Below are 60948 nucleotides of genomic sequence, written 5' to 3'. Positions count from 1 at the left end.
ACTGGGATTAAACATGACAATAGGTCTGATCTGATTTCATCATCATTTAAAAAAATCATCTATTATTTTTCACTTTATGTTTCTGTGTGGGAGCAAACTGTTGAAATCCTTGCTTAAGGTATACTAAGCTGATCTTCTGTATATTAAGATAATCGAAAATGAATCTTGATGTGAATGGAAGGGGAGAGGGAGTGGGAAAGGGGAGGGTTGTGGGTGGGAGGGACGGTATTGGGGGGGAAGCCATTGTAACCCATGAGTCGTACTTTGGAAATTTATATTCATTAAATAAAAGACAAAAAAAAATAATAAAAAAAAAGCATAACAGGATCAGTATAAGGAGTCCAGAGTTACCACGAGTGAGGGAACTTTTCAGAAAATGATAGGACAGTGGAGAAAGACCAAATATAAAGACACTGTTCCTCACAAAGGAAAGGGAATGAGGCTGAAAGCAGCACTCCTAGATAAACTCTTTAGTTGTAAGGCAAAACAATTTTTTTAATCAAAAAGATTGAAAAAAACAGACCAAAGGAAACATTTGACCAGGAGGATTCAAGAAATACTACAGAAAGCTTTGGCTGGTGAATTACTGACTCCCCCTTCACTGCTCCTTGGAGCGAAGCTTAAGGCTGTGTGGCTTTCAACTCCTTCCATTGGCAGTAAACAGGGCTCCTCCCTACTCCTTGGAGGTCAGTGGGGGAGGGAAGCTGAGCCAACAGGGAAGTCCTCAGTGCGGTGGAGCTTGCACAGTGTGGTGGAGCTCACCCAGTGCTTGGCTTTTCCTCCTGCAGTCTGTTCTCTCCACCAGAAGAGCTTCTAGGAGCTGCTGCCTCTTGAGCTTGAACCTGAGAACAGACACAGCAGGAGATGTGCACAGGCTGACCTGCAGTAGCATGCTTGGATCAGACAACCCTCAACCAACACGGGACACTCTGGTAAGAGGGCAAAATGTTACTTTTGGTTAGAGTTTGAGGTATACTTTGTAATATAGCACTAATAATACTGTAATATGGCAATAGCCAAGGATACAAAAGTAAAACTTATGGTTTTAAAACAGTACTTTAAATTTTGTGAAAATTTGTACTAGAGCTAAAGGTTTGAAAAATATAATCTGTTAAAGATTTCCCCAATTTCTCCCCCCCCCCATATACACACCTGCTTGACTATAGAAAAATTATTACGGAGATGTGTAATTATATCTATTGAATAAAAATTCAACATATAACAATGGAGAGAATTTTATGTCTTACAACTCAGCTTAAAAAACGTTGTCAATCCATTATTTTATGTTTGTCTCTCAAGCACCTTACTTTGAAATAGAGGGTGACAAGTGTCTATCTTTACCTGTATCAAAATAATATAATGTGATTACAATGATCTTAGCATGATGTGAATAGTGAAAATATTTTGTTGTTGAATTTGAGAACTACCTCCTATTATGGGGAGTAGAAGCTCTGTAGGTGAGAACATTCATGGCATGATTCAAACACAAGGAATCCATGGAATTTAGTAGAGGGGTTAAATGAACAGAGCCCACTAGCTCATTTTATTAATATAGAGAATATATTTAATGTATTTCATAGGTATACTTCTAAGATAGCCATACTACTCTCTCTCCTTCTCTCCCTCAATCCTCTTCCATCCTTTTTTTTTTTTTTTTAAAGATTTATTTATCTATTTGAAAGTGAGTTACACAGAAAGAGGAGAGGTAGAGAGAGATAGAGATCTTCCATCAGCTGGTTCACTCCCCAATTGGCCGCAACGGCGAGAACTGCGCCATTCCGAAGCCAGGAGCCAGGAGCTTCTTCCGGGTCTCCCACGTGACTGCAGGGGCGCAAGGACTTGGTCTATCTTCTGCTTTCCCAGGCCATAGCAGAGAGCTGGATTGGAAGAGGAGCAGCTGGGACTAGAATTGGCATCCATATGGGATGCTGGCGCTTCAGACCAGGCCGTTAACCTGCTGCGCCACAGTGCCAGCCCCCACTTTTTTTTTTAATTTTTACCAAGACATAGTTCAATCTACTCCATAATCACAAGCTTAATGCACTAGTAACCATAATATTCAATAAGTAAAAAAAGCTGGTTCCCAAAAGACAAATATCATATGTTTTCTCTGATATGTGATAGTCAATATTAGAATACAAAAAAATTTCAGGAAGCTTTTTAACTTCTCTGTTGCTTTAAGGAAATTGACACTTCTGTGGATTACAGATAATAAAAGCTCTTATTTGATAATACTATTGTGAGTTTAAATAAAATCATAAAATTTAAGCATGTAGAAAGAGACCTACCACACAGTAAACACATAATAAATATTAGAATTTTTGTATTATTCATATAAAGGGGAATTCATATTCTTTTTGGTGAATTCTATGATTTTGTGCTCAAATCATCTAGAACTGGATCTGTGGCTGTGATTCATAATGATCAGAATTAACTAAAATTTTTGTAGGTCAAGGTGATGATTGTATTGGCTTCCTCAAGCACTGAGCCTCATTCCCCTACTGCTGAGCCCAACAGTCAGAACTGCTTCAGTGTCTCCAACTGATCCCAGTAATTCCTCCTACAGTAGTAGAATAGAAGGGGTTTTGGATGGCTGGGTGCCAAAGGTCAGAGTTATGTGGCCCATCAGACCCCAAGAAAGTTTTGTCATATTTCTATTAACACTGTGTTCTCCTTTTAGATGGTCTTCTTTTATATGCCTGAAGCTAAATCCAAGTAGTGTGGCGGGATCCTGAATCTGTGTGTTTATTAGGGCCAGTCTGTCTTTTTCAAACCAAAAAGAGGCATGAGTGATGACCTCATATTGACCGCTTCAGGAGAATCTCATTCTCCAGGTGAGATGACACTAATGATAGGCTCTGGGTGCTATTTGTGAAGAAAACAAATCTATAATGACCAACCCTCTGGAGAAATTCAGGGGCTTCTAGCTATTTATCTCTTCTGTGTTGAATTCTACTTAGCTATTCATCCAAGATATTTTATGAACAGATCTACACAATATTAATAGTAATAGTACTGTAATATGGCAATAGCCAAAGATACAAAAGTAAAACTTACGGTTTTAAAACAGTACTTTGCCTCTGCCTGTCAAAAAAAAAAAAACAAAACAAAACAAAAAAACAAACAAACAAAAAAAAAACCAGTACTTTAAATTTTGGGAAAATTTGTACTAGAGCTAAAGGTTTTTTGGTAGCAGATGAGAGCTCCATTCTTCCACGTTCTTACCAATACAGTCATGTGACACTCAATGACAGGGATAAGTTTTGAGAAATGTGTTGCTAGGCAGTTTCACCATAGAGTGTATTTACAAAACCCAGAATGTATGTCAATCACTTACCAGGGCCCCCTGATGCAGTTGAGCTACAGTAAGCAAAAGATGCATGCAGGAGACTGCTTCTGGTATAATTTGGCACATTGCTTTATAATAAACTTTTTATATGAGCAGAAGGAAAACAATCTAACATAATAATGAAAAGTATAAGAATAAATACATAAACCAATGATATAGTCATTTATTATCATTCTCAAGTATGTGCTATGCAAATTTGCATGTGCTATACTTTTATATGACTGGTATGAAGCACAGTAGGTTTGTCTACAGCAGCAGAGTGTGCTACACTATTACACTATGACACTATGATGACTACAATGTCCATAGATTACAGAAATTCTTAAACTCCACTTTAATCCAATGGGATCATTGTCCTATAGATCCATCCATCACTGACTGAAATGCTATTATATAGTGCATGACTGTACTTGGTATGGGCAGAGTTTTAATTTTAGTCATTCTAATGGGTTTGTAGTAATTTATAAATTTGGTTTTAAATTGAATTTTATTAATGACTAGTTATGATGAGTACTTTTCATGTAGAATTTTCCATCATATATCTTCTTTAGAATGTGTCTGTTCAATTCTTTCACTTATATTTTTATTTAGTTTTTTTATTTTGTTAGGTATTAGTAGTTCCTTATATATTTATATATGAAAGTTCTTTATCAGATATTTGATTTGCAAATAGTTTCTTCTAGTGCTCAGTTTTTCATTTTGTAAACTGCATTTTTTTTCTCTGTATTTTGAAGAGTAAAGAGTTTTAGGAAGTCAAACTTGATGGATAGTGTTATTTTTTTAAAAAAGACTTATTTATTTATTTGAAAGGAGGATGACAGAGAGGGACAGATAAAGTCATCTTCCAACTGCTTGTTCATCCCTTACATGACTGTAATGGCCAGGACTGGGCCAAGTTGAATCCAGGAGCCTGGACTTCCATCCAGTTCTCCCACGTAAATGGCAGGGGCGCAAGTTCTTGGGCCCTCTTCTGCTGCTTTCTCAAGTGCATTTGCAGGGAGCTGGATGGGAAGTGAAGCAGATGGCACTTTGATATGGTATGCTGGCATTCTGTGCCACCGTGCTGGGCCATGGATTATGCTTTTTAGGTTGAATTAAAGAAATCTGTGCTTAACTAAATATCGCAAAATGTTTTCCTATATACTCTTCTAGAAGTTCTAGTTTTAGGGTTTACACTTATTTCCATGCAACACTTTGGGATATAGGGATTGAAATCATTTTTTACATATGGATGTTAAATTATTCCAGCACCACTTATGAAAATTACTATACTATTTTTTTGTGTCTTTGCTGAAGTTCTACATTCATGTTTGTGTGGATTTATTTATGAACCTTATATTTGTCTGTTTTTATACCAATACTGTGCCATATTGATAACTTTAGCTTTATACTAAGTCTTTAGACTAGGTAATGTTTGTCTTCCAGCTTAGTTCTTTTCCAGCTTGCTTTGGCTAGTCTAGTTTATTTAAATTTTGTGTGACTATTAGAAATAATGTCTACCAAAACAAAACAAAAGATTAAGATGAGGTTTGCTGAGATTTTTCCATGGAATTGTGACAAATCTGTAGATTAATGTTAAGGCTGACATATCTACTACACTGCGTCTTCAGACTCTTGAAAACAGTTCTCTCTCCCCATTTATTTATGCCTGATTTCTCAGGATACAAAGATTATTGGTTTGTGTATATTGATTTTCCTAAAGATTCATTTACTTATTTGAAAGCCAGAGTTAGAGAGATAGAGGGAGAGACAGAGAGAAAGAGATCTTTCATGTGCTGATTGATTCCTCAAGTGGCTGCAATGGCCAGACTGAGCCAGGCTGAAGCTAGGAGCCAGGAGTTTCATTTGTGTCTCTCATGTGAGTGCAGGGACCCAAACACTTGAGTCATCTGCTGCTGCTTTTTCCAAGCTGTTAGCAAAGAGTTGGATTGGAAGAAGAGCAACTGGGACTTGAACAAGTGCCCATGTGGAATGCTGGTGTTCAGCTATACCAGCTATGCCACAACACCAGCCTCTGTATATCGCTCTTTATCTTGCATTTTACAATGTTCTAACAGACTTTCTTGTAATAGAGAGCTGATTAATTTTCTTATAGGAAATATTATGTCTTCCAACTTTACCGTAGAGTCACAGGAACCTCCAAAGCAGAATAAAAAGAGATTTTTTAACTCTAAAATTATCATCATCATCATCTTCTTTCTGGTGATTCTAATAACTACGCTGGCCACAATTTTAGCAGGTAAGTTCCCTGGTTCCCAAATATGCTCTTAATTTTTCTATAAAGTATTTTATCCTTTTCATGCCTCTTATAATTAGAACAAGGCTTTGGGATGATTTCACACCAAACTTGATCCTGATTTTTGTGCAAATGCTCCTCAATGTACAAGGGTGTTATGTCCCAATACATCCATCATAAATTTAAGTTGTCATACCTATCTTATCAGACACCTAGCTTAGCTGCATAGTGTACTGCAGAGTATCAGGAGTCTGTTCTCCTGATGGTGTGGCTGCCTGGGAGCTGCTGTTCACTCCTCTGCTCAACACTGTGAGAGAGTACCACACCACACATCACCAGCCTGGGGAAAGATCAGAGTTAAAATCTGAAGTGTGATTTCTACTGAAAGTGCATTGTTTTCACATCACTGTAGTTGCAAACAAACAAACAAACAAAACCAACCCTAACTTGAACCATTGTAAGTTGGGGACCATCTAAGTATTGGAATGAGCATCAATTTCCTCCTCTGTGACATGAAGGTAGTAGCCATAATAAATAGTGTGAGGATAAAATTAGCTGATGCATGAGAAGTCTCTCTGTAAACAAGTATTGCTAGTATTTTGGTTCTAACCACAGCAAGAGCTTCTGGGTAAAATATAAATCACCACACTGTTTACTTTATCAGGAAAGGCTCAGTGTGAAAACAATGTGAGAAGAAAAAGCAGTATGTCTGGTGACGTAGTTTACAATTTGCCGCAGGCCCTTATGTCTTGGTGGATTGGAAGCATTTTGGGGAACAATCTGTAGCTCGTGGATTAACTCACCCTACTGCACAGGCTCTTGCAAGAATATTGGTGTGTTTTTCTAAGCTTCTTCTAGTTGTGGCTTGGTCTTTAAGAATGAATACTGAGCTCAAGGTCTAAAACATTTGATCTCTCTGGCTGTGCAGCTTGCAATGATGTGGTCGTATATCCAAGTCCCAATCATGTTTCATAGCTGTATCTGGGTAACAGAGAAATAGAAGGAGAAAGATTGTTGCTATCTTAAATGCCAAGATTTTTCCACAAAACATAGATCATTTTTTCGTATTCAAAGCGGTATGCAGCTTTCCTCCTTCATGAGAGTAAACTATGGACCTCTGTCCAACTAGCAAGTTGAAACAATGGGTATTTATAAGTATACTTGCATAAGGATATGCATACACAACTGTGTGTATGATATTCACATGACATTTGTTATAAAGGTATATATAATATGTAGGCATACACTAATGTATAGAAATAAATATACATGCATGTATATGTAAATATATACATATAAATGAGTTTAGATATAGATAAAAATTAATCAAGTTTATTCTATGAACTATATATTATGACTTATTAACATGTACATTTAGCTTGAAGTACAGCCTTTGAGAAAATACAGCTTTTGGCTCTTTTGAGCAATATAATAAGAGGAAGAAGAGGTGGAAGGAGGGATGTGAGGGGGAGGAGGAGAAGACGGACTCTGAGGGGAAGAAGGAGGAAGTGGAGGAGGAAAAGAAGGAATTTCTTGAAACAAAATACATTTTTACAAAGCATTTGAGGCTTTACAAGATGTTCTTCTACAGGACGCTTGCTTTTGAGTAGTCCAGAGAGGTGTGGAGGGAAGCGCTGTTGCCTTTTTTTCCCTTTTGTTTTATGTGAGGAACCGAGCTTCAGAGATGTTAACTGCCTGAAAGCAGTCATGTAGGTTGCCTCCTTCTGAAAGAGCTTATACTTTGGGGCTTCTGTATAAAATAAACGCCCACTGATTTATTTAAAGTAGCTGGCATATGTCCCACGTGTTCTTAGAGAGACACAGTTTCTTCAGGGTGCCACCTGCCAGCTAGGACAGCGCTGTCTACCCCCACAGGTGCTCCTGATCTGCCCTCCATGGCTCTCCTCGGTGGAACTCCCACAGATCCTCCTACTCATTCCCTAGTCGAGTTCTGCTTAAAAGACTTCCTTATGCATTCAGTCACGCAAAGGTGCAGACAGTTCAGAAAGAGGAATAGGCTGCCCACTGCGCTGAAGTTGAACAGCAGGACCAGAATCTCATTTCCAGGTTTTGTTGCTGGTTAATTAAGCCATTCAGCACACAGCATCTCAGTCTCCTTACCTATACAACACAGGACTCAAACCAGATAACTTCAGGGTTGCTTTTGATGCTAAAACCCCCTAAAGGCCCTAAAATCATTAAGCAAAAATAGGCATAGTTGATGCAATTTGAGGGAGGAAAGATAAGCATACTAAACTCTTATGACCCAGATCAGAAGACTGAATTTATGCTTTGGCATAAAAACAGGCTTTTTCTGCTTAATAGATGTAGACATTTAGGTTAAAGGAATCTGTGTTACAATAAACTGAAGATCTAAGCATTCTTCCTCTAGTGTCTTATGCAAACTTAGAGTGCCAGCTTCAATGTCAATTTTAATCCCTTCCTCTGATGAGCTGCTCTCAACACACATTCTCTGGATCTCTATCACTATTCCTTTTGTATCATTCCTTGAGATTGTAATCATAAGTTCGATCTCTATCTGCCCCATTAGACTCTTAGCACAACAGTGGTAGAGACCAAGTCTATAATAAACATATCTGACAGTGCTTGGCACATCGTTTAGACTCAGAAAAATATTGCGATTGAACACATGGGTGTCTATTAGGTAATTGTATATAGATCCCTCATGAGAGGCCTGGGTTAAAGACACTAACTTAATAACTGTCAGTCTATGTGTGACAGTTAACAGCATAGGAATGAGTGTGGTCACCCAGGAGAGTGTTTCTTGGGGACAGCACCGATCGCTGAATCAGAGCAGCAACAGCATCTGCATGAGCAGTGTTCATCAAGGATTTCTTTCAACCTCAAAAGAAAGGAAGTGCGCAAATCTAAGAGCCCCCCTCATTTCGGAAAAAAAGCAGAGTGATTAGGGTGGTCCAAAACCATTCAGACAGAAGCACCAAAGCTAATGTGGCAAATTTCATTAATCTGCACAGATAAATGTTTTAAGTTACTTTCTACTGTGTCTCAGAGCAGGAAGTCCAGGAATTTCTACTCCTTCCATACTTAAAATATAATTAAATTGCTTTCAGTTGAAAAACGCAAACCTCCCACTGAACACACGTCATGCCAGGATGACTGGATTGGTTTCCTGGGAAAGTGCTTCTATTTCTCGGAAAATACAACGACCTGGGCATCAAGTCAGAGCTTCTGTGCCTCCCATGCAGCAACTCTTGCTGTATTCAACACCACAAAAGAACTGGTAAGGCAATGCTTTTGAACTGTTAGGCTTCCAGGGGTTAGAGCTGGTAAGAAGAATATATGCTGGCAATGGAAATGGTCCAGAAGAGACCCTCTTATCTAGGACACAGGGGTCTCCATTTCTCACCTTCACGCAACACTCTGTAGTAAAAGCATGCATCTGGGTCAGACCACAGATAGGGCAGGTCAGAGCAACCCTTGCCGCACAAATTATTAGGCAGTATTTAGGAGATCAGGATCAAGAGTACTTAGAAACAAGGTGCATACTAGGCATCTTCCTCATGTCCTATGTAGAACAATTTATTTGCCACTGCCCATAACAAAGACTCGAGTTAGTCTTCCAAGTCCAACCACATAATAATCTACCTACACTTTCAAATGGGAACAGAACATCAATGTCCAATAAAAATCCAAAACCATTTCCATAGTTTAGACCTGGGAAGCTGCAATCAAGTCTCTGGTAAAGAACTGTTGTTCACCTACCTCTTTAACACCAAAAATTACCATTTATGGGATTATATGAAAAAATAATAAGCAGAATCATAACAAAACATTTGGCAGGGCTATCAGAAAGAAAGAATAATTGAATTGATGTCATTAAAATCTTGGAGTAGGGTGCTGGTGCTGTAGCATAGTAGGCTAAGCCTCTGAGTGCTGGCATCACATATTGTTGCTGGTTCTTGTTCTGCTGCTCCTCTTCCAACCCAGATCTCTGCTTATGGCCTGGGAAAGCAGTAGAAGATAGCCCATGTGCTTGGGCCTCTGCACCCACATTGGAGACCTGGAGGAGGCTTCTGGCTCCTGGCTCCAGCTCTGGCAATTGCACCATTCAGGGAGTGAACCAATGGATGGTAGACTGCTCCCTCTGTCTCTCCCTCTCCTTGTGTGCAACTCTACCTCTCAAATAAATAAATCTTAAGAAAAAAAAAAAAGATCCTGGAGTTTTGGGAACACAGAAAAGAGTAATCAGGCAAACTTAGAAGCATACAATTTAAACTGCTCATGAACATAGAAATAACAGAAATAAAATATTCAATGTTGGAGGTGATAACAGAGCAGTCAGGGGCTCAAGCAACATGGGTAATATTTAACATTTATTGAAGAAGAGTGACTGACCCAAGCTGAAGTTGATTGATAAAACATTCTGACAAAGATTTTTAAATAAGTACTTTAAGGTGGTTTAAAGATACAAATGAAGTCATATATTTCATGCAATAAAATATTCAATTATGGGGGTCGGCACTGTGGCACAGAGGATTAATGCCCTGGCCTGAAGCCCCAGCATCCCATATGGGTGCCGGTTCTAGTCCTGGCTGCTCCTCTTCCAATCCAGCTCTCTGCTATGGCCTGGGAAAACAGTAGAAGATGGCCCAAGACCTTGGGTTCCTGCACCCACGTAGGAGATCCAGAAGAAACTCCTGGCTCCTGGCTTTGGATCGGCGCAGCTCCGACCATTGCGGCCATCTGGGGAGTGAACCATCGGACGGAAGACCTCTCTCTCTCTCTACCTCACCTCTTTCCATGTAATTCTGACTTTCAAATAAATAAATAAATCTTAAAAAAAGAATATTCAATTATTAAACTTAATTGAACAGGGGAGGAAGAGAATTGAGTAAAAAACTCATAGCTATGGAAACAGGACAAAAAGAAAATACTTTAACTTCAAAACACTGCCATTGAAATAGGTTTTAGGGGCTGGCGCTGTGGCGCACTGGGTTAAAGCCCCAGCCTGCAGCGCCGGTATCCCATATGGGTGCCGATTTGAGTCCTGACTGTTTCTCTTCTGATCCAGCCCTCTGCTGTGGCCTGGTAAAGCAGTGGAAGATGGTCCAACTCCTTGGACCATGCATCCACGTGGGAGACCTGGAAGAAGCTCCTGGCTCCTGGCTTCAGATCTGCTCAGCTCTGGTCTCTCTCTCTCTCTCTCTCTCTGGCTCTGCCTCTCTCTGTAACTCTATCTTTCAAATAAATAAAAAAAACTTTATAAAAATAGATTTTAGACATAACAATGAGAAAAATGTAGAAAAAGATAGTATGACAAAATTATAAATGAAGATAAAAAAAAAACAAAACTGGTTCTCTGAGTAGGCAGGACTAATTACAAAAAAAGAAAAGGCATATTTACCCTAATAAACATAATTACAAACTAATTACATGATTACAAACAATAGTGACTTAAAAGCATAAACTATTGCAAATAATATTATGTCAATTTACACTTTGTAGAAATGGATAAGTGTCTAAAAAGTTATCTAAACAATTGTGTAGGCAATCTAAAAATTGAGGCATATACAGAGAAATGTACATTTCTTTTTTTTAAAGATTTATTTATTTGAGAGGCAGAGTTACAGACAGAGGGAGGGAGCGAGAAAGAGAGTGAGAGAGAGAAGGGTCTTCCATCCGCTGGTTTACTCCTCAAATGGCTGCATCTGCTGGAGTTGGGCCAATCCAAAGCCAGGAGCTGAGAGCTTCTTCCAGGTCTCCTACGTGGGTGCAGGGACCCAAGGACTTGGGCCAACTTCCACTGCTTTCCCAGGCCATCAGTGGGGAGCTGGATTGGAGGTAGAGCAGCCGGGACTCAAACCAGTCTCCATATGTGATACCGGCACTGCCAGAGCTGCAGGCGGAGGCTTACCCTACTACGCCACAGTGCTGATTCCCCTCTGAAATGTACATTGCTTAAAAATGAAAGAGTGAATGTAGGCTGTAGGATCCAAATTAATTAAATGCATAAAGAAAATATTAATCCAGCAGAATTCAGAGAAGGTAAAAGAAAAACATGCAGTCAGAAAACTCATCAATGATAAATCCAAGTGTAACAGCAATCAAAAATAAAATATAAATATATTTAATTCAACTCTTAAGAGAAAATTTTCATATCGATTTAAAAGCAAGCAAGAAAGTCTAGTTGTGTGCTACCTACAGAGACATATTTATGCACATGCCCACCCAAAGACACATGAAAAAGCTGAAATGAAGGAAAAGATGAGAAGCACTATTAACCAAAATCAGATGAAAGAAAAAAGCTGGGTTAGTAGTAACTATAACAGAAAGTAAATTCTATCAGAACAAACTATGAAACCAGAAAATATATAGAGGCTGAATGAACCAAGAGCTATTCAAACACTTTACTGCTAACCAAAGTTCTCTCACTAGGGAACCAACCCTAGAAAGATTTGTTGGCAAATCTGACAAAGCCTTTACGGAATAGATACTCTGTGGTATACCAATTCTTTTAGAAACAAGCAGAGATTAAAGCTACATTATGCCATTGGGTATAAATTGTCCGAAGTTCTCACAGAAATAACACAGCTGATGAAGTAAGCCCTGAATCCGTAAGGACAGTGCACCTCTAAGGTTGTTTCTGAATGTGGAAAAGAAAAAGAGTATGTCAGACGAAAGAATATTCAGGATGGTGAGGCATGTGATATGATCCTGTATATATATCTTATTAAAGGATTTCCTGATGCGTTATTCTGACTACTCTCAATACTGGATTGGACTGAGCCGAAAACCAGGACAGACTTGGCAGTGGATAGACGGGACCATATACAGTGATCGGTGAGTCCCAGTATACAGTTTATACAATTGCATCTGGACCCAAGAGTTCTGTCTACCATGGACACATCTGAGTTATAATTTATATACACCATTCTCTTGTAAGTTTCCTTTGTGGGAGAGACTAAAATGAACACAGAGAAAAAATGGTAATAAAAATCATTATACAGATAATTTAATTCCTATAATATGACAAATATAATGCTTCATAGTCATTATACCATTTTATCTCCACAACAATTCTGAAAGGTATACACAAAGATACTTTCATAAAGTTTATGGAGAATGGAAATAAAAGGAATTTATTTTTGTGTCAAAATTTTGAGGGTTCTTCAAAAAGGTCATGAAAGATGCATATGTGTGAAAAAACTATGCATGGATTTATTTTTTTGCACCAAAATATATTTATTTTTAAATAGCATTTTTCATAAATTTTCTGAAGTACTCTTGTATTTATCTCCAATTTAGCAATGAAAACATTGATGGTCTGAGATGTTGAATAATTAGAATATTTTGCAACACATACTTAAGTTATATTTGTCAATAAATCTTATACTCCCCACCATGTAAGGGCAGATTTTGTTGAGTTTATGGAGCTACATTAGGCCAAACAAAATATGCATTCTGAAATATTAAAAAAATTATTGTGTTTGTTGGGAGTAAAAAGAGCATAGCAAAGGAAATTTTTCTGTGATGCTTCCATTCAGTTCCCATGAATTCTGACACCTTTCCCCACTGCATTTTGTTTCAGGTTTAAAATAATTGGAATTGGAGAATGCGCCTATTTACACAAAACTGGGATCAGCAGTGCTAGCGGCCATTTGGTTAGAAAGTGGATTTGCAGCAAACCAGAGACAAACACACCAAGAAGTTAAGACACCAGAGATCTGCGATCTTTTTACATAAAACATAGCTTCTTTCCCTCTGAAAGAACTATATTACATTAATATAAATGTACATGAAATTCATGTTTAGAAATTTTCCTTTCTGCTCACTCCAAATTTCTCACTCTATTTTTTCTATAAGTATTCTGGATTCTTAGCATTCAGGACACATAACCACTATATTTAAAATTCTCAGATCTATAGAATACGATTTCTAATATATAATGCATTATAATATGAATGAAAATTTTAGTTACATTTTAAGACATTTAATTCTATGAATTCATGCTAACCATTTAAATTGTTTATTTTCCTAAGAACTTTAACTTTCTTGATTTTGGCCCCATCTTACTTTTATCATAGTTTATTAGTTTTATTTTAGTTTTGCAATATTTGCAGTATTTTAAGAGATTCAGACAAGTACCTGGGGTAATCTGAGCATGAAGACTTCACTGCAACAAGAAAACAGAAATGCAAGCAAAATTTGTATCAGATCACCACGTGGGGACCTTCAGTGTGCTCCCTTGTGAATGCCAAGGATGTTGCATAAATGACAGGATGAATAATGTGAATGAGGAAGGAATGGTTTGAACTTTGCTACTCAAACTTCTCAAATTTGAGCAACTAACAAATTGGATTTTGTGTCAGAATGTTTCTCCTGTATTATTTTTTATGTCTACTCAAGCTCCATAATCTCTCTTCAAGAAGGCATAATCTCAGTTATTGTGAAGTCTGTAATATGCATCCTATGGGTGCATCATGTGTACTCATTTATAGAAACTTAAATGGTGATAATAGGAGAGTAACATTGCAGAATGAAACTTGTAAGAGTTTGGGAAAACAGCTTAGCAGTATCTCATTACTATACTCGATCTTCTATTATAGAGCACACCTAATTTCCCATCTTTGCACTCTCTCCCTCTTTTCATTCTCATTTTCAGTTTCCTTTTCTCCCTATGCTTACACCCCCTGTTCTTTCTGATCACTCATTTGGTTATTTTAATCCCAACAAGGGTACGCAAATTCACTGTCCACAGTGAAACAAGTGCCTAGCCAGCTAGAGACTAAAAGAGGAAAATTTCTTTCCAATTAAAACAGATCGTTGATCGTTGTGTAAGTCTTCATAAAATTTAGGACTTGGTTCTAATGGTCTTTACTTAATCCAACTGTATTGTATTATTACTCCATTGTTCCTTTTTTTAAAAGATTTTATTTTATTATTATTATTATTATTATTTTTTGACAGGCAGAGTGGACAGTGAGAGAGAGAGAGACAGAGAGAAAGGTCTTCCTTTTGCCATTGGTTCACCCTCCAATGGCCGCTGTGGCTGGAGCCAGGTGCTTCTCCTGGTCTCCCATGGGGTGCAGGGCCCAGGTACTTGGGCCATCCTCCACTGCACTCCCTGGCCACAGCAGAGAGCTGGCCTGGAAGAGGGGCAACCGTGACAGAATCCGGTGCCCCGACCGGGACTAGAACCCGGTGTGCCGGCGCCGCTAGGTGGAGGATTAGCCTATTGAGCCGCGGCGCCGGCTTATTTTATTATTTTTGACAGGCAGAGTTAGACAGTGAAAGAGACAGAGAGAAAGGTCTTCCTTCCATTGGTTCACTCCCAAATGGCTGCCATGGCTGGCGCTGCGCCGATCGGAAGCCAGGAGCCAAGTGCTTCCTCCTGGTCTCCCATGCAGGTGCAGGGCCCAAGGACCTGGGCCATCCTCCACTGGCCTCCTGGGCCACAATGAGCCACGGCGCTGGCCCCTTCCATTGTTCTTCTATATCAAGGATCAATGAAGTTATTTTTCTTGGAAAACAAATGTAAAGAATAGTGACAAGGGTCTTAGCCTTAAATCGGCAATCAGTTTAGACAGTCTGGATAAGTTTAGACTGGATAGATGAAGTTTCAACATTTCAACAAACTTCAGTGGTAGTACAAAGAAGGAAGTGCCCAAGCTACAGGAAGAAATGCCCAGAGAAATCACCTCAGGGAAAATATTTTAAAGTTAGGTAAAGAAAGGGAAGGTTTTCTGTGAAGAAAACTCTGAGAGAGAATATTGCCGGCAGAGTGAAAACCGTGTGTGAGGCGTTGCACAATAAAGAAATTCTGAGTCTGGACACGCTGAAATGGAAGAGGTGTGAGGTGGGGGTAGGAGCTGGGGGGGAGGGGTAGGGAAAAGAGCGAGGCCAGGACCAGAGTTAGAGGGAGTGAAGTGCTCTGACAGATTCGGGTAAGCCTTCATGCTCTGCAGTAGTCAGAAATCACTACACACTTGCAAAGAAGACAGTGGGATCGCCAACTAAACAATTTAAAAAGGTAACTCGCAGAACATTCTAAAAGCTACGTGATATCCACAAACAGTGGCAGTGGGAATGGAGGCGTGAACGGGTCCAGGAATTTTCAGAGATGAACTCAGAGAATATGGGGCAAGCGGGACAAAGGAGACATAGGTGTTAAGAAGGAATTCCAGGCCGGTGCCGTGGTTCACTAGGCTAATCCTCCGCCTGTGGTGCTGGCACCCCGGGTTCTAGTCCCGTTGGGGTGCCACATTCTGTCCAGGTTGCTCCTCTTCCAGTCCAGCTCTCTGCTGTGGCCTGGGAGTGCAGTGGAGGATGGCCCAAGTGCTTGGGCCCTGCACCTGCAAGGGAGACCAGGAGGAAGCACCTGGCTCCTAGCTTTGGATCACTTTGGTGCACCAGCCGCAGCAGCCATTTGGGGGGTGAACCAACGGAAAAGAAGACTGACCTCCCTCTCTCTCTCTCTCTCTCTCTCTCTCTGCCTGTCAAAACAAACAAACAAACAAAAAAACAAACAAAAAACAAACAAAAAAACAAAAAAACCCCTTGGCTCTTAGTAGCTCATCAAGATTTAAGGAAACAAACAAACAAAAAACAAAAACAAAACAAAAAAAGGAATTCCAGATTTCTGTCTCAAGCAATAAGACGAATAGTAGTGCTTTCTATCTACTGATAAAGAAAGAAAAGGATATTTTAGACATACTGAGTTTCAGAAGCCTGTAGGAAATCCAGGTGGATGTGTTTAACGAAAAACAGGCTGTGCCGAGCTGGAAATAAGGAGCAAGAGGCAGCTGGGTATGGGAAACAGATGCAGACAGCTGCTGTGAGACCTCAGGGACCAGCCTCATGATAAAAGGACATTGTTTGCTTAAAGAAACGTGTTTTTCCTCTATGCATATGTGTTTCTTTAGTGACTTTCTAATTAATTTTTTAACTGTTTAGGTGACGTATAGTTCCCTAAATTTAGTCATTTTTGAGAGTTGAATCTGTACCTACAAAATGATATAACTTCAGATAGTAACTCAATCCTTGTGTATTTACAATGGGATTAAATAAAGCAATGAAAATCTTTCAAGAGATAGTTGCTACAATGCTTGGTCACATTGGATCTGTACTACTTCTTTTTTTTTTTTTTTTTTAGAGACAGAGAGAAAGGTCTTCCTTTGCCATTGGTTCACCCTCCAATGGCTGCCGTGGCTGGTGCGTTGCGGCTGGCGCATCGCGCTGATCTGAAGCCAGGAGCCAGGTGCTTCTCCTGGTCTCCCATGAGGGTGCAGGGCCCAAGGACTTGGGCCATCCTCCACTGCACCCCCCGGGCCATAGCAGAGAGCTGGCCTGGAAGAGGGTCAACTGGGACAGAATCTGGCACCCCGACCGGGACTAGAACCCGGGGTGCCGGCACCGCAGGTGGAGGATTAGCCTATTGAGCCATGGCGCCGGCCTGTACTACTTCTAATACCAAGTAGTACATGTAAAATCTTTCTTTGCTCTTTCAAGTAATTTAGTTTATCAATTATATGATTATTGTGTTAGTCCTGTCAAATAATAGAGAAATGATGTCAACAATCTGTATGACTCATGGCTTTTGTGGTACCTAATGCTGTTTCACCCTTAATGATATAATTTTTAATGTTATCTATGTTTAATCTCAACTTCATTAATTAATATTAAAATGTTACTCTCATGTTTACTAAATAATACTAATAGTATTTTAAAGAAAAATGGAAACTTTTGGTTTTTTAAAATTAAAATCACAAATGTTTTCACAACTCTCTTGAAGGATAATAAAGGATAATTACACCTGGAGCTGCAGATCTCTGAAATGCATGTAACGTGTAAGAGTTAAAATTTTTTATACTTGATTATACTTGAAATTGCATTTTTAAAGTATAACATATGCACTAACGTATAAGTTTTCACAATGATTAATGGGAAAGTCTAGCTGTCCAAAAATATTTTAATTATGTCTTTTGATGGGGAATATACTGAGAATAAATGAGGAGAAAGATGTTCAGGAGTATAATCCCACTGTGTGAGAACCATTGGAAGAGAATTCATTTGATTGTAGAGACGCTAACTTGGGAATGAGACACTAGCACAGCTGAGTATTTGGTCCCAGAATAGTAATCAAGTAGGTATGAACAATTAATAATTAAAGATTTATGGATCACTGTTTTTATCTTCCTGGAATTCTTTTGGTTTGGTCTAGCAATACTTCACATGCATCTTAAATTTACACCTTTGAGTTGCCAAAAAGCCACTGTGAATTTTAACTATGAAAATAATCCAAATTTATTTGCCTTCTGAAAGTTCATCAGACTATTTTACAATTTTAACAAACTCACTAATATACTTTTAGCTAGATTAAAAAAAGAGCATACTCTAATGAAAGAGGATATATCATAATTGATATCACATTAATACAAAGATCACAAGAGATTATGAAAATCATACACCAACAAATTGACTGCCTAGCAGAAATGGACACATTCCTAGGTATGTAAAATGTAACAAGACTGAATAATGAACATATAGAAAATTATAACAAACCAATAATGAGTGAGGAGATTGAATCAGTGATAAAAACTCTCCCATCTAAGAAAACTACATGGGTTGAATTTGACCAAACATGTCAAGAACTAACTTTAACCTTCCTCAAACTCTTACAAAAAATTGAGGATAGAGAAAGGATAGTTCCAAAAGCATTTTAAAAAGCAGTTTTCCTGATATGCAAGCCACACAAGGACATTACAAAAAATGAAAACTATAAGGCAATATCTCTGATGAACAAAGGTGCCAGGGTGCCGGCGCCACAGGTGGAGGATTAGCCAAGTGAGCCGTGGTGCCAGCCGCTTTTTCTCTTTTTAAGATTTACCTATCTATTCAAAAGTCAGAGTTACACAGAGAGAGGGAGAGACAGAGAAAGAAACATCTTTCATCTGCCACATCACCTTCCAGATGGCCTCAAAGGCCAGAGCTGGTCCAGTCCGAAGCCAGGAGCCTGGAGTTTCCTCTGTGTCTCCCACATGGGTGGCGATGGCCTAAACACCTGGGCCATCTTCCACTGCTTTCCCAGGTGAATTAGCAGGGAGCTGGATCAGAAGTGGAACACACAGGGCGTGAACTGGAGTGCCCTCATGGGATGCTGGTGCCTTACCCGGTGTGCCACAACACTAGTCTCATGATCTCTTAATTTGCCACAGTTTACTTTCATTTTTTCCCAGTATTTCATCTTTTTCCTATTCTTTCATTTGTTCCCTCCCTTCTCTTACGATTTTTTCCCACATTCCTCAAATGTTCACATTAATAAAATTGCATCTATTTTTATTATATTCATTAAGTTAATGAACATGGTTTTGTGTTCTCTGTGTTCATTTAAAATGAGTTAAAAATTCTGTATTTTAGTTCTTTTCAGATATAAATACTTCTGTAAACATGTATGTGTCTGGTAGATAGTTCAGCATGAGCAACTGGGGAGGGGCCACAAGACCCTCATCCAGGGTGAGACCAAGGGACCTGATCTCCACCAGGACCCACCTGAGACTGCCCACTTCGCAGTTTAACTTGTGGATCAAGTATCCTGATAAAATGGGAACAGCTGAAATGGAAAAGTCTAGTCTACGGCTGCATGTGCAGTGTCCAAAGGTATGCAGTTCCCGGATGTCAATCACAAGCGCCATTCATGAGCTTCAAGGCTGCCTCACTCCTCACTAGTCTTTGTCCACCATAATTGAGGGGTGAAAGCCACAAACCAGGACGAAAGCATGCCATGTTCTCACTACTGGCCGGTCCCTCTCTTGGAGCAGATGTTCATAAGCTTTGGCTTTACCCTGCTTACTTTCTTCTCTCTGAATTTGTCTAACTCACTACCACATGGCTGAAAACCAAGGCAAGCTGGCCTCTGCTGGTGACATATGGATTTGGAACAAATGTGGTTTTGTTTTGTTTGTTTTAGATTCAGTTTTACTTGCAGTGGATCTAAGGCCTTACAAGTGGGGTCTCCATTGGTAAACTTAACAGCAAACATTCACGTTGTATCTCTCTGTTCCAAGTGTAGGTTGAAAACAAAAACACAAATGACTTGGAAATTTCCTTTATTTGCCCATGTAAATTAGCACTTAGGCTTTTTACACAGTGTTTATTTCTCTGTTTGGAGGTCTAGATTACCTAGACATGGAGGAGATCATGAGACTTGTAAATTTAGGGCTGGGGAAACCACAGAAAATGCTACAAGCAGGTACTCAATAGCCCAAGTATTTATTTATCATCTGTGATACATCAGGTATCCTATCCCATAAAGTCATGAGGATTATTGGCCTTGCAGTGTTTATGCTCTATTAAAAAATACAAGTAATTAAATAAGTAAGAGTCAAGAAAAACAGAGTGCTGTTAAGATTCCATAAGCCCAAAGAGCTATGAAAATGTATATCAAATCTATATAATTCAATCTGGAGTAGAGACTGGTCAGGAATGCATTTTCCTCCAAATGGCATTTCACTGGTGACCTGAAAAATAAGAAAGAGTTACACAGGTGAGCAGAAAAGGGAAACACATTCATTACACTTAGGCCCACAATATAAGGCTAGATGAGAGGCGAGAGAAAATATGACACATGTGAAGAACTGAACAGAGTTTAGTGCGGTCACATCCAAAGGACAAGGTTGGAAGAGGGGTGGGAGTGGAAAGGACCCAAGACATGAAGCTTTGAGGAGAGGATGAAAACCTTCAAGCAATGGGAAGCAACTTGAGGGAGTTAAGTGGTGAACTGTGTGAGCTGAAGTGTATAGGGTGACTATGATCACAATACGGAAAGTTGAACTTGACAGCTAAAGCTAGAAGTGGTCAAAAAGATGGTTGCAGTAATCCAGAATGATAAGTTAGATACAAAGATGTGGTATCTGGTAAAATTGAAAGGACTTAAATGAATGTTTGAATATTGAGTGTCAACAGCAAGAGGAAGTCGTAGGACTCTGGCTTTAACTATGTGGACATGTTTCTGTACCCCACTAAGTTAATGAGTTTAATTTTTAAAAAAGATTTATTTATTTGAAAGTCAGAGTTACATCGAGAGAGAGGAGACAGAGAGAGATCTTTCATTCTCTGGTTCATTGCCCAGATGGCCACAATGGCCAGCAATGGGCCAGGCCAAAGCCAGGAGCCAGGAGCTTCATCCATGTCTCCTACATGAGCAACAGGGCCCAGGTTCTTGGGCCATCTTCCAATGCTTTTCCCAGGCCATTAGCAGGGAGCTGGAACAGAAGTGGAACAGCTGGGTCTTGAACCGGCACCCGTATGGGATGCCGGCATTGTAGGCAGTGAGTAGCTTTATGCCACAAGGTTGGTCCCAGTGAATTTAATTTTTAACATATGAAGTATGAGAAACCTTGAGATATTCAAACAGAGATATCCAGTAGGCAGGCAGAGATGAGAAACATGTGCTTGAGAGTTATGAATAAATTGATAGCAACTGAAGTTATGTAATGGATGAGTTCAGCTAGGAACTGTATATGGTTGAAGACTCAGGAAAAATTCCGGGGAATAGCAGTGTCTAAGGGATCAGAAGAGGAAAATTGACACTCCAGAGAAGACTAGGGAGAGACTGGATGGGGAGGGAAAAGTTCAGGAGATCATTGCATCATGGATGCTAAGGTTAGAGAGTATTTTTGAAGACAAGCTAGGTCAGTAATGAGCAAAGTTGCGGAGGGTTAAAGTAGGTAAAGTTCTCATTATACTTAGTGAGAAGAAAGCCATCGGTAACACAGTGAGAACATTGTACTGTAATAATAGGAAAAGCAGAAGCCCGATTTTAAAGGAACTTAGAGTGTGAGGTAGTAAGCAGTAAAGGCAGGTATAAATGAACAGCTTTTAGGAAGTTTGGCTTACAACAGGTGGGAGAAATTGGGCAGAAACTAGAAGCCACATGTGGTTGAGGGAATTTTTGTTGCAGTCTCGCATGTTTTGCTTTTGATAGAAAACAAAGAAGAGGACTTCAAAGGGAGATAATCAGGGATGTGGTCTTTTTGATAAAATTATAAAGGTTACAATCCTTAACACAGACTTGGAGAATTTGATTTAGGCAGGAAGATGTATACTCCTTCGTAAGAAATAGGAGAGAAAGAAAAAGTAATAGGCAAGAAGCAGACAGATGTGCAGACTCAGTGCTAAGAGGTTAGGAATATTCATCTAATGGCTTCTCCTTTATCTTAAAGACAAATACAAGACCCTTTGCTAATGGATTGTGAGAGGTGCAGGGAGTGAAGTATTGAGGAGACAGAAGGATAGTTTTTATCTGAAATAGTCCCACTATCAAGAATGGGAGATTACTGTGAAAACGTAGTGCTAGTGCCCAAGTAAAAGTGGGTTGAAGCGGTGTGCTTTGATTTGTAGCAACACAAATCTATACTGTCTTCTTTAGCATCATATTTGTCATAGAAACTACCTATTTCTGTAAAGATATACAAATGTAAAAATATCTGTGAACAGTTGTCAAACCAGGCACAGATTCTTTATTAATTAATTAACTAATGAATTATTCTGAGGCAGAATCCAATCACTGGCTCACTCCCCTGATGCCCACAATGACCAGGACTGGGTCAGGAGAAAGCTGGAAACCAGAACTCAATCCAGGTCTCCCATGTGAGTGTCAGGAACCCAATTTCTTGAGCTGTCTCCACTGCCTGCCAGAGCTTGCATTAGTAGGAAGCCGGAGTCAGGAGCCAGAGCCAGATATGGAACCCAGGAACCCTGATATGGGACACAAGTGTCTTAATGCTGGGCCAAAGGCCTGCCCCGTGAACATTTCTTTGTTGGGAAGGATACCTGAGATCAGTTTAGGGGTCATTCTCTGATGGTGAAGGAATCACTTCTTGACAAATCCAGTAACTTTGAATGAAACACTTCTCAGAGAAGATACCCTTCTTGGTTATCACAGCACAGGCATGCTCTTCCACTTGGCCTGTGACTTGGAATCTGAAAAGGAAAAGACGCGTTAGTTCATGGGAGCAGGACTCTTTCTAGCTATCTGTCCTCAGTCTGCTGAAAGCACAGCTCTGTACGTTGCCTCTGTCCTTGGGCTTGCGTACTCTACAAGCTGTTGATGCAAGCCATGGTAATACATGGATAGGGAGTGCATACTGAGAACACTGCCTTCATTAAGAAAGGAAATGATCCAGATGATTTCTTAACCAAAAGTGATCATTCGTAAATGACCCATAGAAATAAAAATGTGAATTAATAAAAATATTGTTTTGCAATTTCCCTTTTTTACACTTGATGTTAGCCAAAAGGATGAGAAGCAATGTAATTTCTTTTTAAATAAATATTTATTTATTATTTATTTGAAAGGTAGGGTTAGTACGCACATGCATGAGACAGAGAGAAAGAGGGAAAGAGAGGGAGAGAGAGAGAGAGAGAGAAAGAGGGATCCTCCATCTGCTGGTTCACTCCCAAATGGCAGCAACGGCCAGGGCTGTGCCGTGCGCATGCCAGGAGCCCAGAGCTTCCTCCTGGTCTTACATGTGGGTGCAGGGACCCAAGCACTTGGGCCATCTTCTGCTGCTTTCCCAGGTGCATTAGCATGGAGCTGGGTCAGAAGTGGAGCAGCTGGGTCTCAACTGGTGCCCATATAGGATGCTGGCATCACAGGCAATGGCTTAACCCACTACCCCACTACGCCAGCCCCAGTTTTTGCAATTTCATGCAGTTATATGAAAACTAAAGTTACCACAGAAAATCCTGACTCAATCTTTTTGCATGTTTGAAACAACTGAATGCCAGCTATATAGCAGACAATGCCTTAGTCATCATTTGAAGATTTGGGAATATCGGCACATCCAAACATATACATGGTTTAAAAAAAATATGAAACCATTTTTCTGGGGAAAGCAAATCAAACTATTCCTTTTCCTCTTTCAGACCCAAATCCCAAATGACACACCTTTGAAAAATTTTTTAAGTGTTTTTGATGAACCTCCTTGATTCTACAGAGGACCCTAAGAAAGAAGATTTCTCCTTGATACAAACAGACTTCACTGAAGTGAAGCTGCAAAGCTGCAGATGTTGCTAAAAGTGGCCACAGCAACTCCCGGTGGGGGAAGAAGTGAGAGTTACAGTGAGGAGTAGGGGAGAAGAGCTCAGCACCCCGACATTTTTTAAACTTACCTGGACGTCTCAGCAAAAGGATTTCTGTGCATACATGTACATAAGGGGATACCCAAATCTTTCACCCTTGTCACAAAAGAAGGAAAGTCCCTCTTAATTTTTTTTTCCATGATGTTTAAATCAACTTCTCCTGGCTTTGAAAAATACGCCACAGGGCAATTTCATCATCTTAAAAAATCAGAAAATAACTCAATTTTAAGGACCACATTAGTAAATGAATAGTTCTAAGCAAGTTTGAGTGTAAATGGATAGAAGGGGCTTTAAAAATAAGTTGGAAAAAAAAATAAGTTGGTAGAGTTCTATTAGATATAATCAAAGATGAAATTTTAAAATTAATCTAATGTATGTGTTTACTGTGGTTTGGATATAGTTTGAAGGTGGTTCATGTGCTAGAAACTCACCCCCATGTGGCAGTGCTGAGGTGGTGGCACCTCAAAGAATTAGTCATTCGGGGTGCTGGAAGAATGAATGCTGGTATCGTGAGCATGGGTTCTTGTAAAGCGAGACCAGCCCAAACACCTGTCCTCTTCTGCACGTGGCTGGGTCGCTTCTGATTCCTCTGCCAGGATGTGACACAGTCAGGGGCCAGTTTGGGCCCTCTGCCCACGAGAATCGTGAGACAAAGAAGCCTCACGTGTATTGTTTAGCAATAGAAAACAGAGTAACACTGTGTGAAATGGAACAGGTGTGGAATACAAACGTTGACAGGCTGTGAGAGGTCTCAGAGAAACTCCTCATTTGCAGGGTCACCTTCTGTACCAGTGGTGGGCCTGCTGACTGACTCTGGGCACCAATACTCTTCCCAATCTCCTTTGCATCTGTTTAAGATGCACACTTCCACTTCACATTTCCAAGAAGGTTGGTGAAATTTTTGATCATCATTGAAACCTTATACCAAGAGGAGAAAGGCTCACCTGGAAACCCCCCCCCCCTTTTTTTTCTTGTTTGAATTTATCTGTAGGGTATTTTTTTTTAAGATTTTAAAATCTTTTTAAAATCTTTTAAAAAAGATTTTAAGGTCCTCCCTCCCAACTGGTTCACTCCCCAAATGGTCACAACAGTCAGAGTCAGGCTGAGCCAAAACCAGGAGCTAGGAGCTTCCTCTGGGTCTCCCATGTTGGTACAGGGGCCTAAGCACCTGGGCCATCCTCCGCTGCTTTCCTAGGCCATGAGCAGGGAGCTGGATCAGAAGAGGAGCAGCCAGGACACAAACCAGTGCCCATATGGGATGCTAGCACTGCAGGCAGAAGCCAAGCAGAGGTCTAGCCCACTATACCACAGCCCCTAGCCCCAAACCCTGTGTTTTTGCCTGTTTTTTGGGATTAGTGTGTAACATCAGCTTACAGAACAGATGTGATAAAAGTACATGAAGATGTTTTTTGAAACCTCCTGAATCATTAACTGAAAGCCTAAAAATGAAAATAAATAAGTTTAGAAGTCTCTATTTCTCTAAGTCAAACGATCTAATCATTCACACGTCAAAAGAGATCAAGCTCCAGAGTTTACAGGAACCAACAGTCCACCTGGAGATTCAGGTAGCCACCAGCAGGAGTTTGCTGCTTCAACCCATATTTCTTCAATGATATTCAAAGGCCAAACACTCACAACTGTAGATTTAATGGTGTGCCATCCAGCCAGGTCCATGTCTTTTGTGGATGTGAAACATTTAATCCAATCCAAAAGTAGATTCCATCCTGTATGTTACTCTGTATGAAATCCTGAGAAAGGGAGTCCCGAGAGAATTAACTGAATTCAACCTCTTAGCATAGTCTCTTCTTGGCTTTTGTCCAGATTTAACAAAGTTTTGATACTTATATCCTTAATGAGGAAAATTTTAAAAGTGGTTCCCTATCTATTTAGGGAAGAACAATCATATAGAAATGTCTTCAATGTACGTGATTCTTGCATACATTGTGTGAAGGCCCATGTTGCTTATTGGTATTCAAGAAGATGATGTGAACAGCAACTCATGAAGGAGTGGCAAAGGGTTATAAAGCAACAGCAAAGAATAAATAAGCCTGCCAGAGGAATCCACACCTACTCATTGCTTTTGCCAACCAACTTGTAGCCCTGAAAAAACACCTGTGCCTACTCTGAAACTACACAATAACCAAACAAAAAAATCCATCTTCTCTACCCAAGATACGAAAGATATGCTACAGATCGGTGTTTCAAAAAGAGCTCCCATCTTTCTCTCAAAGAGACCAGGTGGAAGGATGGCCTGGATAGTAAATGATCCTGGGTTAAACACCCAGCTTTGCCAGTTATATGTTGTATGAAATAGGCCAGCTCTGTATCTGTGAAGGTCTGCAGATTCCTCTTGAGGATGCAGAAGTTTTAACCTGCTTTGCAGATTCATTGTCAGCACTAATTTACTTAACATTTGTAAAATGCCTCACTTAGGGCCAAATGCGTGGAAGGGATTCAGCAAATGTCAGCAATTATCAGTACTACAATTCTAATCTCATGAAATGTACCCCTGCAGGTTCTTCAAAAAGCTCATGGGAAAACAGAATTGGAAGATAAGCTTATTTTGGTCCAAAAAATTTTGAAATCTATGTGCAATTTTCATAATATGTGTTTTCCATGAACTCTTTGAAAACCCCACACATTTCTCCCAGCTTTGACAGGGCTACTCTTCATGACCCATTAGCTCTTACCAGTTCTGCCTTGTCTTGGATCATCAAGAGATGTGATTTTTTTACTGAACAGGATTTTTGGCTATCGATCCACGATTTAAAATTCATGAAAAACTTATAGCATTTTCCTTTTTTCTGCAGCCAGTCATTAGGGCATACATTTGCTGAAATGGAAAAATAGGGAGAAATAGGAATGAGAAAGAGGTTTAAGATCAAAAATGATTTTTGTTTTCATTTTTATTTCATTTTAAAATTTAGTTATTTATGTGAAATACAGAGAGATAGACAGACCGATTCTGCCCCCCACCCCACCCCCGCCCCGACACACACACAGAGATCTTTCATCTGCTGGTTCACTCACATTTGTGTGTGAGTGAACCCAGGGCTGGTCTAGGCCAAAACCAGGAGAGCAGATCGAAAGCTGAGTCTGCTACACAGGTGGCAGCTACTCAAGTATTTTAACCATCATCTGCTGCTTCCTGGGACGCCATTAACAGGAAGCTGGAGCCAGAACTCTAATCCAGGCACCCTGAGGTGAGATGCAGGTGCCCAAATGGTTTTTTAACCACTGAGCCAAAAACCTGTCCCAGCACTATTTTTTTTTTTTTTTTTTTGGGACAGGCAGAGTGGATAGTGAGAGAGAGAGAGACAGAGAGAAAGGTCTTCCTTTTGCCATTGGTTCACCCTCCAATGGCCGCCACGGCTGGCGTGCTGCGGCCGTTGCACTGTGCTGATCGGAAGGCAGGAGCCAGGTACTTATTCTGGTCTCCCATGGGGTGCAGGGCCCAAGCACTTGGGCCATCCTCCACTGCTTTCCTGGGCCACAGCAGAGAGCTGGCCTGGAAGAGGGGCAACCGGGACAGAATCTGGTGCCCCGTCTGGGACTAGAACCCGGGGTGCCGGCGCCGCTAGGTGGAGGATTAGCCTATTGAGCTGTAGCGCCGGCCCCAGCACTAATTTTTAAAACTGTTCTCTTAAAAGTAAGAGTTTTCCACCACTTTCACAAAATGAACCCTCCTCCACTGATGAATAATCTTTAGTCAAGGTAAATGCCAGACATACTCATTATTACGCTGTTTATTGAGCAATTACTGCATATCAAATACTTATTGAATTTGCTACAGAGGCATAAGATTGCTAACTTGATAGTCTTCATTTTACAGATCAGGATGTTAAAGGTATCGTAAAATTAAGTGCAAAGTGGGAAACTGAAGTAAAATTTAAATAACTTCCTCAGGGTGACATGGCTGATAAGTCAGAGGGAACTTTAAAGCCTTGGCACTATTCTTACATTTAGACAGGCTATAGAGAAAATAAAAGATGATGGGGTTTGGAGGCACTAAAAGGGTAAACTTTCAGCCATCTGATCTCGGACTCTCCGGCCGCGTCATGACTGAATGGAGCTGACTGTCAGGCTTCACAGCAGCCCACACGCTGTACACAGAACTTCTTCTCGGACAGCAAAGATCCGAGTGAAATATTAACTTGGTAATTTTAGCAATCAAAATCCTAGCAGCCTAATGAAAGAAAAGCAGGACGTTTTAAACACAGGATAAGTAGAAACATGTTCCTGTCTTTACAGCAGGCACCACCTTACAGCTCTACCAGGAATTCCCAGGAGGCTTTGCAACAATTCCAGATCAAAGGGGGAGAGGGTCACCTTTGAAAACAGACAGCCTAAAAGGTAGCAGGAGTGAACCAGCCGCGAAATTGCTCCTTCAAAGCACCTTTCTGATGCAGAAAAATTTATTTCACATCATGTTTTCTCAGAACTTTGCAAAGCAAATAGTTCACTATGACCCATGTCTATGTTTTGACCACCAGATTTATCTCTATGGAAAAGGAAAACTTGAAACCGATATTCAAACATATCTGTATTCAGAAATATGCACACACAGGTTTCAACTAATTTTTTATGTTAAGCTGAATCATAGGTACCTAAGTATTCATTCTATCTGTTTAAGATAGTAATTATTTTCATAATTCAAATGCATAATTTTTAAAGTATTTATGAAATGGGATAAAAACTTATCTAATGTGCTTTTATCAAATGAGATGAATATGAAAATGTAAACTATAAAATACTTTATAAAAAAGTTAATTATTATTGTTACAGCCTAGTGGGTTTCTTAGAGTAGGAGGAATCACACTATTTGGGGAAAATATCACGTGCTGAGTTTCTGATTTTAATAAGCAAAGTACCCTAATTCTTCCTGCCCTCTTCCCAGGAAATTTCATTTTATAAGTAGTAACCAAAAGCATATGGAAATATTGTATCAATAAACTATGGCCAGGAAAAATACTCAACAATATACCCCAGATCAGAACTGAGGACAAATCTTTGCTAAAATCACCAGTTTGGTTAGTTTTGCTGAAACTCAAAATTATAAATAATTGAAAACAATAGATTTTGAGCTCCCCTGCTTTTCAGAGGTTTACTTTGCTATGGTAGCATTTGGCCTCTAAAATAAAGCACGAATTATTCACTTCACTCTATTTGTCTAAAAGCCACTTGGCACAAGCCTAATGTGCAGCCTATATCAGTGCAGTGAGATGGAGAGGAAGAGGTTCATTGAGAGTTATGGTGATTTAGAGTGTGAAGAGCTGGCATTCACACATGCCAAGAATAAGATCATGGAGCGAACCGAGTAATTCTTGTGCCGTGGTGCCAGGATTCTCAGAGGAGAAGCCCTCCAAATGACAGAAGGAAGTTCAGAGGCTCCCCTGGATGAGGAATGATACAGCAGTGCCCTGTGCCGACCTATTAAGGAGCTGTGATAAAAGGACTAAATGCATAAGGATGCCTAGAGTCATATTTTCCATGTTGTATTCTATCACTGTGAGTGTCAGTATTTAACTAGAATATGGTTTCTAATTATCACAACTTAACATAGAACCAGAAATATATTTTAGTATAGTTCATTGTATTTGAACTGGGCAAAAATGTATAGTTCTTCATAGATTTTACACTTTGGAAATAGTTGTAACTTAAAAGGAAACTTTCACTTTCTTGTTCTACATTAAGTACTTATAAATAAGAGAAGACTGAACACCTCAGTTCTTTATGAAGAGCCTAAAAAAGGTAAGTAAGCATTTTAAAGATAAAAAATATAAATATCCAATATATGTAACTTTATATTTAATTTCCCTATTATTTAAGAAATACAATTAAAATGAAGTATATGTGTTTTTATCATAGTTTGGTGTATGCTCTGAACCATGCGATTATACTGGAAGGATTCAGAGTCGGGAGTTGCAATGCACAGCTGAATATTCCAAAGCGAAGAACTGGATTGTCACAAGAGAAGACTCCAAGTTGAAAGGTTTTGCTGCTTTTTATTAACTTACAGATGCTTGCTTAGCTGGAGGTTGGAGTACAAAGCGAAGAACTGAGCTGTGAGAAAAGGGCCTGCTCGAAGCTCACAGAGCCACCTAGGCCATGTTAGAGGCTTAGAGTGTATTCTGAAGAATCTGGAGTGTCACCAGAGTGTGTTAAGCACAGGAGGGACCTGGCCCCTGTGTTTTGGAAAGATCCTACCAACTGAATACACACCTAGACACCACCTGTAAATTGGTAATTAGCAATTCCCTTCTTCTTGAGACATACCAGTCTCCAATGGTCTTGCATTTTAATCTTTTGACATTTGCACTTTAAAAGAATGATTTGGAACACCTTAATCATATATTATAAAAATAATAATTACAGAAACAGTAATCATTCTCATATATAAGTAATATCTGTGTGAATAAAAAGATAAGGGCAATTGGTCATAGAGTAATAGACAAGCAATCAACAAAACTAACAAAGCTATTTTAGGCCAAAGCATCCTACAGCTTTCCATCAAATCCTTCAGATTTCCACCAAATTTCTTCAAAATTGATTGCATCTTAAATTCTCATGCAAGTAGACTATTCTAATCATTAATACATATAATGCTATCTGGGTGATGTTCCACTAGGTAGGATGGGTGTTCCAGGAGCATGGCTCTGTTGTGGTGAAGCAGCTGTTGTCATGTGACCCTTAACCCATGCTCCACCACCTGCACTTCAGAGACACCAAAATCCACTCTGGAAGCTCCTCCAGGGCTTCCGTCAGGAAAGGGCTTTAGTAGATCCAACTGCACACAGCAGTGCCTGCAGGTTTGATCTTTGCCATCTCACACATTGATCCTGAGATTCCTATGGGCAGTGACTGTTTCTTAAAATCTCTGCTGTCTCATCAGTAAGCCAAATATTTTGTTTATGACTAATAAATATATAAACTCAAGTAAATAAGAACTTGGAAAATTGTGAGAGATCGTGGTTACTGGTAGAACAAGCATAAAACCTGAAGTAGTAGCAAGTTAGCTACTGGAGACGGTGGTATGGGAGAGCAGCTTGGCAGTGGTGAGGGTGTAGAGCAGTGACCTGGATAAATGAGCAGGACCAGAATGGGAGGCAGTAGCTGCAATAAGAGCATGACTTTCAGAGCGCTGTGCCCCTGCGCCACGTGTCCCTCTGCCAGCAGGTGTGTGAATTGAAGGCATTGGAAATTTAACAGATGAAAACAGAGGCCTTCTCGCAGCTTCTCTTATCTGTCCAGATCTGACTGAAAGCAGAAACTTCTGAGAAATGAGCTACCATAAAGTCCCTCTTTGCATCTTTATTCTCAGCAGAAAAACCAAGTGTAAACCTAGACCACAAATCCCCTTTCTGAAGCAGGTTTTTTTTTAACCATGAAGAAAATGGGAAACCCGCTCAGTTTCCTATCTCCAGTTTGTTCCCCTTCATTCTTCCTAAAGAAATGCGTTTGCTGCTCCCACAGAGGCATTTCCTCCAGTCTCTGTTCTCCCTACCCGGCTTGCTTAACCCTTTAGTGAGAGAGCTACTGCTTCTGTCAGCTCCTGTGCACACCTTAGTAAACCTTCCTGTTTTGTTAACCTGTCTTTTGTCGGTTTTACTTGGCAGGACCCCTTAGTACAAACTAGCTTTTCCTTCCTGAAAAGACAGTGATATAAAACCACTTACCTGGGGCGTTTGTATTGTTCGGTGGCTTCCTGGGAGACAGATTCATACAATTGCAATATTTGGTTCCATTCTCACTACTACATAGCTCCCCACTGTGGTTGTCACTGAAGGAATATATGCTTAGATGACTTACTAAGAAAGTAGAAAAATAGTAACACTAGTTAGATTTCTATAACGTTAAGTCCATGCCCGTAAATTATTTATTTGAATGAATCTGCCGAGGGCATGCAGGAACTGCTGATTGAGAGGAGGCTCATTGCAACCTGTAGCAGTTCAGCTTCATGCTCCTTCATCTGAAGCAGCTTTGTAGATATTGCATTCTTTTTTTTTTTTTTTTTTTTTTACAAAGAGAAGGTTTGTGGCAACTTTGTATTGTGCAAGATTATTGGCATCATTTATCCAACAGCATGGGCTCAGTTCATGTTTCTGTGATATTTTGGCAAGCCTCACTATATTCCTAATGTTTTCTTATCATATCTGCCGCGGTGACCTGTGGTCAGTGAGCTCTCGTGTTACCATAGTAATTGTTTGGGGCACCTTGAAGCACACAAAGATGGCAAACTTAGTGGATAAATGTGTGTGTTCTGACTGTTCTTCTGGCTCTCTCCATTTTCTTGGGCCTACCCATTCCCTGAGAAACAATCAACAATATTGCAATTAGACCAACTAATGACTTTGCAAAGGCTCCTAATGAAAGGAAGGAGTGAGTGCTTCGCCCTTAAAAATCAACAGGTGGAAGTGATTACACTTAGTGAGGAAGGCATGCCAAAAGCCCAGAGAGACTGAACACAAGGCCTCTTGCACCACTTTCACTAAGTCATAAATGCAAAGGAAAAGTTCTTGAAAGCAATAGAAGTGCTACTCCTGCAATACATGAATGACAAGAAAGCCAAGGCTAGCCACCAGAGAAAAAGAGTATGGCTGGCTGAAAACTCAGATACTCATCTGGATGTCTGTTTTAGCAATACAGTATGCCTTAATTCAGTGTGTACATTTTTTTGTGCATCATGCTAGCTCATGCCACTAGATTCCAGTGTAGTATAAGCATAACTTTTACATGCACTGCAAAACTGGGCCAAGCCGAAGCCAGGAGCCAGGAGCTTCATTCTGTCTCTCACACGGATGGCAGGGGCTCAAGCACTTGAGCCATGTCCTACTTTCTTGGGTGCATTGGATTTTGAAGTAGAACATCCTAGACTCAAATTGGTGCCCATATGATCTCCTGGCATTGCAGGACACGGGTTAATGCACTGAGCTCCTGGATTTAAATTATCAAGCTGCTCAAAAATTCTGTTCAAAACTTCAAACTATCATGTCACTTGCAAGATCCAAACATTTGATATAAAAGGGTTCAATGAAGCTGGCGCCGTGGCTCAATAGGCTAATCCTCTGCCTGCGGCACCAGTACACCAGGTTCTAGTCCCAGTCGGGGCGCCAGATTCTATCCCAGTTGCCCCTCTTCCAGGACAGCTCTCTGCTGTGGCCTGGGTACAGTGGAGGATGGCCCAAGTCCTTGGGCCCTGCACCTGCATGGGAGACCAGGAGAAGCACCTGGCTCCTGGCTTTGGATCAGTGCCGTGCACCGGCCGCAGCGCACTGGCTACAGCGGCCATTGGAGGGTGAACCAGCAGCAAAGGAAGACCTTTCTCTCTGTCTCTCTCTCTCACTGTCCACTCTGCTTGTCAATAAATAAATAAATAAATAAAAATAAAAGGATTCAATGAATTTCCATGAAAGTAAGTTCTCTCATCAAAATATGAAATTTCAGTTCATAGAACTGAACTCTTAGATGAGAGTGCTTCAGAATATTCATGGAAAATGAAATTTTAAAAGAAAAGCTGGGGCTGGTGCCATGGCTCACTTGGTTAATCCTCCGCCTGTGGCACCAGCATCCCATATGGGCACTGGGTTCTAGTCCCGGTTGCTCCTCTTCTAGTCCAGCTCTCTGCTGTGGCCCGGGAGGGCAGTGGAGGATGGCCCAAGTGCTTGAGCCTCTGCACCCGCATGGGAGACCAGGAAGAAGCACCTGGCTCCTGGCTTCGGATTGGCGTATCTCCGACCGTAGCAGCCATTTGGGAGGTGAACCAACGCAAGGAAGACCTTTCTCTCTGTCTCTATCCCTCACTATCTAACTCTATCTGTCAAATAAAAGAAAAAAATTTAAAAAAAGAAAAAAAAAGAAAAGCTTTTTTTTGGTGCAAAACATTTTGAAATCTATGCGTATTTTTTCCATGAACCTTTAAGACTCTTCATGAAGGAAATTCAGCTATCCCTATAGTAAAAGATGTGGCTTTCCAGTTACTCACCCCAAATACATAGTCCTATCACCGTGGCCACCAGTGCAGCTATGACAATGCAGGTCAGTCTCAGAGCAGTCTGATGCCACTTTGGACACTCCTGGTAATCTGTAATGATTCATTTTCCTTCTGAAACATTTTGACATTTAAAAGGAACTTGAAAATGTGCCATAGCAATGGCAAATTAGCAGGGATTATATTGTCTGAGAATGGGGGAAAGAAGCCTGCAGGGTCCACTAAATTCTCTTGAGATGAACACATACTTAATTATCCTTAAATAATTGAATTTATTGACTATAAATAAAAGGTCAAAATGCTTTATTTGCTGTTTATTAAGTACTCTTCTTACGTTAATCCTTCTATTCCAAAATTAACAGTTCACGCAGCTAGGGATATTAGTTGATCAAACTGATTTGTCAAAAATTTTCACTAAAATATGTCATTTGGCTTTATTTATAATTTGAAATACAGAGATAACATTCTATGGGATTAAGGCTCAGGAAGGAAAAATATAAATAGTAGCAACATAATGAAATGAGAGTAATAGTGAAAGTCTGTGTAGATACATAAGCAAGAATGAGTGTTGTAGCCATCTTCCCAATTGCTCTTTTTTTTTAATTTTTATTTTTTGACAGGCAGAGTGGACAGTGAGAGAGAGAGACAGAGAGAAAGGTCTTCCTTTTGCCGTTGGTTCACCTTCCAATGGCCGCCGCGGCTGGCGTGCTGTGGCCGGCGCACCGCGCTGATCCGATGGCAGGAGCCAGGTACTTATCCTGGTCTCCCTTGGGGTGCAGGGCCCAAGCACTTGGGCCATCCTCCACTGCACTCCCGGACCACAACAGAGAGCTGGCCTGGAAGAGGGGCAACTGGGACAGAATCCGGCACCCCGACCGGGACTAGAGCCCAGTGTGCCAGTGCCGCAAGGCGGAGGATTAGCCTAGTGAGCCGCGGCGCCGGCCCCCAATTGCTCTTTGAAATAAAACTTTTTTGTTTATATTGACTCCTAATGCTAACCTTATTGACTGTTATCTTTTGCTTTAATTAAATAAGCCTTGTAACACTTTCACAATTTTCAACTCAGGGAAAGTGAAATCTAATTTACCACATCCAGTTTTAACAAGATTTAAAAACATATAAGTGAGAGTACTTTGAAAAGTTAGCAGAAAACCAGAATTAAGATATGTTTATTTGGTGGTCTTAATTTCATTTTTTTCCATGAACTTTTTGAAGCACACTTGTGTGTTAGGAACTGGGCTGGATAACCTCACAGTCTATTGGGAAGATATCTATGTAAACATATTCTTTCAAAATAAGCTAACAGTATCTATGAATACCAAGATCTGTTTCAAGTTCTTAAAAGCTCTCAGTGAGTATCTAAAGTTTAATTCCACACAAAAAAATTCTAAGCATAATCTCTGGTCTAATGGAGGATTACAGATTCCTACCTTTGTGTGTCCACTTGTGTTGGCAATGATGAGGATATTTCCTTGGCTTCTTCATTATAGATCCCTTTGTGCTTTGCATCTCTTCAACCATCCCATAAATAGAATACTCCATCATTGAGTGAGATGGAAAGAGAGACATCCCTTGACAAAAAGTAGAATCAGTCTACAGTCTACAAACTGTGGCAATCAAATAAAGCTTGTAGCTATAAAACCACACAGGATATGGTTTAAGTAAAGAGAACTTCAATTTATTTGTTTATTTATTTGACAGACAGGGAAACAGAGAGAGAGAGAGTGAGAGAGAGAGAGAGAAACGAAGAAAGACAGAGCTCCCATTTACTGGTTCGCTCTCCAAATATTTGCAATGGTTGGGACTGGGCCAGGTCAAAACTGGGAGCTGGGAGCTGAGAGCTCAGGTCAAGTCTCCTGTGGGTGGCAAAAACTCAATATTAGATATCACCTGCTGTATCCCAGGGTTCAAATTAGCAGGAAGCTGGAATCAGGAGCAGAGCTGGGACTTATTCCTAGGTACTCTGATATAGGATGCAGGCGAACTAACTAGCAACTTAGAAAGGAGCTTAACCACTAGGCTATGTGCTTACAATAAAAATTTTCTTTTGGCATTTATTAAAAAATATTTATTTATTTATTTGAAAGGCAGAGTTACACACAGAGGGAGAGCCAGAGAAAGAAAGAGATCTTCCATCCACTGGTTCACTCCCCAAATGGCTGCCATATGCCAAGAGTAAAGAATCCTTCTGAGTATCCCATGTGGGTGCAGGGGCCCAAGCACTGGGCAATCCTTTGCTGGTTTCCAGGCTCATTAGCAGGGAGTTGGATTGGAAGTGGATCAAGGACTTGAACAGATACTCATATGGGATATTGGTGTCGCAGGCAGCAGCTTAACCCACTGTGCCACAATGCTGACTCCTTGGCATGGTTTCTGATTTACAAAAAAATTGTGAGAATAATGCAGTTTTTGTATACTCAACACCCAATTTCCCTATTATTACCACCTTAGATTAGTATAATATGCTTGTTAAACTTAATGAATCAGTATTATTAAACAAAGTCTATACTTTACTTAGATTTCCTTACTTTTTACCTGAGACTTTTTCTTGACTTGGAGATCCTATCCAGAATGTCACAATATATTTAGTTATCACACCTCCTTAGGATACTATTGGCCATGACTTTTTTTTTTCTTGTTTTTGAGGATTTTGAAAGTTTTAAAAAATAATGGTCAGGTATTTTGTAGAATGTTTCCAAATTGGACTAGTCTAATGTTTTTATTATGATTATACTTGGATTTTTGGATGGATACCAGAGATAAATTGTTATTCTCATCACATCTTATTAAGGGTACATATTATCAACATGGCTTATCACAGTGGATGTGAACTTCAGTCACTTGTCTTAAGTAGTGGTTGTCAGATTTATTTATAGTAAACCTTCTCCTTATGCCTGTTTTGGAAGGAAGTCCATGTGGGAAGCCCATACACAAGGAGTGGGGAATTATGCTCCACTTCCTTGAGGCCAGAGTCTTTAGATAAATCATTCAGAATCTTCTGAAGGGGAAGTTTGGTTACTTTCCCATTTACTTTTTTGTTTTAAAGATTTTATCTACTTATTTGAGAGGTAGAGTTACAGAGAGAGAGGGAGAGACAGAGAGCAAGGTCTTCCTTCTGCTGTTTCACTCCTGAAATGGCTGCAACGGCTGGAGCTGGGCCGATCTGAAGTCAGGAGCCAGGAGCTTCCTCTGGGTCTCCCATGGGGGTAGAAGGGCCCAAGGACCTGGACCATCTTCTACTGCTTTCCCAGGCCATAGCAGAGAGCTGGATAGGAAGTGGGAATCTGGAACATGAACCAGTGCCTGTGTGGGATGCTGGTGCTGCAGGCGGAGGCTATAGTCTACTGCACCACAGTGCTGGCCCCTACCATTTACTTATGTATTCAGTCATTTATGTCAATACAAACTCATTCATTTTGAATGTTTTGAGTTGTAATCCAATATTTCTTAATTTTGCTGCCCTCCTCTTCCGGCTTTGGTCATGGGGAGTTCTTTCAGTTTGCTCTGTGAGTTCCCACTGATGCCGCTGCTCTAACACTGGAGCATTCTACCCTCACAACTAAGAGAAACATGGCCTTCACCATCACCACACAGCTACTGTGTCGTTCACTGCCACTGTACAAGTGTCGGAGGAAACTACTTTATGGAACAAATTGCCCATGTACCGTTCCTTTTTCCCTCAGTTGAGCAGGTTCTACTCATTTCTTTCTTTCTTTGAAGATTTATTTTATTTATTTGAGAGTCAGCACGAAAGAGAGGGAGAGGCGGAGGCAGAGAAAGGTCTTCCATCCCCTGGTTCATGCCCCATATGGCTGCAATGGTCATACTGGTCCAGTAGGCAGTGCCAGAAGCCAGGAGCTTCATCTGGGGCCATCCTTCCTGCATTTCCAGGCCATCAGCAGGGAGCTGGGTGGGAAGTGGAGCAGCTGGGGCTTGAACTGGTGCCCCTATGGGATGCTGGTGCTGCAGGCAGTGGCTTAACCCACAGCAGTGGCTAGGTTTTACTCATTTCTGAAGTTTCTTAAATCAGCAGCATTTCCGCAGACCCTTCAGTGAGACTGCTTCATAAATTGGTAAGTCAGTTAAATCTTTTGGCACTTTCCGAATTCCATGGGATCCCACAGCCTCCAAAATGCTTTTTACATTTGCATATATTAAGGTCCACTCTTTCTGCTATAAAATTTGATGGGTTTTGACAAAGGCATTATGCCATGACTCCATCATCACAATACCACACACTCCTCTGAATCTATCTGTGCTTTACCTTTCCAAGCTATACCTTTCCCAAGTCCTGATGACCACTGATAAGTTTCTCATCTCTAGACTTGTCTTATCCAGATGTCATATAAGTGGGATTATACAGTATGAAACCTTTCAGACTGACTTTTTTTTGTCAATATGTAAAATACACTTGAGATTTTTCCATATGTTTTCATGACTTGAGAGCTCATATTTTTTATTGCTGAGTGCATTATAGAAATGAACCACAGAGGGCCGGCGCCGCGGCTCACTAGGCTAATCTTCCACCTTGTGGCGCCGGCACACCGGGTTCTAGTCCTGGTCGGGGCGCCGGATTCTGTCCCAGTTGCCCCTCTTCCAGGCCAACTCTCTGCTGTGGCCAAGGAGTGCAGTGGAGGATGGCCCAAGTGCTTGGGCCCTGCACCCCATGGGAGACCAGGAGAAGCACCTGGCTCCTGCCATTGGATCAGCGTGGTGCACCAGCTGCAGCGCTCCAGCCACGGCGGCCATTGGAGGGTGAACCAACAGAAAAGGAATACCTTTCGCTCTGTCTCTCTCTCACATTGTCCACTCTGCCTGTCAAAAAAAAAAAAAAAAAAAAAAAAAAAAAAAAAAAAAAAAGAGTTCTTTGTGGGACCGGCGCCATAGTGCACTAGGTTAATCCTCTGCCTGTGGTGCTGGCATCCCATATGGGTGCCGGTTCTAGTCCCGGCTGCTCCTCTTCCAGTCCAACTCTCTGCTGTGGCCCAGGAGGGCAGTGGAGGAGGGCCCAAGTGCTTGAGCCTCTGCACCCGCATGGGAGACCAGGAAGAAGCACCTGGCTCCTGGCTTCGGGTTGGCACAGTTCCTGCTGTAGCAGCCATTTGGGGAGTAAACTAATGGAATGAAGATCTTTCTCTCCATCTCTCCCTCTGTTTGTAACTCTACCTCTTAAAAAAAAGTTATTTGTATGTTTTTACTACAAATCTTTTTATTAGACAAGTGTTTTGAAAATATTTTTCAGTATGTGTGGCTTTCTTTTTCATCCTCTTAAATGTATGCTTTATATAGTAGAAAATTTTAAATAAAGTCTAACTTATTTTTTTCTGTTTCATAGAGTGTGCTTTTTGTGTTCTACTTAAAAGAATCTCAACAAATAAAGGTTATGGATGTTTTCTCCAAGAGGTTTTATTCTTTGCATTCAATTTTATGATTGTTTTGGGTTAATTTTTGTTTAAGGTACAAAGATTACTTATAGATTCTTTCTTTCACATTTGTATATAGACATCCGATTATCTTTACACCAATTGTTATTTATATAATTTTTCCTTTTCCTGTTGAATTGCCTTTGCATCTTTCTCAAAAATGAGTTGACTGTATTCATGTGGGTGTATTTTGAGCATTTCCATTCTATTCTCTTGACTGATATACCTATTTGCTCATAGTAACGATGTCTTAAAATTGTTTTACCAACTCTGATCATATGTAGACAAGGTCGTAGTCAAAGTGGAAGTTCTCTCCTCCCTTCAGAGAAAGGTACCTCCTTCTTTGATGACCTGTTCTTTTCACTGGGATCTCACTCATGGAGATCTTTCATGTAGGGTTTTTTTTTTTTTTTTTCCCAGAGTGTTTTGGCTTTCCATGCCTGTAATACTATCATGGGCTTTTCAGCCAGATCCGCGTGCCTTAAGGGCTGATTCTGAGGCCAGAGTGCTGTTTAGGACGTCTGCCATTCTATGGGTCTGCTGTGTATCTCGCTTCCCATGTTGGATCATTCTCTCCTTTTTTTATTCTATCAGCTAGTATTTGCAGACACTAGTCTTGATTATGTGCTCCCTTTGGCTCTTAGTCCTATCATTATGATCAATTGTGAACAGAAATTGATCAGCGGGACTAGTGAGATGGCATTGGTACATGCCACCTTGATGGGATTGAATTGGAATCCCCTGGTATGTTTCTAACTCTACCGTTTGAGGTAAGTCAGCTTGAGCATGTCCCGAATTGCACATCTCTTTCCTCTCTTATTCCCACTCTTATATTTAACAGCGATCACTTTTCAGTTAAGTTTCAACACTTGAGAATGACTGTGTATTGATTACAGTATTCAACCAAAGGCTTCCATAGCCTTGGCAACTCATGACAAGAGCCTAGAGTGATTACTGATGCCATAAACAAGAGTGTCAATTTGTTAAGTCAAGAACAGGAGTCACTGTTCCCTTGCTCCTCATGTAGGATCTCTGTCCTTAATGTGCTGTACATTGTGATTTAATGCTATAACTAGTACTCAAACAGTATTTTTTACTTTGTGTTTCTATGTGGGAGCAAACTGTTGAAATATTTACTTAATATATGCTAAACTGATCTTCTGTATATAAAGAGAATTGAAAATGAATCTTGATGTGAATGGAAGGGGGGAGGGAGAGGGAAAGGGGAGGGTTGCGGGTGGGAGGGAAGTTATGGGGGGGGAAGCCATTGTAATCCATAAGCTGTACTTTGGAAATTTATATTCATTAAATAAAAGTTTAAAAAATTGTTTTAAAGACTTATTTATTTGTTTATTTAAAAGACAGAGAGAGGGGCCTGTGCTCTGGTGCAGCGTGTTAAAGCCCTGACCTGAAGCGCCGGCATCCTATATGGGCGCCGGTTTGAGTCCCAGCTGCTCCTCTTCTGATCCAGCTGTCTGCTATGGCCTGGGAAAGCAGTAGAAGATGGCCCAAGTCCTTGGGCCCCTGTACCCATGTGGGAGACCCGGAAGAAGCTCCTGGCTCCTGGCTTTGGATTGGTGCAGCTCCAGCTGCTGCGGCCATCTGGGGAGTGAATCAGCGGATGGAAGACCTCTCTCTCTCTATCTCTACCTCTCTCCCTAACTCTGTCTTTCAAATAAATAAAATAAATCTTAAAAAAATAAAAGAGCGAGAGAGAGAGAGAGAGAGAGAGAAAGATTTTTCATCCATTGGTTCACTCTCCAAATGACTGCAAAGACTGGGGCTGGGCCAACCAAAGCCAGGAGCCTGGAACTCCATCCAGATCTCTCAACCATTTGAGCCATCTTCTACTGCCTTCCCGGGTGCATTAGCAAGGAGCTAGATCAGAAGGAGAGAAACCAGGACTTGAACTGGCACTCTGATGTGGGATGCCAGCCTCATAGGCCACAGCTTAACCACTGCACCTCAGTGCTGGCCCCACTGTCTGGAATATTTTAGCTTTGTAGTGAGTCTTGAGATCATGTATCGTGAGTCCTCCAAACTGGGTCCTCAGCATTGTGCTGATAGTGCTAGACATTTTGCCTTTCTGTATGCAATTGGTTCTCTGGATTCTGGGCTTCTGCTTCTGAGGGTTCAACCAACTATGGATCAAAGTATCTGGAAAGAAAATTGTATCTGTACTGAACATGCCTAGACTTTTTCTTGTAATTTGCTAAACAGTACAGCACAACAATTATTTATGTAGCATTTATAGTGTGTTGGTATTTATAACTAATCTATAGATGATGTAAAGTATATAGGTGGATAGGCATAGGTTGTTTATATAGGATTTTATAATGGGGACTGACACTTTCACAGATAATTGTGGTGTGCGGGGATTGTCCAGTTAGACTTACAATACGTTTGTCAATCCTTGCAAAATAATTTGAAGGGATTTGTTTGGGATCACAGTCTGCAAAGTTAGGAAGAGCTAGTAACTTAAAAATAATGAATCTTCCAGTCCTGGAACATGGATTATTTCTCCATTCATTTTTATCTTTTATTTCTTTTATGGTGTTTTGTTTATCTGCATGCAGATTCTATGTACATTTTCTTAGATTTTTATCTAAAAATATTAAAATTTCCATGTTTCAAATATTTTTAAAGAAATATTTATTTATTTATTTGAAAGTCAGAGTTAGAGAGAAGGAGAGGCAGAGCGAGAGTGAGAGAGCAAGAGCGAGAGCGAGAGTGAGAGCGAGAGAGAGAGAGGTCTTCCATCTGCTGTTCACTCCCCAGACGGCCACAACTGCCGGAGATGTGCCACTCCGAAGCCAGGAGCCAGGAGCTTCTTCCAGGTCTCCCAATGTGGGTGACTTATTGCTTTCCTAGGCCACAGCAGAGAGCTGGATGGGAAGTGGAGCAGCCGGGACTTGAACCAGCACCCATATGGGATGCTGGTGCTACAGACGGTGGCTTTACCCACTATGCCACAGTGCCAGCCTCCATTTTTATCTTATTTCTCCTTCTGTTTGTTCTGGTAATTTCTGTGTTTCAAAGAGTTGATTTATATTATCTGTTCCCAAATTTGTGAAAATAAAGTTGTCTGTGGTATTTTTGTACATTATTTTTAATGTCTAGGAAATATTTTGTCTCCAATGTTTTTTCCCTTGTCCTGTCATGCCTAGAGTTTGATACATTTTTTGATATTTTCAGAGGACTAGCTTTTGTTTTCCTTTCTGTTATCTTCCTGATTTAGTTTCATTGATTTCTAGTCAAATATTTATTATTGCTTTTATTCTATTTCCTTTAGGTTTAAATTGATCTTCCTTTTCTGGTTTCCTATTGGGAACATTTGATGATTGATTTTTAAATCTCACTTCTTTTCTGATATGTTTATTTCACGGTATAAATTTCCCTCTAAAATTGTAAGACATCTTTTAATTTTCATTTAGTTTAAAATATTTTAAAATGTTCTTTTATGATTTCTTTTACTTTGGATCATACAAAATCACATTATGTAAGTATCTGAGGATTCTTCAGCAATCTTTCTGTTGATATCTTGTTTTACTATATCCCATTCTGGATATGGCTTTAAATTTAGCAATGTGAATTTGCATGCTTTTAAATATTTATTGTGTATTTTATGGACCAAGGTGTGATCTATTTTGGTACCCTTCTAAGTGACCTTGAGTTGAGTATATACTCTACTCTTGTTGGACAGAATAACTGCAAGTGTCATTTTGATCAAAGGGACTTTAACTTTATACTTAGTGCTTGATAATGCAAAAGGGAAAATGGATTGATCAAAAAAGTGGCTTTGGAAAAATCATTTTAGAATGTAATCCATGTCCCAGAAGTTTTTAACTTTTCTGGTAGAAATGAAAAGAAATATGAATAAAGAAAAGTTGATTCATGTAATTTCCTTTAAAATACTTATTTATTTATTCTTTTATATTTACTTAAAAGGCAGAGCATTAGATAAAGAGGGAAGGAGACATGCACACACACACACACACACACAGAGAGAGAGAGAGAGAGGGAGAGAGAGAAACAGAGAGAGAACAAGATCTTATATTCTTTGGTTCACTCCTCAAAAGTTTGCAACAGTCAAGGCTTGACCTGCCTAAAACCAGGAGCCAGAAATCCATCCCACATGAGTGTCAGGGACCTAAGTACATAATGAGCATTTGTTGCCTTCCCAAGCACATTAGCAGGAAGCTGGATAGGAAGCAGATCAACCAGGGCTCAAATCAGCACTCTGATATGGGATGCCAGCATTGCAAGCTGCAGCTTAACTTGCTGCACCAAAATGTTGGCTTCTGATTAATATCTGAAGCCCACTGTAATTCCTGAGAAGAATTTGTTTTATGTATCCTTGTAGAAGGCCAATGTACAGTAAATCTTGGATGTCTTAAAAATCCTCAAACATCAGGTTCTTTCCATTCATTTCCCCCTATTATTCATGCTATAGTTCCTCTGGCCTGGAACCAGCATTGCAGCAGAGAAGGTTAAGCCACTCTTAGAACACTGGTATCCCGTATCAGAGCACCTATTCCATTTCCAGCTGTTCCCTTCTGATCCAGCTGCCTGCTAATTCCCTGGGAATGCAGCAAAAGATGGCCCAAATACTTGGTTCCTGTATGCAGCCAGGCCCAGCGTCAGGTGTTGTGGCCATTTGGCAAGTGAACCAGAGCATGGAAGTTCTCTTTGTCTCTCTTTCTCTCTACCACTTCGCCTTTCAAAAAATAAACACATAAACAAGAAGACCCTGAGGCTCTTTTGCACTTACAAATAGAAAGATAGTAAAATGCCCCTTGAGTTTGGCAAAGTGGAAGTCCTTAGAAATGTTGATCAGTATTGATTTGGTGGGGAAAAGAGAATGGAGTGAGCAGAAACGAGAACAGAGTGTGGAGGGGAAGAGTATGTCCTCTCTCAAGTCTATTGCTAAGTTCACTAATGTGGAGAAAAGTTATGGAATAGTTACTAGCTGAATGTATGTGGTTTAGAAAGATGACTGTAAGTTGTAGAAAATTTTTATGCTCATGGAAATGCATAGTGAAAAGGGAAAATTTGATGTTGCAGGAGAGAGTGGAAGAGGAATAATTACAGAATAGTTAAGGTACTAAGAAGTTAAAAAGAACTGGTTTCTGAGCACAAGTGGTGAGGTTGACTTTTTTAAAAAAAATTTATTTATTTGAAAGGCAGAGAGAGAGAGAGAGAGAGAGAGAGAGAGAGGCTCTTCCATGTTTCGGTTCATTCTCCAAATGTCTGCAATGGCTGGGACTGGAGTTGGGCCTGGCTGAAGCCAGGAGCCAGGATCTTTATCCTGGGCTCCCACGTGGGTGGCAGCGGCTCAAGCACTTGGGCCATCATCCACTGCTTTCTCAGGCACATTAGCAGGCAGTCAGACAGGAAGTGGAGCAGCTAGAACTTGAACCAGCACCCACACAGGATGCTGGCATTGTAGCTTAACCTGCTGTGCCACAAAGCAGCCCCAAGGCTGACATTTTATGGCAGCAAGGATACTGTGTCCATTGCAATAGTAGAGAGAACAGGTGGAGCCAAAGGTCTGAAATAGCAGTTTTGGTGCATAGAAGAATGGTTATTCTGTGCCGTGGGTTCTAGAACCATTTGGTTCAATCTGCCAAGAGTCGTGCACAATTCTCTAAATTGTTTTCTGTGTCAGAAGAAAGCAGAGCGGAAGGGACAGCCACAGTCTCTCCCTCTGCAAGCAGCCTATTTCCTCTGAGCAGTGGTTTAGACATTTCTTGGACATATTTTGAAGGCTGTGGTTTACCCAGTATTTCCTGTGCCTTTCTGATTTGTTTAAAATTTTACACACCAGTGACTAACTTAGACCAGAAGGCATATAAGTAGATGCAAAGCAGCAGATCGACTGCAAGAGACAAAGATTTTATCAGAGGAATTGCTGTGGAAAGAGATTTGGAATTAAAGAAGGAGGTTCTTCAATGGTCTTTTACTTGAATCTGCTCTTCAAGAGTTTAGTTAGAGGGGTGGGAGAAATGGAGGGCAGAATATGGCAAGGAGTTGAAAAAAAAAAAAGACAGTGGCTTGAAAATAAAGGAAATGATAACATTCCAGTGACAGATTAAACAGTAATTAAAAGAGCAGAATAAAAAGCTAATGTTGACTTCAAGATTATTTGGTGAGCCGGCGCCGTGGCTCAATAGGCTAATCCTCCACCTTGCGGCGCCGGCACACCGGGTTCTAGTCCCGGTTGGGGCGCCGGATTCTGTCCCGGTTGCCCCTCTTCCAGGCCAGCTCTCTGCTATGGCCAGGGAGTGCAGTGGAGGATGGCCCAGGTACTTGGGCCCTGCACCCCATGGGAGACCAGGAAAAGCACCTGGCTCCTGGCTCCTGCCAGGATCAGCGCGGTGCGCCGGCTGCAGCGGCGGCCATTGGAGGGTGAACCAACGGCAAAGGAAGACCTTTCTCTCTGTCTCTCTCTCACTGTCCACTCTGCCTGTCAAAAAAAAAAAAAAAAAAAAAAAAGATTATTTGGTAACTATGAATTTTTATATCCTCACACTTTCTATGTGTGCATTGAATTATCTATGGAAATACCTGGGGTGGTTTCTTTCTCATTTTGAATTTACATCACCCAGCAAAATGCCTGACAAATGTAGCTTAAAAAACTATGTATTGAACAAATGAATACAGGAATGTTTGATGCTAGGGCAGTTTGTTTCCAGAAACGTATAATATGACTGAAGGCAGGAAACAGAAAAGATGGAAACATCAAAAATAAATATATTTAGAAAAAATGTATTTATGAGTTGATTTATATTTTTATCTAAATAATGAATATTTTAAAATTATCATATGGTATTTACAATCTTACACATACTTCATTTAACCCTTCAAACTACCCACTGAGGGCTATTCTTTCAATTGCTGTGGCTTAAGGGGTAAAGCGTCCTCGTGCCGTGCCGGCATCCCATATGGGCACCGGTTTGAGTCCCAGCTGCTCCTCTTCTGATCCAGCACTCTGCTATAGCCTGGGAAAGCAGTAGAAGATGGCCCAAGTCCTTGGGCCCCTGCACCCGCGTGGGAGATCTGGAAGAAGCTCCCAGCTCCTGGCCTTGGATCGGCATATCTCTGGCCATTGCGGCCATCTGGGGAGTGAACCAGCAGATGGAAGACCTCTCTCTCTCTCTGCCTCTCCTCTGTGTGTAATTCTTTCAAATAAGTAAATAAACCTTTTTTTTAAAAAAAGAGTAATAACCTCCTAATTACAATTATTCAGGGATTGACATTTTGATAGATAAAACAATCAAAATGATCACAACTTTATGATCTCCAAAATGACAAGAACAGAGTAAGAAGTCTTTGGACTACAAGACACTGAAGTCACATGGAGGCTAAATGAAAAGTTTCAGTAACAGAAACAGGTTACAAGGGAATGATTTTCTATGAATGTCAAGAAAATCCAGGAACAGAGGCCGGTGTTGTGGCACAGTGGGTTAAGCTACCACTTGTGACGCTGGCATCCCTTATGAGAGTGTCAGTTCGGGCCCCGGATGCTTTGCTTCTGATCCAGCTGCCCAAGTACTTGGGACCCTCCCAGGCATTTGGAAGACCTGGGTGACTCCTGGCTTCAGCCTGACCCAGTCTTGGCTCTTGCAGCCATCTGAGGAGTGAACTAGATGAAAGATCTCTCTCTTTGTCTACCCCTCTCTCTCTGTCACTCCGCCTTTCGAATAAATAAATACACAATAAAAAAGAAATCAAATGCAGGGATAATAAAAAAGGCAGATTTAATGATAAATGTAAAACTTACCTACTCCATGGGCCAGTGCCGCGGCTCACTAGGCTAATCCTCCACCTTGCGGCACCGGCACACCGGGTTCTAGTCCCGGTCGGGGCGCCGAATTCTGTCCCGGTTGCCCCTCTTCCAGGCCAGCTCTCTGCTGTGGCCAGGGAGTGCAGTGGAGGATGGCCCAAGTGCTTGGGCCCTGCACCCCATGGGAGACCAAGATAAGTATCTGGCTCCTGCCTTCGGATCAGCATGGTGCGCCAGCCGCAGCGCGCCAGCCGCGGCGGCCCTTGGAGGGTGAACCAATGGCAAAGGAAGACCTTTCTCTCTGTCTCTCTCTCTCTCACTGTCCACTCTGCCTGTCAAAAAAAAAAAAAAAAAACCCACAACAACAACAACAACAAAAAACTTACCTACTCCATAACAAACATGAGAGACAACTTGGAAAACATTTGCAATTGCATGTATAAAATAGCAAGTTATAGCTTTGACACACAAAGAGCACTTCTAAATCAGATACAAAATGACAAAACAGCAAAAACATGAACTACAATTTATGAGAGAAAAACCACATTGCTGATAACCATCTGAAAAAATTCCTATTTTTCAGATGTACAAGTGACTAACCCATCTGAAAGCTTTGACCATCTCTGCATTTGTGTAGATAACAATCAATGTATTATTGAAGATTATAATATTTCACAAAACTACATGAAATACAATTTCTTATATGGTAGTTGAGTCATATTTTCAATTGTATTTTTAAAAAATTTGACTAATTGAGCTATAGTATACATAAAATAAAATATGCATGTTTGAAGAGTAAACAAAGAGTTCATTTTTTTCTCTATCATCTATCTGTACTTGCACTCTGATCACAATTAAAATCATGAACACAAATCTCATCCCCAAATTTGCACTTGTGCCTTTGTAGTCCCCCACTTCCAAAATTAGGCTGTTTTCTCTCACTGTGGTTAGGTTTAAATTTTCTGGAATGCTGTGTAAGTGGAATCACAACATATTACTTTCTTCATTACAGTTATTTAAAAATTCATACATGGCAACTTCTGTATCAGATGTCACTGCTTTCTTTTTTTATCCTTGGGTAGTGTTCTTTGCATAAATACACCATAATTTCCTTTAGCCATTCACTTGTTGATGGACATTTGGGTTATATCCCATTCCAGCTATTACCAGTAAAGGTGCTATGAGCATTTGTAGACAATGGTATGAACATATGCTTTCATTATTTTACATAAATATCTAATAGAATAACTGGGTCATATGGTTAATATTTTTAACCTTATTAAAATTACTTTATTGAAATATAACTTGCATATCACAAAGTTCAATGGGTTAAAGTGTACAACTGCATGTCTTTTTTATAGCATACTTTTTTTTTAAGATTTTATTTATTTATTTGGGAGGTAGAGTTAGACAGTGAGAGGGAGACAGAGAGAGAGGTCTTTCTTCCACTGGTTCACTCCCCAAATGGCAGCAATGGCCAAAGCTGTGCCCATCTGAAACCAGGATCCAGGCACTTCTTCCAGGTCTCCCACATGGGTGCAGGGGCCCCAGGACTTGGACCATCTTCTACTGCCTTCCTGGGCCATAGCAGAAAGCCGTATTTGAAGAGGAGCAGCTGGGACTAGAATCAGGGACAATATAGGGGATGCTGGCGCTGCAGGCAGAGGATTAACCTGCAGCGCCACAGCCTTGACCCCTAGCTACTTAAAAGATCATAAAGCCGCACAGAAAACCTTGTCAGTAGCAGTCACTCAGACCTTTTCTTCAGTTCCCCCTCCACCCACTTTGTGCCTTATGCTAGAAAGACATTACCAACTTATTTACCAACTACACAGACTTGTGGACTCTGGAGATTCCCTGTGAATAATGTGATATCAAATGTGATCTGTGGCTCTTTGTCAGGGGTTTCTTTCATCTCCTTCATGTTTACATGAACTTGAAATGGCCAAATTGTTTTCCCAAAAGCTCATTCTATTGCCATTCACCACCGACATCATCTAACTTCTACAAGCTGCATGTCCATGACCATGGTTGGTGTGATCATTCTTGTTCATTTTGGACATTATGGCTGATGTGTGCTGTTATCCTGCTTTAAATTTTCACTACCCTCATGACTAATGTTAATAATCTTTTTTGGTAAACTAGTCAAATCTTATTTTTTTTTACTATTGATTTTTCCCCTTCAAGTCACTTATGACATATGTGTTTTTCAACTATATTTTGGTGGCTTATTTTAAAAATTATTTTAGAACATATTTAAAAGAATGATTCTTAATTTTGATGAAGTCCAACTTATAATTGTTTTCTTATATGTAATGTTCATTTGGTGTGTCTAGGAAAAAAAAACTCCATTCACCTCAAGATCACAACAATTTTGTCTTATACTTTCTTCTAGAAAGGTATGTTGACTTTATGTATAGGGTAATATTTGTGTATGATGTGACATTCAGACTTGCTTCTTTTTTGTTTTGCATATTGATCTTACAGCTACTATTATGATAACTCATTTGTTAGTTGTTGCAACTTTTTGTGTTTTCTTTGCTAGTCTCTGTAAGTGCTCTGTGAAAAACATAGCTCTCATTTCCCCTTCCAATTTGCCTTATTTTTGACTTACTCCTGTGAGTAGAGCTTCCAGGTCAATGTTTGGTAGAAGTAAGGATGGCAGACGCCTTACGTTGTTCATGCCTTTTTTTTTTTTTTTTTTAATTTTTTGACAGGCAGAGTGGACAGTGAGAGAGAGAGACAGAGAAAAAGGTCTTCCTTTGCCGTTGGTTCACCCTCCAATGGCCGCCGCGGCTGGCGCGCTGCGGCCGGCGCACTGCGCTGATCCGATGGCAGGAGCCAGCAGCCAGGTGCTTTTCCTGGTCTCCCATGGGGTGCAGGGCCCAAGCACCTGGGCCATCCTCCACTGCACTCCCGGGCCACAGCAGAGAGCTGGCCTGGAAGAGGGGCAACCGGGACAGAATTCGGCACCCCGACCGGGACTAGAACCGGTGTGCCGGCGCCGCTAGGCGGAGGATTAGCCTAGTGAGCCGCGGCGCCGGCCCTTGTTCATGCTTTTAAGGAGAAATTGTTCAGCCTGTCACAAATAAGCATAATATTAGACACGGGTTTTCCTTGGATGCCCCTTTGCAGCTTAAATAAACCCTTTTGCATTCCGAATTTGTTGAGTGGTTTGTCTCAAGAATGGATGTTGGATGAGGCCAAGTGATTTTTTCTCTATCTCTTGAAAGGATCACACCTTTTGCTTTTTAAATGTAGTCATAGGTGAATCACAATGATTAATTTTTTATTGTTAAGCAAATCTTGTATTCTTGCTCAATTTGTGCTCGGCCATGATGAATCATCTATCCATATTTATATCTGAATATTCAATTTGCTAAAATTTATTACATTTATATTCATGAGAAATAATCTTTCTATTCTGCTGCTGCTACTGTCTTTCATTGTTATTGGAGTAGTGTTGGCTTCATATAATGAATTGAGAAATATTTTTTTGTCACAGAACTACCCCTCTAGGCAGCATTATTTTTAAAAAAAATTAATTTATTTATTTGAGAGGTAGAGTTACAGACAGTGAGAGGGAGAGACAGAGAGAAAGGTCTTCCTTCCACAGGTTCACTCCCCAAATGGCTGCAATGGCCGGAGCTGTACCAGGATTAGAACCTGTGCCCATATGGGATGCTGGCGCTAGAGGCAGGGGATTAACCCAGTGCACCACAGTGCTGGCCCCTAGGAATATTCTTAACTCCTCAATTTTCTGAAAGAACTGGCTTCATTTCATTCTTGAATGGTAAAATCATTAGAAAAATCATGTGGGCCTGGAGTTCATTGGTGGGGAGATTTTAAACTATGAACTAATTTTATTATGTAGGTATAGGAATATCCAGGTTAATATAGGAGTGAGCTTTTGGTAGGTTTTCTTTTGATTTCTTCTTTGATCCATGGGTTATTTAGTTTACAAGTATTTGGAACTCTCCCAGGTATCTTTCAGTTACTGATTTCTAATTTATTTCCATTTTGGTCTAACAGCAACATTTGTGTTACTTAAATAATTTTACTCCTCCTAAGACTTATCCTGTGTTATGGCTGAGAACATGTCTATCTTGCTAAGCAGTCTGTGTGTACTCAAAAATGAAGTTTCTGCAATTGTTGTGTAGGAAGTTCCATAAATGTCTATTAATGCATATCACAGATTAGGAGAAATTATTTGTGAACTATATATTTGATAAAAGAATTTAAAAAAAAGATTGATTACATGTATTTATTTAAAGGCAAAGCGACAGAGCAAAGAGACAGACAGAAAGACACAGACACATAGAGTAGGGTGGTGGGGGAGGAGATAAAGAGAGAGAGGAGATTTTTCATTGGTTAGTTTACTGTCCGAATAGCCTCAAGAGCCAGGTCCCAGCCGGGCTGAAGCTAAGATCCATAACTCCATTCTGATCTCCCATGTGGGTAGCAGGGGCCCATTTTCTCCTGTCTTTCCAGTTGCATTAGCAGGAAGCTGGATCAGATGCAGAGTACTCAACCTGGCACTCAAAGATGGGGTTTTTGCATCACAAGTAGCAGTTTAACCCACTGTGCCGCAATTATGACCTCTCAAAAAATTTTATTCAAAATATAAAGGACACTTACAGTTCAATAATGAGAAATAAAGGGATTTAATTTAAAATATACAAAATGTGAGAGTTGACATTTCGCCAAGGAAGATTTATAAATATCTAGCAAGCTCATGACAAGTTGTGTTCAGGATATTATTTATAAACGTGAATATTGGGGCCAGTGCTGTGCGTAGCAGGCCAAGCTGCCACTGGCAGTGCTGGCATCCCTTATGGTTGCTGGTTCAAGTCCCAGCTGCTTCACTTCCCATCCTGCTCTCTGTGATGGCCTGGGAAGGCAGTAGAAGATGGCCCAAGTCCTTGGGCCCCTGCACCCATGTGGGAGACCCAGAAGAAGCTCCTGGCTCCTGGCTTCAGATTGGCTTCAGATTGTGTGGGAGGGAATCAGCTGACAGAAGACCTCTCTCTCTCTCTCTCTCTCTCTGCCTCTCTGTAGCTCTACCTTTCAAATAAATAAATAAATAAATCTTTAATGAACAACTTAATAGATTATCCCTCTTCGTAGTTTTTTTATCTGTTCTACTTAATATGACTGGTTTAGTTCTGTAATTGATGCACAGTTATTCTTAAGTGTTGAAAATTAACTGAAATGTGATCCCTGTTGAACATGGGAGTGGGAATGGGAGAGGGAAGAGATGTATAATTTGGGACATGCTCAGGCTGACTTGCCCCAAGTGGTGGAGTTGGAAGCATACCAGGGGATTCCAATTCAATCCCATCGAGGTGGCATGTACCAATGCCATCTCACTGTTCCAGGTGATCAGTTTCAGTTCACAGTTGGTCATGGTGGAGGGACTGGGAGTCAAAGGGAGCACATAGACAAGTCTAGTACCTGCTAACGCTAACCAATGGAGTAAATAAAGGGGAGAGTGATCCAACATGGGAAGCGAGATACTCAGCAGACTCATAGAATGGCAGATGTCCTAAATAGCACTCTGGCCTCAGAATCAGCCCTAAAGGCATTCGGAGCTGGCTGAAAAGCTCATGAGAGTATTTCAGGCATGGAAAGCCAAGACACTCTGGCAAAAGATCTCTGCGAGTGAGATCCCAGTGGAAAGAACAGGTCATCAAAGAAGGAGGTACCTTTCTCTGAAGGGAGGAGAGAACCTCCACTTTGACTATGACCTTGTCTAAACAAGATAAGAGTCGGAGAACTCAGAGGGCTTCCATAGCCTTGGAAACTCATGACTGGTGCATAGGGAGATTACTGATGCCATAGACAGGAGTGTCAATTGGTAAAGTCAACAACAGGAGTCACTGTGCACTTACTCCTCGTGTAGGATCTCTATCCTTAATGTGCTGTACATTGAGATTTAATGCTATAACGAGTACTCAAACAATATATTTCACTTTGTGTTTCTATGGGGGTGCAAACTGTTGAAATCCTTACTTAATGCATACTAAACTGATCCTCTGTAAAAAAAAAAAAAAGAAATTATCAATTCCCAACTTGACGCTCACTGGGATTAAACATGACAATAGGTCTGCTCGATTTCATCATCATTTAAAAAAAATCATCTATTATTTTTCACTTTCTGTTTCTGTGTGGGAGCAAACTGTTGAAATCCTTACTTGATGTATACTAAGCTGATCTTCTGTATATTAAGATAATCGAAAATGAATCTTGATGTGAATGGAAGGGGAGAGGGAGTGGGAAAGGGGAGGGTTGTGGGTGGGAAGGACGGTATGGGGGGGAAGCCATTGTAATCCATAAGTCGTACTTTGGAAATTTATATTCATTAAATAAAAGTTTAAAAAAATAAAAAATAAAATAAAAAATAAAAAATAAAAAAAACCAAAATGCATATTAAGAACACAACAGCAACGGTCTCTTCTTGAAACTCCAGCAATCTTGGTTTATGTGGTCTCTGGGATCCTTCTTTACTCAAGAGACTGCAAGGATCAGTTCTGGCATCTCCTTCACCACTCTGCAGCTTGGAAACAACCTAGATCAACGCAGTAAGCTCAGACACTTGGAAGGCATGCTTTCTTTGCTTCTCATTTCTGAGAGATCACTCTCAGAGATCACTATCACTCTTTGCCTTATGCATAGGGTTCCTGAAAGATGTTTTTCCATGCAAAGCCTGGTTTTCATTATTTTTCCAGATAGGAGGTCCATTTCATGTTGCTCTATCTTAGCAGGAAGTGGAACCTGGATTGTAGTGAAAATATCAGAAAGCAGTGTCACTGTGAACGAATATAAAAGAACATAAAGGAAATTGATATCAATACAAGGTATCCACAAATACTTTTGCGGGCTGTTGTAGTGTGATCAGAAAAATCAACCACCAGGAGAAGAAAACATATATATTGAATAAACTGCTGCATTTGAGTTAATAGTGATTTATAGAGTGTAAAATACACATATAATCTAAGTCTTTAGAGAGTCTATTCAGTTCTGAATCAGAAAGCACATTTTTTACAGGTGGTTCGTGCAGAAGAGTTACTAGGATAAAGTTAATTAATTGATTAATTAAGTTAATTCAAAATAGAATGAGCCAATATAAATTTATCAAGAACATCACTGGCTTTGTATTAGATATTAAAATATTTGGAGTGGGATCAGATATTTGGCCTTTATGGTTAAGACTTCCACACCTCATGTCAAAGAGCCTGGATTTGAGCTCCAGCTCTGCTCTCATCTCCAGCTTCCTGCTAATGCAAACCTTGGGAGGTCGTGGTGAGACCTCAAGTAGTTGAGTCCCTGCTACAAATATGAGATATCTGGGCTGAGTTCCAGCTTGAGGATTTGACCTCTTGGGACTGTTGTGTGCATTTGAGAAGTGAACCAGTGGATGGATTCTTTCTTTCTCTTAAATAAAATGAACTTTAAAAGACATACAGTTTTTAAAAACAATATATCCAGAGACATGAAAGCTCCAATTGCTTTTCTTCATGATGCTTCATACAAAATTTGAGACCTGAGAATTTTTTATGAGACTGTGTCAGCATTTAGGTTATACTCCATTCATTTATATGTAGAATGTTATTTTTATTTATTTTAATCAGGTGATGGGAGAGCTTGATATCTTAAAAATTAGTTCACTTTATAAATAGGTCATTTGGAATAGTTATATGCCTTTCCTTTCAAATATTTAAAATATTTCCTGACTATTTTTCTATAATGAATACAAATTCATATCACTCATATAGAATAACTACTTTTCAATTATTGGTCTATAGTAAGGAAATTTAGAGGAAGAGATATGTATTTTTTTTTTTAAAAAAAGCTTATTTATTTGAAAGGTAGCATGATAGACACACAGGGAAAGAACAAGCTGAAGAGAGAGATAGAAACCTTCCATTCACTGGTTCACTCTCCAAAGGTCCATAATAGCTAGGAGTGGGCCAGGCTGAAGCTAGAAGCCGGGAATTCCATCTAGGTTTACCACGTGGGTGGTAGGGACCTAAGCAATTAGGCTATCATTTGCTGCCTTCCAGGATGCATTGGTAGGAAAGCAGGATCAGAAGTGGAAGAGCCGGGACTCCAATATGGACTCCAATGTGGGGTGCAAACATCTCAAGGGGTGGCTTAACTCACTGTCCCACAGTGCTTCTCCTTGATTTTTTTTTAACTTAAAGTATTCTTTCAAACTCTAGATACATGTTGACAGCTTTTAGCATCTTATAATTTGAAGAAAAGAAATAATGTATCTGTAAATTCTAGGTCAAATACTAATAACTGAGCCATACTAACTTACATTTTTTTTCTGAGCAAAAAGTGTAAATAATCTAGTTGTGTTTTCTGGTCATTGTGAATTATTCTGAAGGATCTTATCAAAGATAACTTTTTATCATTTCTGAAACAGTACTAATTCTGAATTGAAGAGTTGATTTCTGGAGTGTCCCAGAGAGGAAGCAGTAGTCAGAGAATCAAGTTCATTTCTGTGAAAAGGAAAGATAGCATCTCCTGTCTCTTATTCACACGTCATTTGATGTTATACAACAATCAGAGAAAAGCCACAAGCTATGCTGGATTTGATCACTGCAACTGCCCACATATTGTAAAGATTTTCTTGTTTTGTTGTACTAGTCAAAACATAATTGAAACTAAATTGTAAACTAATGAAACTAAAATATTTTATAAGGTTTTATAATGATATGATCTGTTAACATAAATAATGTAGTTGTTGATTTTGACATGCTTTAGAGAGTAAAATAAAGCAATATATATTAAAACAATGTAGGAATAACTATAGTACTGAAATAAGTGATTTTGTAACTAATGAAATACAGAACTGTAAATCAGATTTTGAGTGCAAGGAGCTAATTAAAAGAGCCAAATCGGAAACTCTGAAGATGAAATCAACTATAGATATGAGTATCATTTTAAATTTGTCATCAGGGCTTTTTTTTTTTTTAAAGATTTATTTATTTATTTGAAAGTCAGAGTTAGAGTTAGAGAGAGAGAGAGAGAGAGAGAGAGAGAGAGAGAGAGAGACATCTTCCATCCATTGGTTCACTCCCCAAATGTCTGCAACAGTTGGGATGGGCTGGGCCGGGCCAGGCCAAGCCAGGAGCTGGGAGCTTCTTCCAGATCTCCCATATAGGTACACTTGGCCCATCTTCTGCTGCTTTCTCAAGTACATTAGCAGGGAGCTGGATTGCAAGTGGAGCATCTGTGACTCAAACTGGCAACCAGATGGGAGACCGGCACTGCAGATGGCAGCTTAATCTGCTGCACCACAGATGGCAGCTTAATCTGCTGCACCACAGCCCTGGCCCCATCAGAGCTTTTAAAAAGCGCAAATTCTTGAGCCGGCGCCGTGGCTCAATAGGCTAATCCTCCACCTAGCGGCGCCGGCACACCGGGTTCTAGTCCCGGTTGGGGCGCCGGATTCTGTCCCGGTTGCCCCTCTTCCAGGCCAGCTCTCTGCTATGGCCAGGGAGTGCAGTGGAGGATGGCCCAGGTGCTTGGGCCCTGCACCCCATGGGAGACCAGGAAAAGCACCTGGCTCCTGGCTCCTGCCAGGATCAGCGTGGTGCGCCGGCTGCAGCGGCGGCCATTGGAGGGTGAACCAACGGCAAAGGAAGACCTTTCTCTCTCTGTCTCTCTCTCTCACTGTCCACTCTGCCTGTCAAAAAAAAAAAAAAAAAAAAAAAAAAAAAGCGCAAATTCTTGATCTTCAATCTGAAAGATTCTAACTCAAAAGATTTGTGATAGTCAATGGGAATCCATATTTCAGACAGAAAGTTGTTTGAAATATGGATCTAAACTAACAACTTGACTTTGAAAAAGCAAACATATTTTGAAATGTTAATCGCTTACCCAGATAGCTGGCAGTAAGGGAGAACCTGGAACACAGTACTCATCAGTTACTACATGTTTTCAAAGTGAACATGCTGCCTTTTTTCAAAACAGGTAATTTGAGTAAAATGGGATTATACTTTGTAAAAACAAACAAACAAAAGGCTAAGTAAGATTCAGTATCATGTTATTTTTAACACCCTAAATGACTCAAACTTTATTAAACAAATCATGTCCATAATTTTCCTTTTAACGCCCAAATCACAATATTTCATGCTGTATTCCATCTTTACAGAAGCTATTATTTATCAATTCCCCTCCCCCAACTTGTTGATAATTCCAGAGTTTTACATTTTCTTAGCAGCTATGCATTTAGTGTTGTTTATTAAATAAGTTACATACTTATTTGCATTTCAACATTCCTTTAAAAAATTCATCAGTTGGTTTCCCCCATTTGTCTTATCCTCTAGCGTCATAAAAACTCTGCTCCTGGGGTGGCATCATGACTCGGCTGGTGAAGTCACCGCCTGGACACCAGCTGAAAATGTCCTAAGTTCTTGGGCCCCTGCACTCATATGGGAGACCAAGATGAAGCTCCTGGTTCATCACTGGTCACTGTGGCCAACAGGGGAGTAAAACTGCAGATGGAAAATCCCTTTCTTTCTTTCTTTCTTTCTTTCTTTCTTTCTTTCTTTCTTTCTTTCTTTCTTTCTTTTTTTTTTTTTAAGATTTCTTTATTTATTTTAAAGAGTTACACAGAGAGAGGAGAGGCAGAGAAAGTGAGAGAGGTCTTCCATCCACTGGTCGCAACAGCTGGAGCTGCGCTGATCCAAAGCCAGGAGCCAGGGGCTTCTTCCGGGTCTCCCACGCGAGTTCATGGGCCCAAGGACCTGGGCCATCCTCCACTGCTTTCCCAGGTCATAGCAGAGAGCTGGACCGTAAGTGGAGCAGCCGGGATACAAACCGGTGCTCATATGGGATGCTGGCACTGCAGGTGGCACCTTTACCTGCTACGCCACAGTGCTGGCCCCTGGAAAGTCTCTATTTCTCCCTCTCTCAGTTCTGACTTTTAAATGAATGAATACGTCTTTTTAAAAACCCTGTACTCCTTAATTTCCTGTGACACAACAGACAACAGGCTGAAAATTTGGTATCATTCTTCAAGATTTGCTAAAGTAATGAAGGGGAGTAGACCCAAGATAAAGACATCATTTAGACAGGACTGAACCATTGTAGAATCACTTAACTTTCCCTTGTGTCCTGAGCGGCTTCCATCCTCTGACTGTGCTTACAACCTCACAAAGTTTTTCCACTCTGGTGAGGTGAGTCCAGATGTTTGGACCTCAAGGAGGGGAGAGGTTTTCTTTCACCTAGAGAAAAGAAACTCATTGCCATTTCTTGTCTCTTGCCCCAGATGAATTTCACCTTAATTTGGACAACCATTGGAATGGTCATTCCCACAAATATACAGTGGTGTGATGCTTTAAAAGTTGAGTTTTGAGCCTTAAGTGATCCAATAATAATATAACCTTAAAAGAGTCCAGATGAGTGTGTCACAAGCTTAGCTCAGCACTTTTTTCAGAATCCTGAATTACAAACTCACCCAAGACTATCCTACTTAAAAAAATGCCTTGGGGCTTTTGTTGTGGCACAGTAGACTAAGCCACCATCTGCAACTCTGGCATCCCATACTCCTGCTGTTTCACTTCCAATCTAGCTCTCTGCAAAGGTACCTGGGAAAGCAATGAAGGATGGCCCTAGTGGCTGGGCTCCTGCCACCCAAGTGGGAGACCCAGATGGAGTTCCAGGCTCCTGGCTTTGCCCTGGTCCAGTCTCAGCCATTGTGGCCATTTGGGGAGTAAATCAGTGGATGGAAGACCTTTCATCCCCACTAACCTGTCCCTCTGTCTCTTCATTTCTCTCTCTCTATAACTTTGCCTTCCAAAAAAAAAAAATCTTAAAATTAAATTAAATTGCAAATGCCTTCAGTTCCACAATGCTTCAGTTTACCTAATGATAAGTTTCAGAACAATTTTTAAGATTTCCACATAGGAAAAAATAGTTTTTTTTCATACAAACTAACACTTAGGATATTAATGAGCATTTGTTATGTGCCAAGTATTCTTCAAGGTGGGCACTGGCTACAAAGGTGAAAAGGCTGAGTTCTTGGCTTTAAGGAATTAGCACAGTAATTTGGCTGACAGAAGAGACAGAAGCATAGACACATGAAAGAAGAGTGTTCAAATGGTGGCATGAATTAGACATATTTGGATCATGGAGAGGCATATTGGAGCCCGCTACACGAAAGCAAGGAAGGGTTACAGAGAAAACACTGCACAGAAGCAAACATCTTAAGGAATTTGACAAATAGAAAATAGTAGGTAGATGATTTTCAATGTAATTAATATTTAAAAATATGAAACTCTTACTAGTAAATCTGAAACATGTGCAAGAACTAAACAGGAAAAATAAAATTATAATAAGACTTAAAAAAGCCTGTTATGGTAGGCAGAATCATGACCCCCGCAATGATTTACACACTAATCTCTGGAACCTGGGAATATTTTATCTTTCATGGTAAAAGGGACTTTGTAGAGTGATTAAGGCTTTGGGTCTTGAGAAATCATCGGGGCCATCTTTGTGCATGTAATCTAATCACGAATCCTTAAAGTGGAAGAAAGAAGGGGTCGGTGTTGTGGTGCAGCAGATTGAGCTACGGCTGAGCTGCTGGCACCCCATATTATAGCTGGTTTGAGTCCCAGCTGTTCCACTTCTGATCCAGCTCCCTGCTAATGCTCATGGGAAAGCAGTGGAGGCTGGCCCAAGTACTTGGGCTCCTGTTATCCACGTGGGAGACCCAGATGGAGTTCTTGGCTCCTGACTTGGGCCTGACCCAATCCTAGCCATTGCCATTTGGAGAGTGAGCCAGTGGATGGAAACTCCCTCTCTCAATGTCTCTAACTCTGTTCATCATAATTAAATGAAACCCTTGATTGCTATATTCCTGCCAGAGAGCCAAGCTTTTAGGAAATAAGACATAGACAAGTGAGTTTGGGTAGAATGACTAATGATGGAAGAAAAGTTAACATGTGCAGCACTGAAGAAAAGGATAGAGAGTGGGCATTTGTACATGGGTTAAAACTCCTCTTGGGACTCCTACATTCCATATGAGTGCCTGGGTTCAGGTCTCAGATCTTATTTTTTTTCCTAAAGATTTGTTTATTTATTTGAAAGGCAGAGTTACAGAGAAGGGGAGGCAGAGGCAGAGAAAAAGTCTTCCATCTGCTAGTTCAGTCCTTGAATGGCTATCAGAAGCCAGGTCTTCATCCAGGTCTTCCACGTAGGTGCAGGGGCCCAAGCACTTGGGCTATCTTCCACTGTTTTCCCAGGCACACTTGCAGAGAACTGGATTGGAAGTGGAGCAGCCAGGACTGAAATCTCGCCTACCTACTATGCCACAACACTGGCCTCCAAGTCTCAGTTCTGCTCCCAATTCAAGCTTCCAGTTAATGTAGACCCTGGGAGGCAGTATATAGTGGGTCAGTTGGTGGAGTCCAAGCCACTTATGTAGGTAACCCAGGTTGGGTTACAGGGTAGCGGCTTCAGCGTGGCCCAGCCCCAGCTGTTGTGGGCATCTGGGGAGTGAATCTTCTGCTTCTGTGCATTCAAATAAAAAAGATGCAAAGTGCATAGGCATCAGAGAGGACCACACAGACAGGATGGGAGCATCAATCTGCAAAGTGGGGTCTAGGAAAGGGGAGAACACCAAAAGATTGAGACAGGCAGTAGAAATAACATTCAGTACGGTTTTGCTTATTCACTTTTTGCCTGCAGAGGTCTCTAGAACACAACTTTGTCCATCAGAGCATGAACCTTACTGGGAAATGTGCTGACGGCTTCCCAAGAAATGAAATCTTGTCTTTCACAACAAAATAGACGCAACTGGAACCCATTACACTGGTTGAAATAAACCAGTTGTAGGAAGACTTTTCTCTGTGTCTTTCTTTGTCTCTTGGCCTTTCAAATAAAAATGAAAACAGATAAGTTTAACATTGTTATGTATATATACTACAGAAATAAATATGGTGGGAAAATCAAAATACTCTTGATGCATTAGCTCAAATTTTTGGTTGTTTGTTTAACTATTGTTTCCTAATTACCCGTGTTTAGGAA

At 40.5% G+C, this 60948-nt stretch overlaps 2 protein-coding genes across 2 annotated transcripts; one reads left to right on the top strand and one right to left on the bottom strand.

Moving 5' to 3' along the window:
* The first annotated feature begins 715 nt into the window (after positions 1–715).
* LOC127491971 (C-type lectin domain family 2 member E-like) lies at positions 716–14895 on the top strand. Its single transcript, XM_051849945.3, has 7 exons — positions 716–932; positions 2681–2834; positions 5445–5588; positions 8678–8847; positions 12304–12407; positions 13156–13260; positions 14592–14895. Exons 2-7 carry the CDS (start codon positions 2786–2788, stop codon positions 14836–14838), a joined length of 819 nt encoding a protein of 272 aa, XP_051705905.3. The 5' UTR covers positions 716–932; positions 2681–2785; the 3' UTR covers positions 14839–14895.
* Positions 14896–19655: 4760 nt separating this feature from the next.
* KLRF1 (killer cell lectin like receptor F1) lies at positions 19656–35324 on the bottom strand. The gene is made up of 7 exons (XM_017343624.3): positions 35127–35324; positions 33691–33789; positions 31385–31516; positions 26399–26541; positions 25344–25456; positions 22398–22547; positions 19656–20083 (listed from the first exon to the last, which is right to left on the bottom strand). The coding sequence occupies exons 1-6, from the start codon at positions 35263–35265 to the stop codon at positions 22409–22411; spliced, it is 765 nt and encodes a 254-aa protein (XP_017199113.2). The 5' UTR covers positions 35266–35324; the 3' UTR covers positions 19656–20083; positions 22398–22408.
* Between the last annotated feature and the right edge of the window lie 25624 nt (positions 35325–60948).

The sequence above is a fragment of the Oryctolagus cuniculus genome, chromosome 9 (assembly GCF_051225735.1).
Source record: "Oryctolagus cuniculus isolate XC-2025 breed Fujian yellow rabbit chromosome 9, ASM5122573v1, whole genome shotgun sequence".
In the NCBI taxonomy this organism is placed as follows: Eukaryota; Metazoa; Chordata; class Mammalia; order Lagomorpha; family Leporidae; genus Oryctolagus; species Oryctolagus cuniculus.
This window is presented reverse-complemented; position numbering and strand designations above follow the sequence as displayed.

Bases quoted from the DNA above. Each gene is read 5' to 3' on its own strand.
- LOC127491971 (XM_051849945.3), top strand. From the start codon at position 2,786: ATGAGTGATGACCTCATATTGACCGCTTCAGGAGAATCTCATTCTCCA. The intron at 8,848-12,303 runs GTAAGGCAATGC...ATCTTATTAAAG, and splicing joins TCAACACCACAAAAGAACTG to GATTTCCTGATGCGTTATTC. The intron at 12,408-13,155 runs GTGAGTCCCAGT...ATTTTGTTTCAG, and splicing joins GGGACCATATACAGTGATCG to GTTTAAAATAATTGGAATTG.
- KLRF1 (XM_017343624.3), bottom strand. From the start codon at position 35,265: ATGTCTCTCTTTCCATCTCACTCAATGATGGAGTATTCTATTTATGGG. The intron at 25,457-26,398 runs GTAAGAGCTAAT...TCCCTTTCTCAG, and splicing joins TCCAAGACAAGGCAGAACTG to GATTTCATACAGAGTAACAT. The intron at 22,548-25,343 runs GTGAGTGTTTGG...TTTCCTTTTCAG, and splicing joins ACACCATTAAATCTACAGTT to ATTCCAAGTCACAGGCCAAG.